This window comes from Oncorhynchus tshawytscha, linkage group LG07, assembly GCF_018296145.1.
Source record: "Oncorhynchus tshawytscha isolate Ot180627B linkage group LG07, Otsh_v2.0, whole genome shotgun sequence".
NCBI lineage: Eukaryota > Metazoa > Chordata > Actinopteri > Salmoniformes > Salmonidae > Oncorhynchus > Oncorhynchus tshawytscha.
The window spans coordinates 28040051-28110537 of record NC_056435.1 but is presented as its reverse complement, the minus strand read 5'-3'; the positions used below and the strand labels follow the sequence as shown (position 1 = coordinate 28110537).

At 43.0% G+C, this 70487-nt stretch overlaps 5 protein-coding genes across 15 annotated transcripts in view; all 5 read left to right on the top strand.

The window, feature by feature from the left end:
* The window catches only part of LOC112254297 (cytokine-inducible SH2-containing protein), a 4211-nt gene extending 2469 nt beyond the window's left edge, over positions 1-1742 (top strand). For all 4 annotated transcript variants that reach the window (XM_024426701.2, XM_024426703.2, XM_024426704.2 and 1 more), the window contains 2 exons: positions 449-609; positions 797-1742. In XM_024426701.2, the coding sequence (XP_024282469.1) occupies positions 449-609; positions 797-1293 (658 nt within the window). In that variant the 3' untranslated portion in view covers positions 1294-1742. The remainder of the gene's footprint in view (positions 1-448; positions 610-796) is intronic.
* A 20139-nt stretch (positions 1743-21881) lies between these two features.
* zmynd10 (zinc finger, MYND-type containing 10) lies at positions 21882-32390 on the top strand. Of its 3 annotated transcripts, XM_024426694.2 has the most exons (20): positions 21882-22240; positions 22337-22460; positions 22568-22658; positions 22895-22942; positions 23052-23172; positions 23269-23366; positions 23471-23507; positions 23615-23708; positions 23892-24791; positions 24979-25093; positions 25240-25356; positions 26593-26646; positions 26768-26920; positions 27065-27153; positions 27270-27364; positions 29216-29388; positions 30556-30681; positions 30793-30914; positions 31067-31192; positions 31419-32390. In XM_024426694.2, the coding sequence occupies exons 9-20, from the start codon at positions 24703-24705 to the stop codon at positions 31552-31554; spliced, it is 1395 nt and encodes a 464-aa protein (XP_024282462.1). In that variant the 5' UTR covers positions 21882-22240; positions 22337-22460; positions 22568-22658; positions 22895-22942; positions 23052-23172; positions 23269-23366; positions 23471-23507; positions 23615-23708; positions 23892-24702; the 3' UTR covers positions 31555-32390. The 3 variants fall into 3 exon arrangements, with proteins under 3 accessions (XP_024282462.1, XP_024282464.1, XP_024282463.1); XM_024426696.2 differs by lacking the exon at positions 23052-23172; XM_024426695.2 differs by lacking the exon at positions 23615-23708.
* A 116-nt stretch (positions 32391-32506) lies between these two features.
* Positions 32507-50534, top strand: LOC112254295 (ras association domain-containing protein 1). 2 transcript variants are annotated; one of them, XM_024426697.2, is made up of 7 exons: positions 32507-32623; positions 33536-33899; positions 38775-38899; positions 48377-48484; positions 48654-48945; positions 49091-49206; positions 49310-50534. In XM_024426697.2, exons 2-7 carry the CDS (start codon positions 33584-33586, stop codon positions 49472-49474), a joined length of 1122 nt encoding a protein of 373 aa, XP_024282465.1. In that variant the 5' UTR covers positions 32507-32623; positions 33536-33583; the 3' UTR covers positions 49475-50534. The 2 variants fall into 2 exon arrangements, with proteins under 2 accessions (XP_024282465.1, XP_024282466.1); XM_024426698.2 differs by lacking the exons at positions 32507-32623; positions 33536-33899; positions 38775-38899 and adding an exon at positions 40770-41478.
* Positions 50535-50755: 221 nt separating this feature from the next.
* Positions 50756-52851, top strand: LOC112254296 (tumor suppressor candidate 2). Of its 2 annotated transcripts, none has more exons than XM_024426700.1 (4): positions 50756-50953; positions 51577-51821; positions 52118-52238; positions 52356-52851. In XM_024426700.1, exons 2-4 carry the CDS (start codon positions 51670-51672, stop codon positions 52419-52421), a joined length of 339 nt encoding a protein of 112 aa, XP_024282468.1. In that variant the 5' UTR covers positions 50756-50953; positions 51577-51669; the 3' UTR covers positions 52422-52851. The 2 variants fall into 2 exon arrangements, with proteins under 2 accessions (XP_024282468.1, XP_024282467.1); XM_024426699.2 differs by lacking the exon at positions 50756-50953 and adding an exon at positions 50963-51098.
* A 633-nt stretch (positions 52852-53484) lies between these two features.
* On the top strand, positions 53485-61028 carry LOC112254293 (hyaluronidase-2). 4 transcript variants are annotated; one of them, XM_024426691.2, is made up of 5 exons: positions 53490-53579; positions 54811-54930; positions 56892-57874; positions 58936-59025; positions 60057-61028. In XM_024426691.2, exons 3-5 carry the CDS (start codon positions 56939-56941, stop codon positions 60447-60449), a joined length of 1419 nt encoding a protein of 472 aa, XP_024282459.1. In that variant the 5' UTR covers positions 53490-53579; positions 54811-54930; positions 56892-56938; the 3' UTR covers positions 60450-61028. The 4 variants fall into 4 exon arrangements, with proteins under 4 accessions (XP_024282460.1, XP_024282459.1, XP_024282458.1 ...); XM_024426692.2 differs by lacking the exon at positions 54811-54930 and having other exon boundaries at positions 53485-53579; XM_024426690.2 differs by lacking the exons at positions 53490-53579; positions 54811-54930 and adding an exon at positions 56040-56226.
* Positions 61029-70487: the final 9459 nt, after the last annotated feature.

Genomic DNA, 70487 nt, shown 5'->3' with positions numbered 1-70487 from the left:
ATATAGAAAGTTGTGCATGGCTATTTGTGGTATTCTCATTTGAAGTTGTTTTATGTAGGCTTGGAAATGTACATGTGGGGATTCATATTATAACACGACCAATTTGAACAGTCCTAACACCTGTTACGGAGCATCTCGATCAATTCACACTCACAGTCTGTGACCACTTGATGTGTGTGCTCTTTGTCTGGCCAATGTTCAAGGGAGGGAGGCAGGCAGCTGTCCGAGATTTAATGTAGAGATTTGAGGTTTTCCAAAGACACCCCTCCCAAATGATGAGCTTTGTGCGTGCAAAAGCGATGTAAAAACAAACAACAAGTGTTAGGACTATCCTATAACAGGGTAGTGGGAAATGTAATGAAAGGTTAAACGTGTTAGATATACCGGTGTCCCCCCTACTGTTTCCTACACTTCTCCCGTGCTTACTATTGTGGTCTCTTGTTTACAGCCCTAGACCACTGCTGTCTGGTACACCCACAGAGGGCCACCTAGGAATGCGGACAGGGAGCGTCTCCTCCCCTCACTGCATTCACAGCAACTCTCCGCAGTGGGACCCCACAAAAGACCTGCGCACCATCGCCAACAACACATTCTACCTTGATACCTCAGGTAATGCAAAATGTAATATTCAAAATGGGAACTCGGTCCAACAGGCTCCCTGAAACCCCCTCATTGTTTCTTGTTGTAATGTTTTTCATAATTGCGTTTCAATTCATCCATCCAACTGTTTACTACAGGCTTATCACTCAAATCTAAACCATTGAATAAGTGAATAACCTTTGACCCAACTCTGCAGGCTGGTACTGGGGAGCCATCACAGCAGGTCAGGCCCATGAAGCTCTGCAGGCAGCGTCAGAAGGGGCCTTTCTGATTCGAGACAGCAGCCATCCCCTGTACATGCTGACCCTGTCTGTTAGGACTGCCCGTGGCCCCACCAGTATACGCATCCAGTACAGTGGAGCCCGGTTTCTGCTAGACTCCAGCTCGCCAGCCCGACCCAGTCTTCTGTCCTTCCCTGATGTGCCGAGCATGGTGCAGTACTATGTGGGACCAGGGAGGAAGGTGCCGCAGGGGAAGGTGGAGGAAACTCATGGTGGCAAGCCTGCCCAGAGGACAGTTCAGGAGAGCACAGTACTGCTGAAGCTCAAGCGGGCCCTGCACAAGCCCCAGGCCTTCCCCTCCCTACAGCACCTTGCACGCCTCACCATCAACTGCAGCACAGACTGTCCTGACCAACTGCCTCTGCCACGACCACTGGTGCGCTTCCTGCAGGACTACCCGTTCCAGGTATGAGGGTCCTGTGATCTGCACCCCTGTGGAGGGCAGAGCTGAATTAAACTAAACCGTTCAACTAAATCTCGAGGAGCGCTGTCAGAAATTGGTCCCTGGCAGCTGGAAACCACATCACTGCACTGGTCAGTAATAATGCCACATCGGACACATGGTTGGTCATGAGACCATGTCTGGGAAAGAACCTTTCAGAAAATGGTGTCTCGTTATTGTATTTCTCAGAGGGGGAAGTGGAGTTCTGCGAACCCCGCCGCATGAGATTCACTGGAAAACAAAACGTGGTGCGAACTGTAGTGTAGCCCCGTGCTATGAGGGATATGCTCCCCACCCTCTTGCTGTGGCAGTGAATTGTTTTCCAGTGAGATGCATTTTCAATGTTTTATTTTGGTCATTTTTTACCCCCCCCGACTCTGTACATATCCCTTTTTCTATAAAAATAATCTTCAACATGAGTCCTACTGCTTCTGTCTTCAATGTCCTGTTCTCTTTTTGTGGGTCAATGGTCACAAGAAGCTTTATAAGTCTACATCCACAGGAAAAATATAGGTTGTTATGCAACATCAACGTCTAAAGTTACCTTTATTACAGAAAGCGACTACCCCCCTCCCCCGGTTAAAGTGTGTACCAGAGGAGGCTGGCGGGAGGCGCTATAGGAGGACGGGCTCATTGTATTCGCTGGGATGGAATCAAACGTGATTTGAAGTGTTTGACACCGTTCCATTCATTCCGTTCCAGCCATTACAATGAGCCCGTCCTCCTACAGCTCCTCCACTGGTGTGTACCCAGCCGATCTACGAGGCAGAAGAGGCTGGCTGGATTTGAACGTGCCAGACTGAATCTGAGTCAGCGGGCGAGTCTGTGAGGGAGGGGAATGGGAATCGCTTAATTCCTAGAACTATTGCATGCTTCCTGGGAGGGTGAAATTCTGAGAGGGAGGGTTCTAAGAAAAGCCTCTCAGTAATTGCCTTCAGCCTACTGCTCACTCTGACTATCACACTCACTCGCCATGCAAACACACATTAGTACCCACATTAGTGTCCCAGGTATTAGTGTCCCAGGTATAAATGTACGTATCTATGATATGTATTTGGGAGGGTTGGTGAATTTGAACTTTTGTGGGGTTTAGTGTGTGTGTACGTGGCGTGGTGGGGGGGTGTTAAGTCTGTAGCAGCCTGGTCTGAGGCCAGTGGAACAGGATCCATATCTCATACAGCCTCTCTCAACGCTGGCCCCGGTCTTTATCTTTGTCGTACTCCCTTTTTTGAAAGATGCAGAAACGAGGCCTCTAAGGTACAGAGAGGATATGAATCGGGGATTTCAAGTGAATACGTTCCTCGATCCAGATTTTGTAAATGGAGTTATCTAACAAAGATATAGCAGTCTTTGATTTACTCCTGAACTGTTGGTGATGTCATGATGCATGTGCACATGGTGTAATCCTTCTACACTTCCCTCTACCCACTGCTGGATGAAAGGGAAAGAGAGATACCTAGTCAGTTGCACAACTGAATGCATTCAATCGAAATGTGTCTTCCGCATTTAACCCAACCCCTCTGAATCAGAGAGGTGCCGGAGGGCTGCCTTAATCGACATCATCGGCACCTGGGGAGCAGGTGTTGTTAGGAGTTAACTGCCTTGCTCTTTTTTGTTTTACCCCTTTTTCTCCCCAATTTTTGTGGTATCCAATCGGTAGTTACAGTCTTGTCTCATTGCTGCAACTCCCATACGGACTCAGGAGAGGCGAAGGTTGAGAGCTGTGCATCCTCCGAAACACAACCCAACCAAGCCGAACTGCTTCTTGACACAATGCCCACTTAAGCCAGAAGCCAGACGCACCAATGTGTCGGAGGAAACACCGTGCACCTGGCGACCGTGTCAGCGTGCATTATGCCCGGCCCGCCACGAGTCGCTAGTGCACGATTGGACATCCTGACGGCCAAACCCTCCCCTAACTCAGATGACGCTGGGACAATTGTGCGCCGCCCCATGGGTCTCCTGGTCGTGGCCGGCTACAACAGAGCCTGGACTCGATCCAAGAATCTCTAGTGGCACAGCTAGTACTGCGATGCAGTGCCTTAGACCACGTCACCACTCGGGAGGCCCTGGCGCAATACTCTTAACCGCTAAGCTAACGACTGTTAGAGAGGAAGGGACGAGAACGCAGTGAAGTGAGACTTATTAAACCATTGTAAAGCAGAGATTGAAGTGGTGAGACATGCTTTATAATAGATACTGGAGTGGATAGGCAGAAAGCGTTTTGTGTGTAAAATAATATGACTGTCCCCATAAAAACACACACTAAGGCCTTCACAAACACATAGAGCACACAATGCCTTACTCCTGGTTTGATAAGTGTTTTGGAGCCAGTCAGAATGTGTTTTATCACTTGCATGCATCGTCCCCATCCAGAGCAGCAAGGTCCTCAAACCTGAGGCGGACAACAGTGAGCACTTTAGTTCATATACCTGTTTGAAACGTGAGACTCAAGAAAGTATAGCAACAAAGTGTGGGTGCATGTGTGTGATTGTGTGTGACTGACTGTTCGTCTCACCGGAGGACTTCAGGTTCAAGGGATGTCACATCCTCTGAGAATAGGTACGGAGGGTTGCTGACCAAAGCTGAGAGGGGACACATTCTCACAATCATGTCTGCATCTAGAACATAATGTCGAATCACAACCTTGAAATTGGCCAATATGAATGTTCCATTATTATCTGTAGGGTTTATCTTTCTTCACTGATTTCATAATATCCCACCCCCATTTTTCACAATAATGGTACATCTTATCCAATCCATATGGTATACCTTAAGTAAGAACCTTAACCTCAAGTCGGTCCTGGAGCCCCAAACTAACATACAGCCAAATATGTTAGCACATATTCACACAACATAAAATCAAAATCAATGTAGGTAATCAAAGTATCAAACTATTTCTATGCTGTGTTTTCATGATTACCTACAGTGCCTTGCGAAAGTATTCGGCCCCCTTGAACTTTGCGACCTTTTGCCACATTTCAGGTTTCAAACATAAAGATATAAAACTGTATTTTTTTGAGAAGAATCAACAACAAGTGGGACACAATCATGAAGTGGAACGACATTTATTGGATATTTCAAACTTTTTTAACAAATCAAAAACTGAAAAATTGGGCGTGCAAAATTATTCAGCCCCCTTAAGTTAATACTTTGTAACGCCACCTTTTGCTGCGATTACAGCTGTTAGTCCCTTGGGGTATGTCTCTATCAGTTTTGCACATTGAGAGACTGACATTTTTTCCCATTCCTCCTTGCAAAACAGCTTGAGCTCAGTAAGGTTGGATGGAGAGCATTTGTAAACAGCAGTTTTCAGTTCTTTCCACAGATTCTCTATTGGATTCAGGTCTGGACTTTGACTTGGCCATTCTAACACCTGGATATGTTTATTTTTGAACCATTCCATTGTAGATTTTGCTTTATGTTTTGGATCATTGTCTTGTTGGAAGACAAATCTCCGTCCCAGTCTCAGGTCTTTTGCAGACTCCATCAGGTTTTCTTCCAGAATGGTCCTGTATTTGGCTCCATCCATCTTCCCATCAATTTTAACCATCTTCCCTGTCCCTGCTGAAGAAAAGCAGGCCCAAACCATGATGCTGCCACCACCATGTTTGACAGTGGGGAGGGTGTGTTCAGGGTGATGAGCTGTGTTGCTTTTACGCCAAACATAACGTTTTGCATTGTTGCCAAAAAGTTCAATTTTGGTTTCATCTGACCAGAGCACCTTCTTCCACATGTTTGTTGTGTCTCCCAGGTGGCTTGTGACAAACTTTAAACAACACTTTTTATGGATATCTTTAAAAAATGGCTTTCTTCTTGCCACTCTTCCATAAAGGCCAGATTTGTGCACTATACGACTGATTGTTATCCTATGGACAGAGTCTCCCACCTCAGCTGTAGATCTCTGCAGTTCATCCAGAGTGATCATGGGCCTCTTGGCTGCATCTCTGATCAGTCTTCTCCTTGTATGAGCTGAAAGTTTAGAGGGACGGCCAGGTCTTGGTAGATTTGCAGTGGTCTGATACTCCTTCCATTTCAATATTATCGCTTGCACAGTGCTCCTTGGGATGTTTAAAGCTTGGGAAATCTTTTTGTATCCAAATCAGGCTTTAAACTTCTTCACAACAGTATCTCGGACCTGCCTGGTGTGTTCCTTGTTCTTCATGATGCTCTCTGCGCTTTTAACGGACCTCTGAGACTATCACAGTGCAGGTGCATTTATACGGAGACTTGATTACACACAGGTGGATTGTATTTATCGTCATTAGTCATTTAGGTCAACATTGGATCATTCAGATCCTCACTGAACTTCTGGAGAGAGTTTGCTGCACTGAAAGTAAAGGGGCTGAATAATTTTACACGCCCAATTTTTCAGTTTTTGATTTGTTAAAAAAGTTTGAAATATCCAATAAATGTCGTTCCACTTCATGATTATGTCCCACTTGTTGTTGATTCTTCACAAAAAAATACAGTTTTATATCTTTATTTTTGAAGCCTGAAATGTGGCAAAAGGTCGCAAAGTTCAAGGGGGCCGAATACTTTCGCAAGGCACTGTAATAACAGGGGGGGACAATGCAAATAGTCTGGGTAGCCATTTGATTAGATGTTCAGGAGTCTTATGGCTTGGGGGTAGAAGCTGTTTAGAAGCCTCTTGAAACTAGACTTGGCGCTCCGGTACCGATTGCTGTGTGGTAGCAAAGAGAATAGTCTATGACTAGGGTGGCTGGAGTCTTTGACATTTTTTAGGGCCTTCCTCTGACACCGCCTGGTATAGAGGTCCTGGATGGCAGGAAGCTTGGCCCTAGTGATGTACTGGGCCGTACGCATTACCCTCTGTAGTGCCTTGCGGTCGGAGGCCGAGCAGTTGCCATACCAGGCAGCGATGCAACCCGTCAGGATGTTCTTGATGGTGCAGCTGTAGAACCTTTTGAGGATCTGAGGACCTATGCCAAATCTTTTCAGTCTCCTGAGGGGGAATAGGTTTTGTCATGCCCTCTTCAAGGAAGTCCAGGATCCATTTGCAGAGGGAGGTGTTTAGTCCCAGGGTCCTTAGCTTAGTGATGAGCTTTGAGAGCACTATGGTGTTGAACACTGAGCTTTAGTCAATGAATAGCATTCTCACATAGGTGTTCCTTTTGTCCAGGTGTGAAAGTGCAGTGTGGAGTGCAATAGTGATTGCATCATCTGTGGATGGTATGCAAATTCGAGTGGATCTAGGGTTTCTGGGATAATGGTGTTGACGTGAGCCATGACAAGCCTTTCAAAGCACTTCATGGCTACAGACGTGAGTGCTACGGGTCGGTAGTCATTTAGGCAGGTTACCTTAGTGTTCTTGAGTGGCCGAGACAGATAAAGGTGCGAACAGCTGTGTTGGCTACGCATCAATTCAGGTTACTACACTTTTCAGGTCATAACACTTTTGATGTTTCATAAGTGATGTCTCTTTGTATGTAACAAATCACACTGTAAGGATGCCAGAATTGTTTTAGTAGTAGTTGGAATAGGAATAGTAACTGAAGTCTGGACACTGACTATAGGTCTCATATGTAGAATTTTATACTAATAGCTCTGAATTGTGTTCCTCGCAGTAAAATTATAGACCAATTGTTAATTTTGTCCCGGCAACAGGAGTGGAGAAATAGTATGCCTTTCTTTCAGTATTTTGAGAATGTGATTGTGCACTTATTGACCTGCTGACAGTATTCCATTTTCAACCAGAAAATATGCATCCAACACCAACTGAAATACTATCGGAAACATGTTGGATCGTTTTCACAGCTTTTCATTTCCTTTAAACCAGTCACTGATATCATTTGGAAATCTCCCTGGTCCTTAAACGTCCTCGCTCCATGAGAGAAGCAGAAATGAAAGAGAAAACTTTATCGATGTCAACTAGATTGTTGATGATGTGTTGATCACTCTATCGATTTATGACATATTCCGGTGAGCAAGGCTTTATTAAGTGTTCAAGAAGAACATCAAGTAACGACGGACGAGAAGCTGCATGAATCTAATTATAGACAAGTTTTCTAACAAATAGCCAACCAAATGTTGGAAATAATAAGCAGAGAAATATCTAAATGAGGCTTAAAACTATTACCATTCCCCCTGTTGTTGAGCCGTCCTTGAGGATTGAGTGCAGGTAGCCTACATGAGGCTTTCGAAATAATTGTCTGAAAGCATCATCATGACTGATTGTGTTTATACCACATTAAAAGGTAGACCCACACATAAATCAAATCAAACTTTATTTGTCACATGCGCCGAATGGAATAAATGGGAGGTCCTATACTGGGAATAAATGAAATCTTCTTTGACCACTGGTTATCGTTGAGGTGAGGGCAAAGGTTAAGGTTAGGGTTTAAATGGAATGGAGTCAAACATGTGGTTTCCATTTTTGAGTTTGACACCGTTCCATGAATTCCATTCCAGCCATTACAATGAGCCCATCCTCCTATACCTCCTCCCACCAGCCTCCTGTGGGATGGAGACACATTTATTTCGACATTGTTAAAAAAAACTGCCATGTTGATCTGAGCCTTGCTGTTGGAAAACCACATTAGTGTATGACTTTCGGCTGATATACCTCCCCAACATCACTCCTTGACTTTCATCTACGGTCGGTTGCTTTAGACCAGGGTTCTCCAACCCTGTTCCCAGAGAGCAACCGTACTGTAGGTTTTCACTACAACCCTAATCTAGCTCACCAGATTCTAATAATTAGCTGGTTGTCACGCCCTGACCTTAGATATCTCAGATTTTTTTATATATGTTGGTTAGGTCAGGGTGTGACTAGGGTGGGTACTCTAGTCTTTGTATGTCTAGGGTTTTTGTATGTCATGGAGTTTTTGTATGTCTATGTTGGCCTGATATGGTTCCCAATCAGAGACAGCTGTTTATCGTTGTCTCTGACTGGGGATCATATATAGGTAGCCATTTTCCTCATTTGTGTTGTGGGGTCTTGTCTATGTATAGTTGCCTTAGTGCACATCAGTAGCGTCACGTTTCGTTTGTTTGTTTGTTGTTTTGTTTAGTGAGTTTCGATTTATTAAAATGATGTGGAACTCTACTCACGCTGCGCCTTGGTCTCACTCATACGACGATCGTGACTGAAGATCCCACCACCAACGGACCAAGCAGCATGTTCAAGAGGAGCAGGGATCCTGGGCCTGGGAGACAAGTGAGTGGAGGACATCCTGGACCTGGGAGGAGGTAATGGCAGAGGACAAGACCCTGCCATGGAAGCAGGCGGAGGCAGCGAAAGAGGAACGGCGACGATACGAGGAGTCAAGGCAATGACGGAAGCACATAAGGCAGCCCCAAATATTTTTTTTGGGGGGGGTACACAGGGAGATTGGCGGAGGTAGGGTTTAGACCTAAGCCAACTCCCCATGCTTACCGTGGGGAGCGTGGGACTGGTCAGGCACCGTGTTATGCAGTGATGCGCATGGTGTTTCCAGTGCGCATTCATAGCCCGGTGCGCTCTATTCCAGCTCCCCGCATCTGCCACGCTAGAGTGGGCATCCAGCCAGGACGGGTTGTGCCGGCTCAGCGCTCCTGGTCTCCAGTACACCTCTTTGGACCAGGATATCCTGCGCCGACTATACGTGCTGTATTCCCAGTGCGTCTTCACAGCCCAGTGCGTCCTGTGCCAGAGCCCCGCACTTATCGAGCTAAAGTGAGCATCCAGCCAGGACGCATTGTGCCAGCTCTACCCTCCAGACCTCCAGTGCGCCTTCACAGTCCAGTACGTCCTGAGCCTCTTCCTCGCACTCGCCCTGAGATGCGTGTCACCAGCCCAGTACCACCAGTGCCGGCACCACGCATCAGGCCTCCAGTGCGCCTCCACAGTCCATAGCTTCCGGCGACAGTTCCGAGTCCAGAGCTTCCGGCGGCAGTTCCCAGTCCGGAACCTCCAACGACGGTCCAAAGTCCGGGACCTCCAACGACGGTGCACAGTCCGGAACATCCAGCGACGGTCCACAGTCCGGGAACCTCCGGCGATGGTCCACAGTCCAGAGCCTCTGGCGACGGTCCACAGTCCGGGGCCTCTGGCGATGGTCCCCAGTCCGTGGTCTCCGGCGACGGTCCCCAGTCCGGGGCCTCCGGCGACGGTCCCCAGTCCGGGGCCTCTGGTGATGGTCCCCAGTCCGTGGTCTCCGGCGACGAGCTGCAGTCCAGAGCCTCCGGCGACGATCCGCAGTACAGAGCCTCCGGCGATGATCCACAGTCCGGATACATAAAAGCGATGGGATCAGCGTAAGGAAGTTAAGTTTCTGGGTTGTAGTACACATGGTCCCTCCGGCAAGCGGTGCTTATAGCTGAGAACATTTGGGATAAGGCAAAATGCATTTTTAATGCCTTGGGTTCTCGAGAGCAATCTGTGTCCCACAGAGAGAATTGTTGTCCTTCCATCTCACTCTCAACCTTTCTCCTCCCAATTAGAGAGATTTGGACAGGACAGGCTGGCTGAATTCCTAACACTTGAACAGACAGAGCCGACATGGAAGCTCTGTACCAGGCGTCTTACCAGGTACACATGTTAGGCTTAACATGATACTGTCAGTAAAGGTGCACTTGACCTGTGCTTCTGTCTCTGTGGAACGCTACGAATTCCATTGCATAATGCAGCCTACATTGTGTGAACATATGAAATGTGCTGTGTGTTCAGAATGCCAGTGCAGTATGTTATGTTTCAGAGATCTGACATTGAAGATGTCCTCCAGCCTGAAACTGAGGTGCGTGAGAATAAACACACACACACACACACACACACACAAACACACACACACACACACATCAGAATTCCCAGTTCAGGGACGTTGTATCAAGCTATGGTTGCACGTCTGTCTGTGCAGGAGCTGGTTGGCTTAGTGCTTACAGATCTCCTGGAGTAAGTGAGGATACCCATTTTAGGTGCCTGGAAGTGGGCTGTGGCTCTGGTGCTTTCTCCCTCAGTTTGTTGAGCAGCCCTATTTTGCTCTTTTAGTCTCCTATTATGTTCCGAGATCTCTGAGCCCCTTCACTCAAACAACACCCAGATCTTAGTTTTGCTCTCTCTCTCTCTATTTCCCTCTCAGCTCAGAGCAATTGCTTTGGAAAAAAACAAGGATGCTGTGGATCTGACAAGGGAAAACATACATACAGTGCCTTGCGAAAGTATTCGGCCCCCTTGAACTTTGCGACCTTTTGCCACATTTCAGGCTTCAAAAATAAAGATATAAAACTGTATTTTTTTGTGAAGAATCAACAACAAGTGGGACACAATCATGAAGTGGAACGACATTTATTGGATATTTCAAACTTTTTTAACAAATCAAAAACTGAAAAATTGGGCGTGCAAAATTATTCAGCCCCTTTACTTTCAGTGCAGCAAACTCTCTCCAGAAGTTCAGTGAGGATCTCTGAATGATCCAATGTTGACCTAAATGACTAATGATGATAAATACAATCCACCTGTGTGTAATCAAGTCTCCGTATAAATGCACCTGCACTGTGATAGTCTCAGAGGTCCGTTAAAAGCGCAGAGAGCATCATGAAGAACAAGGAACACACCAGGCAGGTCCGAGATACTGTTGTGAAGAAGTTTAAAGCCAGATTTGGATACAAAAAGATTTCCCAAGCTTTAAACATCCCAAGGAGCACTGTGCAAGCGATAATATTGAAATGGAAGGAGTATCAGACCACTGCAAATCTACCAAGACCTGGCCGTCCCTCTAAACGTTCAGCTCATACAAGGAGAAGACTGATCAGAGATGCAGCCAAGAGGCCCATGATCACTCTGGATGAACTGCAGAGATCTACAGCTGAGGTGGAAGACTCTGTCCATAGGATAACAATCAGTCGTATATTGCACAAATCTGGCCTTTATGGAAGAGTGGCAAGAAGAAAGCCATTTCTTAAAGATATCCATAAAAAGTGTTGTTTAAAGTTTGCCACAAGCCACCTGGGAGACACAACAAACATGTGGAAGAAGGTGCTCTGGTCAGATGAAACCAAAATTGAACTTTTTGGCAACAATGCAAAACGTTATGTTTGGCGTAAAAGCAACACAGCTCATCACCCTGAACACACCCTCCCCACTGTCAAACATGGTGGTGGCAGCATCATGATTTGGGCCTGCTTTTCTTCAGCAGGGACAGGGAAGATGGTTAAAATTGATGGGAAGATCGATGGAGCCAAATACAGGACCATTCTGGAAGAAAACCTGATGGAGTCTGCAAAAGACCTGAGACTGGGATGGAGATTTGTCTTCCAACAAGACAATGATCCTAAACATAAAGCAAAATCTACAATGGAATGGTTCAAAAATAAACATATCCAGGTGTTAGAATGGCCAAGTCAAAGTCCAGACCTGAATCCAATAGAGAATCTGTGGAAAGAACTGAAAACTGCTGTTCACAAATGCTCTCCATCCAACCTCACTGAGCTCGAGCTGTTTTGCAAGGAGGAATGGGAAAAAATGTCAGTCTCTCAATGTGCAAAACTGATAGAGACATACCCCAAGGGACTTACAGCTGTAATCACAGCAAAAGGTGGCGCTACAAAGTATTAACTTAAGGGGGCTGAATAATTTTGCACGCCCAATTTTTCAGTTTTTGATTTGTTAAAAAAGTTTGAAATATCCAATAAATGTCGTTCCACTTCATGATTGTGTCCCACTTGTTGTTGATTCTTCACAAAAAAATACAGTTTTATATCTTTATGTTTGAATTCTGAAATGTGGCAAAAGGTCGCAAAGTTCAAGGGGGCCGAATACTTTCGCAAGGCACTGTAATTTTCCTACCTCATGATGCCATCTATTTTGTGAAGTGCACCAGTCCCTCCTGCAGCAAAGCACCCCCACAACATGATGCTGCCACCCCCTTGCTTCAAATAAATAACACTATCCATAAGTTAAACACTGATGGTATTATTACAGATTACCAGAAATTCATTGCTAAATACTGTAGCAATTTTTACAGGAATTTGTATAGCTCTACGTACTCTCAGGAATCCACAGATATCATTTTTGACTCACTGAAGAATGTTTCCATCTATCAGTGATACAGAATCTAAACAATGTGATGAACCCATCAAAGTTGAAGAGATTATAGTCTATCAAACATCTGAAGAACAATAAATCCCCAGGTGTTGATGGATTTACGTCAGAATATTACAAATTATTTTCTGAACAAGTAGCTTCCAACTTGAAGTCTTTTTAGAGAGTATTAAAAACAATGTTCTCCCTCCTACAATGAATCAGGTGTTAATAACACTGATGCCTAAGCCTAAAAAAGAAGTGCTGCTCATCGATAACTGGCGTCCAATTTGTCTTCTTAATAATGACTATAAGATATTAGCCTTACTACTTGCAAAAATAATTAAAGAATTCCTGGATGAAATCATAAAAAAAGATGTATTTTTTATTTCATCTTTATTTAACCAGGTTGTCCAGTTGAGAACAAGTTCTCATTTACAACTGCGACCTGGCCAAAATAAAGCAAAGCAGTGCGAAAAAAACAACAACACAGAGTTACACATGGGATAGATAAACGTACAGTCAATAACACAATAGAAAAATATATACACAGTGTGTGCAAATGTAGTAAGATAAGGGAGTTAAGGCAATAAATAGGCCATAGTGGTGAAATAATTACAATTTAGCATTAACTCTGGAATGATAGATGTGCAGATGATGATGTACAAGTAGAGATACTGGGGTGGAAAAGAGCTAAAAAATAACAATATGGGGCTGAGGTAGTTTGGTGGGCTATTTACAGATGGGCTGTGATCGGTAAGCTGCTCTGACAGATGATGCTTATAGTTAGTGAGGGAGATGTAAGACTCCAGCTTCAGTGACTTTTGCAGTTTGATCCAGTCATTGGCAGCAGAGAACTGGAAGGAAAGGCGGCCAAAAGAGGTGTTGGCTTTGGGGATGACCAGTGAAATATACCTGCTGGAGCGCGTGCTACAGGTAGATGTTGCTATGGTAACCAGTGAGCTAAGATAAGGTGGGGCTTTACCTAGGAAAGACTTATAGTTGACCTGGAGCCAGTGGGTTTGGCGACGGATATGTAGCAAGGTCCAGTTGACTATAGCATACAGGTCGAGGTGGTGGGTGGTATAAGGGGCTTTGGTGACAAAGCGGATGGCACTGTGATAGACTACATCCAATTTGCTGAGTAGAGTGTTGGAGGCTATTTTGTAAATGACATGTTTGGCAGCATGAGTGAAAGAGGCTTTTTAATTTATTTTTTATTATTTTTTAATTTCACCTTTATTTAACCAGGTAGGCTAGTTGAGAACACGTTCTCATTTGCAACAGCGACCTGGCCAAGATAAAGCAAAGCAGTGTGACACAGACAACAACACAGTTACACAAGGAGTAAAAAATAAACAAGCCAATAACACAAACAAGTCAATGACACAGTAGAGAAAAGAAAGTCTATATACAGTGTGTGCAAAAGGCATGAGGAGGTAGGCAATAAATAGGTCATAGGAGCGAATAACTACAATTTATCAGATTACCACTGGAGTGATACATGAGCAGATGATGATGTGCAAGTAGAGATACTGGTGTGCAAAAGAGCAGAAAAGTAAATCAAATAAAAACAGTATGGGGATGAGGTAGGTCAAATCAAATCAAATTTATTTATATAGCCCTTCGTACATCCGCTGATTTCTCAAAGTGCTGTACAGAAACCCAGCCTAAAACACCAAACAGCAAGCAATGCAGGTGTAGAAGCACGGTGGCTAGGAAAAACTCCCTAGAAAGGCCAAAACCTAGGAAGAAACCTAGAGAGGAACCAGGCTATGTGGGGTGGCCAGTCCTCTTCTGGCTGTGCCGGGTGGAGATTATAACAGAACATGGCCAAGATGTTCAAATGTTCATAAATGACCAGCATGGTTGTATAATAAGAAGGCAGAACAGTTGAAACTGGAGCAGCAGCACGGCCAGGTGGACTGGGGACCGCAAGGTGTCAGGTAATCCTGGGGCATGGTCCTAGGGCTCAGGTCCTCCGAGAGATAGAAGGAGAGAATTAGAGAACGCACACTTAGATTCACACAGGACACCGAATAGGACAGGAGAAGTACTCCAGATATAACAAACTGACCCTAGCCCCCCGACACATAAACTACTGCAGCATAAATACTGGAGGCTGAGACAGGAGGGGTCAGGAGACACTGTGGACCCATCCTAGGACACCCCCGGACAGGGCCAAACAGGAAGGATATAACCCCACCCACTTTGCCAAAGCACAGCCCCCACACCACTAGAGGGATATCTTCAACCACCAACTTACCATCCTGAGACAGGGCCGAGTATAGCCCACAAAGATCTCCGCCATGGCACAACCCAAGGGGGGGCGCCAACCCAGACAGGATGACCACATCAGTGAATCAACCCACTCAGGTGACGCACCCCTTCCAGGGACGGCATGAGAGAGCCCCAGTAAGCCAATGACTCAGCCCCTGTAATAGGGTTAGAGGCAGAGAATCCCAGTGGAAAGAGGGGAACCGGCCAGGCAGAGACAGCAAGGGCGGTTCGTTGCTCCAGAGCCTTTCCGTTCACCTTCCCACTCCTGGGCCAGACTACACTCAATCATATGACCCACTGAAGAGATGAGTCTTCAGTAAAGACTTAAAGGTTGAGACCGAGTTTGCGTCTCTGACATGGGTAGGCAGACCGTTCCATAAAAATGGAGCTCTATAGGAGAAAGCCCTGCCTCCAGCTGTTTGCTTAGAAATTCTAGGGACAATTAGGAGGCCTGCGTCTTGTGACCGTAGCGTACGTGTAGGTATGTACGGCAGGACCAAATCAGAGAGATAGGTAGGAGCAAGCCCATGTAATGCTTTGTAGGTTAGCAGTAAAACCTTGAAATCAGCCCTTGCTTTGACAGGAAGCCAGTGTAGAGAGGCTAGCACTGGAGTAATATGATCAAATTTTTTGGTTCTAGTCAGGATTCTAGCAGCCGTATTTAGCACCAACTGAAGTTTATTTAGTGCTTTATCCGGGTAGCCGGAAAGTAGAGCATTGCAGTAGTCTAACCTAGAAGTGACAAAAGCATGGATTAATTTTTCTGCATCATTTTTGGACAGAAAGTTTCTGATTTTTGCAATGTTACGTAGATGGAAAGCTGTCCTTGAAATGGTCTTGATATGTTCTTCAAAAGAGAGATCAGGGTCCAGAGTAATGCCGAGGTCCTTCACAGTTTTATTTGAGACGACTGTACAACCATTAAGATTAATTGTCAGATTCAACAGAAGATCTCTTTGTAGATTGGTAGATTGGGTGGGCTATTTACAGGTGGACTATGTACAGCTGCAGTGATCGGTTAGCTGCTCAGATAGTTGATGTTTAAAGTTGGTGAGGGTCTCCAACTTCAGCGATTTTTGCCATTTCGTTCCAGTCACTGGCAGCAGAGAACTGGAAAGAAAGGCTTTATGAGGAACAAACATATTTCTCACGATTTCAGAATAGTATTAGACATATTTGACTACTCAGACCTACTAACCGAGGATAGGGGCATGTTATTTTTTCATTTTTATTAAGCATTTGAAACAGTTGAGCATCAGTTCCTCTTCCACTCCCTTGAGAAATTACTAAGGATCAGAAGTCTAGAGGCTTATTAAAGTGTAACCCTCTTATTAAAAAACCCAGAAGAAGCCAAATCAATGGCTAAAGAGGGACTTATCTTTAAAAGGAAGAGTCCTATCTTTTAATTTTGACGGTAAAATATGCAAGGAGATAGACCAGATGCTTTTCAACTTTCTGTGGAGAAACCATACCCATTACATTAGGAAAACTGTTGTAATTGTCACGCCCTGATCTGGTTCATCTGTCCTTGTGATTGTCTCCACCTCCCTCCAGGTGTCGCCCATCTTCCCCATTATCCCCTGTGTATTTATACCTGTGTTCTCTGTTTGTTGCAATTTGTCTTATTTGTCAAGTCAAACAGCGTTTTGTCTCAGCTCCTGCTTTTCCCTAGTCTCTCTTTTTCTTGCCCCCTGGTTTTGACCCTTGCCTGTCCTGACTCTGAGCCTGCCTGTCTGACCACTCTGCCTGCCCCTGAACCTGAGCCTACCTTCCGTCCTGTTCCTTTGCCACTACTCTGGATTACAGACCTCTGCCTAGCCCTGAGCCTGAGCCTGCCTGCCGTCCTGTACCTTTGCCCCACCACTCTGGATTGTCAACCCCTGCCTGCCACCATTGGTAGGCACGAGGAGTTGCTTTGCAGTCTGATGGAAGGGTTCCAGTGCAAGGCGAACGTCACGACCTAGCTTTGGACGCATTGCGTGAGCGATTCCGTGGGTTGCCTACAAGACAGCCTACCATGACGGTAACCTCCCAGCCCCTCAGTAGCCCGCCTGGTAGCAGCGCAGTCACCCCTGTTTCCCGGGAACCACACTTACCTCCCCCGGAACACTACGATGGAGAACCTGCCGGGCCTTTCTCTCCCAGTGCTCCCTCGTTTTCGAGCTGCAGCCTTCTTCATTCCCCTCGGACCGGTCAAGGATAGCGTACATCATTACGATGATGTCCGGGAGGGCACTCGCCTTGGCAATCGCCAACAATCCGATGTCTGCCTCAGTCTGTAGGTATTCGTGGAGGAGGTGAGAAAGGTTTTAGAGGCTCCGGTATCCAGGAGAGAGGCTGCCCGGAGGTTACTCCAGCTTTGGCAGGACTCCCTTAGTGTGGCAGACTATGCGGTGGATTTCCGCACCCTAGCAGCAGAGGGTACCTGGAACCCGGAAGCGCTGTTTGACATGTTCCTGGACGGAGTATCGGAGGAAGTAAAGGACGAGCTTGCAGCCCGGGAACTACTGACGGATCTCGACTCATTCATCACATTGACCATCTGGATTGATGGATGGCTACAGGAACGTAGGAAGGAGAAGAGGTCTGATTGCAGTCCCAATCGCTCACTCAAGGATCCCACCTTGCATCTGATGGACTCCGGAAATCCCCAGTGTCTACGTCCCCGAGAGGATCCGAGCATACCCGAGTTCCTCCAAGGGCCTCCGAAGACCGCCGATTTACCTCTTCCCGAGCCGATGCAGCTCATTGGTAGGAATGAGTACTCTGGTGGGTCTTAAGGACAATTTAGCTTCTCCCCCTACTCGCCCCCCTCTCCATGCTGTGGGGCGACCAGTCCAAGTCTCTCCAGATACTCATCGACTCTGGGGCCAATATGAGTCTTATGGACGTTATCCTGGTGTCCAAGCTGGGCATCCCCACTCATCCCCTCTCCATTCCCATGAATGTTAGAGTGCTGGACGGGCGTTCGATAGGCCAGGTCACCCACCATACCACCTCATTAACCTTTGAGTGTTGGGGAACCACAGCGAGACGATCCAATTCTTGCTAATTGAGTCTCCGCAGGTTCCTAAGGTATTGGGAATCTCTTGGCTCCAGCGACACAATCCCTCAATTACCTGGTCTACTGGTGCCATTGTGGGCTGGATCCCGTTCTGCAACACTCATTGCCTGAAATCAGCTATGTCTGCCCCGGGACGTCTTCCTGGGGGCTTGGAAATTTCCCCGGACCTCTCCGTTATTCCCACGGAGTACCAGGACCTCTGGGAAGGGATCAGTAAGGCCCGGGCCACTTTGCTTCCGCAACACCAACCGGTTCCCAAGGATGTTAAGCCGGATGCGCTTGCACGCCACTATAGCCCCGCGGCTACACCCCCAGAAGCCGAGACTTTTCCCTCTGCTCCAAGATCATTAGCCTGTCTGCTGTTCGTCCTTTGTTGCCCCTTACCCTCCATATTCTTCCTACTTTTCATGTGTCTAGATGTAAACTCATGTCTCACAGCCCTTTGTCTCCTGTTTCCAGGCCCACCCCTCTTCCCCGTCTCATCGACGGCCAACCGGCGTACAGGGTGAGATGTCTCCTGAAGGTTTGGCCTCAGGGAAGGGGTTTCCAGTACCTGGTTGACTGGGAGGGTTATGGCCCGGAGGAGAGGTGCTGGGTCTCACCTAGGGACATCCTGGACCCAGGCCTCATCTCTAAACTCCAATGCCAGCACCCCGCTCAACCAGGTATGCACCCATGTAGGACGCCAGGTGGCGTCCCTAGAGGGGGGTACTGTCATGCCTGATCTGTTTCACCTGTCCTTGTGATTGTCTCCACCCACTCCAGGTGTCGCCCATCTTCCCCATTATCCCCTGTGTATTTATACCTGTGCTCTCTGTTTGTTGCAAGTTTGTCTGTTGCCAGTTCGTCTTGTTTGTCAAGTCAACCAGCGTTTTGTCTCAGCTCCTGCTTTTCCCTAGTTTCTCTTTTGCCTGTCCTGACTCTGAGCCCGTCCTGCCTGACCACTCTGCCTGCCCCTGAGCCTGCCTGCTGTCCTGTACCTTTGCCCCTACTCTGGATTACCGCCCTCCGCCTGACCTAACCCTGAGCCTAAGCCTGCCTGCCGTCCTGTACCTTTGCCCCACCACTCTGGATTATCGACCCCTGCTTGCCTTGATCTGCCATTTTCCTGCTCCTGTTGCTGTAATAAACATAGTTACTTCAACACAGTCTGCATTTGGGTCTTAACTGAAATGTTATAGTAATGAACACTTATGAGTATGGTGGGCTGAATTTTCTGGACCTTACTACCTTAAATAATACTTTCATGATCAATTTGATAAAGCAATTCCTAAGATGACCCACTTTTATGTGGAATTTTATTCCTCATCATGTCTTCTCTACTTTTGGTGGCCTTCACTTCATGTTGATTTGCAATTATAATATTGACAAAGTTCCAGTGAAACTCTGCTTTTCATCGGCCGGTATTCTTGTCATGGTCCTTAATTTATAAGCATAATTTTTCTCCACACAGATAAAATATATGGAATAATTGGGATATATTGTATAAGAATACTTCTTTGTTTTTAAAATATTGGTTCCAAAATAATATCCTTTTGGTGAGCCAACTGGTAAATGCAGAAGGTTTTTTACTTAGTTATAAGGAATTCTTATCACTTTACAAAATCCCTGTAACACCTAAAGTTTTTGCAATTGTTTTAGATGCCATTCCCTCAGATGTTGCTTTATTATTCAGGAACGTGTAAAGACCTGACCCTCAGAACCTACCTTCCGCTAACCATGTTGACTCATCAGTAGGAAAGATTTGTTTATCTTTTGGTCCATTCAACAACTGAGTGATACAAACCTTGTTTCAGCAGGATGTTGTACCTTATGTCATGCCTTATTGGAACGGTTCTATTGATAATATCTGTTGGAAAAAGTTAGAATTTTGCCACACACATACCTACTTGTTAACTAAATTGAGGAGGCTTCCTTTAAAATTATTCACAAATATTATCCTGGAACCACTATATGAAGAAGTTTAAGAAAAACAAACTCAAATTGTACCTTTTGTAATGACCACCCAGAAACGGTGTTGCATATTTTTTGGCATTGCATTCATGTAAGGAAACTGTGGTATATTTATAATTTAACACATTTATGAAGATTTTACACTATTGTGGAGAGATGTACTGCTTGGATTCTTTACCTATGATAGAAATACGTTGAAAAAAAAATGTAATTAATTTATTTTGGCCAAATGTCATATTCACAATATATACAATGTAAATTTACAAACAAAACACCACGTTCTTATAAAAATAAATGGAACTATATTTTAAGACAATTAAATACTCTACTCTAAATACTCTACCTCAGGACTACCTGACATGATGACTCCTTGCTGTCCCCAGTCCACCTGGCCGTGCTGCTGCTCCAGTTTCAACTGTTCTGCCATATTGGACCATGCTGGTCATTTATGAACATTTGAACATCTTGGCCATGTTCTGTTATAATCTCCACCCGGCACAGCCAGAAGAGGACTGGCCACCCCACATAGCCTGGTTCCTCTCTAGGTTTCTTCCTAGGTTTTGGCCTTTCTAGGGAGTTTTTCCTAGCCACCGTGCTTCTACACCTGCATTGCTTGCTGTTTGGTGTTTTAGGCTGGGTTTCTGTACAGCACTTTGAGATATCAGCTGATGTACGAAGGGCTATATAAATACATTTGATTTGATTTGATTTACTAACAAAAAAGCTGTTCGAATTATACGTGTATGTATGTCCCTTAAGGTCCTTCTGTAATGTGATATTCTACCCCCTAGCCCAATTGTCCTTTGTATATTATTTATATATACTTATTCCCCCATGTATTTTCTGTATTGATTTCTTATTAATAAAATACAAAAACTCCTTGCTTGGTGGTTGAAACAACGGGGAAAAATCGCCACCTTCTGGAGAGAGACAGATTTTCCATCGAGTTCGGTCTCTCGTCCTCTCTGGTTAAGGTCGTTCTTACCAATTCGGACATTTCCGAGTGGTAGGTGTACACTGTGCAGTATGTTTTGTTGACAGGTTTTACAATGAGTGTTCAGCCACTTTGAATTCAGTCACATCTTTGTGCTGTGTTCTATCCTCCCCATGTTACAGAGGAGTACATATCCCGGGAGCTCTTTGACACAGTACAGGTGTACATCATTACCAAACCAGAACTGCAGAACAAACAGAACAGACAGCGTGGTGAAGAAGGCGCAGCAGCGCCTCTTCAACCTCAGGAGGCTGAAGAAATTTGGCTTGTCACCAAAAGCACTCACAAACTTTTACAGATGCACAATCGAGAGCATCCTGTCGGGCTGTATCACCGCCTGGTACGGCAACTGCTCCGCCCACAACTGTAAGGCTCTCCAGAGGGGAGTGAGGTCTGCACAACGCAACACCGGGGGCAAACTACCTGCCCTCCAGGACACCTACACCACCCAAAGTCACAGGAAGGCCATAAAGATCATCAAGGACAACAATCACCCGAGCCACTGCCTGTTCACCCCGCTATCTTCCAGAAGGCGAGGTCAGTACAGGTGCATCAAAGCAGGGACAGAGAGACTGAAAAACAGCTTCTATCTCAAGGCCACCAGACTGTTAAACAGCCACCACTAACATTGAGTGGCTCCTGCCAACATACTGACTCAACACTTTAATAATGGAAAATTGATGTAATAAATATATCACTAGCCACTTTAAACAATGCCACTTAATATAATGTTTACATACCCTACATTACTCATCTCATACTGTATGTATATACTGTACTCTATACCATCTTAATGTAATACATGTATCACTAGCCACTTTAAACAATGCCACTTTTATGTTTACATACCCTACATTACTCATCTCATATGTATATACTGTACTCTATACCATCTACTGCATCTTACCATCACTCATTCATATATCTTTATGTACATATTCTTTATCCCTTTACACTTGTGTGTATAAGGTAGTTGTGGAATTGTTAGGTTAGATTACTCGTTGGTTATTACTGCATTGTCGGAACTAGAAGCACAAGCATTTCGCTACACTCACATTAACATCTGCTAACCATGTGTATGTGACAAATAAAATTTGATTTGAACTCATAACTGTCTATGTACAATTACATTATTTCCTCATAAATGGACCAGTTTTAAGTGCATGTGTTATTTTTGACCCACACTGCTTATTTTGTATCCTTGTTGTTCCTGCAATGCACTTTTATGATTAAGGTCTCTTATCTCTCCTCGTTGATTGGTGTAGAACAGCCGTGGAGAAGAAGTGAATTGGTTGTCCAGTGTGCATTGAGCACAAGAAGTACAGCCGCAATGCTCTACTCTTTAACCTCGGACTTGTGTGTGACTCACGGACCGAGACCTGTGCCCTTGAGCCAATTGTCAAGAAGCTCTCTGGGTACCTCACAACACTGGAGGTTAGTGTCTCCTTGGTAGCATATATATAGAAGAAAGTATTGATGTTTCTATTTATTTTGCAGCTGGAGAGTGGGCTCATATCGAATGAGGAGAGCAAACAGAAACTGCTACCCATTATGTCCACGTTGTTAGAGGAGCTCAATGCTACCGGAGCCTGCACCTTACCCATCGGTATGTGTTTGCATTTGCAATTTGTGAGACAATCGTTTAAAGGTCAAACCCCGATATCTCAGTCTCACACATGCTTCTTCCCTCCCTCTTATTCAGAGGAGTCCAATTACAATCAACCTAAAGCAGGGACCCTCTGATCGTGCAGGAGTACGACGTGCCTGTCTTCACTCAGTGCAAGGACCACTTCATCAAATCCCAGTGGGATCTCACCACTCAACAGGTAGGCACACCACCACACTGATAGCAGCTCACACAGATACACCCATCCATAGTGAAAGCTAGCCCAATATTGGACTAAAGGAGCCTAACCTTACTTCTTATTCCAAGGACCTTACAAGCTCTGTTTGAAGGGCGAATTGGCTCTGGAAGGCAAAACAGCCAAATTCTCCATCAAAACGTGAATCGATTCTCAATTGAGGTATGGTTCTAGAAACATAAATCCCTCTACTTTCATATCACTTCTAAATACTTTCACAAATGCAAAATATACACTTACTGTACACTGTTTCAACCATTTTTAACACATTTGTAGCCGACAGTATTTTCCAGTGACAGCATGTTTGCGGCGTCTGTTCTCCGTTTACACACAGGTGTTAGGAGATGCAGATGGCTAATTAGCACTCTTTCTTACGCTTTTCTTCCCCCGTAAACAAGGGCTGCAAAATGGAAATATGGCCGTGTGGGAACCCTTTCCTTACAAAGGTGTGTATCAATTTAACATTTTGTTATTTTACAATTATTTCACGCTGATACGAAAGATAAGTTCCTTATGCTTATGAGCATTGCGCTCTGAACAAAACTCCCCCTACAGTCGTCGCCTTCGTCCAAGAACTTTTATGTGTAAAGGAACTGAGAGTCATGGTCTAACCTGAGAGCATACCTACAGTAACGAGTGTGGCTGACCTCACATCAAGGGTTTCAGAGAAACAACGGTCTGTCTATACTTAGTGTAATGTCATCATGAAACTGTCTCCACGATTAAAGCACTGATGAATATGTAGTTAAAAATGTGTCGAATTTTATTGTAGATCCTGGCCTACGCTGATGGGTTCAGGCATATCCAGAAGTTATCTGCAGAAGCGGATGTTGAACTTAATCTGGTCCGGATCGCCGTACAGAATTTACTGTGAGTAGTTTGAAACTGGTAATATGATGCAACAGAAAATGAAACATTTCCTTGTGAAACCATGGAATAGATTCTACAAGTTTTCTTTTGTTTTCTTTTTACAGGTATTATGGTGTTGCAACCTTGGTGTCAATATTTAAGGTATTAAAACCCTCAGCAATGAAACCTTCTTTACATAATGTGTCTTCTTCATGTGAAATGTGTTTGTGTGTACAGTCCTGTTGACTCATAGTATGCTTTCTCTCCAGTACTCTAACGTGTACTGCACAACCCCTAAAGTCGAGAGCCTGATAGATGACAGGTCCATTCAGGCGGAGTGTCTCAGCTATGTCACCAAGCAAGGTTACAATCAGTTTGGGAAGTTGTAGTCAGAAAGAGTTTGAATTTGTTACAGTCAGTATGCTGTTTGTGTTTCTATGAGTGTGTCTAGGAGGATGAATCATTACAGAGGACTGGATAAGTATTTTGATAAATATGTCTATACTCTGTGGTCTCTCATGGCAGTACCCTTTACTGTTTCTGCAGGAATGAGCTACAAAGGGCTGGACGAGCGTTTGGAGAATGACCCAAACATCGTGTGCTGGAAGTGATACCCTGGCTTAATCAGCAACCACGCAGATAGAGCAAGCCCCCTCTCAAACAAAGACAGACAGAGGTCCCATTGTACGAAAACATGAGCCTCTTGCTTGTCTCCCATCTGATGCACACGAAAGGCTGCTGTCCAGGAGAGACAAAGTGAAGTAACCGTGGCCAAAGATGCCATAAAGTGACTTCTTCCTATCACTGGAAATCTTCTGGAAAATATCTGTGTATTCAAAGGCTAAGACATGTAGGTATTTTTATACTACCAGTATGTCACCAAGCTCACTTATCTTCAGGTTTTTTCATCCAGACTCTTGAAGCAATCATTGTTGTGGGATAGTTTCATTCAGAACAATGAATGGAAGAAGTCATAAAGACCACAAAACAAGGAACAGTATACTTATTTATTAATTGTGCAAAAACTCTACTTTATATACACACTCCTTGCAATAATAAAGATGCAATTGTCGTCGTCACCCACTGTCTGACTGTTGATCTTGCACACCTCACCTAGTCTAAAGATGATTATTGCCCACCTTCGCCTCTTCCTCTCTGCGTAGGCTTACCTCGGGGATTTTGTACCGCTCTGTCTCTTGTAGTCATGCTGTCTGTAATGCGCATGCGTATGTATCCAGTAACCATGCCAACCTTTTGGTATCAGCACGTAAAGTGAGTTCGCGCGTCAAGCTGCCTCAGTCTCCACACTTTCTCTCAACTCAGACTTTTTTTGGTACAAACATTTATTGTCGAGAATATGGAAACCTCTGTTCTTTTTCCCGGAGAGGCAGAAGGATATGTCCAAAATCTGGAAACATTCTCACTCAAGGACATTGGCTCTCCAAGGTACAGTATGTCTTCCTAGTAGGAGTTAGCGTTAGCTAGCTAGATAACTTACTGTACTAGCTAGCTAGCTAATAGCAAAGACCATCTCTGGTGATAATGCCAGCTAGACAAAAGTGGCAGTCTATCTCGCGCTTTTTCAGATTCGTGGCTGCGGTATTCCATTCATTGCTTTTTATTTGATTGACAGGTGGTTCAGACAACATGAGTACATAGAGAAACTCAACATGCAGGCGATATTGAACGCTTCATCCACAGCCACTCAGGACGAGTTCGTCAAGGAGCTCCTTGTGTCACTGGGAAAGGTAATAACCGTCTTCTATAACGCTAGGTTAGCTATCACCTGTACAGGTGTGTTATGTCGTCTCCGTTTTTTTATGGACCAAAAGATACTGCACAGGTTACTGCACATGTAAACAGATAATTGATTGAACCCCTTTTTTCACCCTAGATTCCCACCCTGGTCCATGAGATGATTCTGGTGGAGCTTTGGAAACAGAAGGTGTTTCCTATTTTCTGTCAACTCCAAGACTTCAATCCGAAGAGCACCTTTCCTCTGTACATGGTGGTGAGTGCAAATACCAAGGGGGGTGTAAAGAGGGGAGATATTTCGTTTTGCGTAAAAATAAAAAATAAAAATAAAAATGTCCAGGAATTCAGCAAAACATTTGTTTAATTTAGGAAATCTGTTCTCAAGTATTCCCACGAATAAAAAAGAGATGTGATCGTGTCTCAATGTACAGTAAATAAGGTATGAAATGATTTATTTTCCATCCGCTCTGACAAAAATATTCAGACCCCATTGCTGCCAAAGGTTTTTCAACAAGGTACTGAGTAAATGGTTCTGAATACTTATGTAAATAAGGTGTTTCTGTTTTAAAAAAATATATACATTTGTAAAAATGCCTAATAACCTGTTTTCGCTTTGTCGTTAGGGGGTATTGTGTGTAGATTGATGAGGGTAAAAATTATTTCATACATTTTAGAATAAGGCTGTAACATAACAAAATGTGGAAAAAGTCAAGGGATCTGAGTACTTTCCGAATGCACTGTACAGGTACAAATCTGGACAATGGGTGGATTTTGCAGAACAGTGTAGCCTAGAAGAAGAATAAAATGTGCAGCAGCAAAATCCCACTGCACCGAGCGGTCTCTTCAAGTTTAGCTAGAATTTAGGCCGAAAGGATTTGACATGTAATTGGTTGACGATATGACATTGGCCTACGTCTCATCTTGAGCTGCGAAGAATATCAGATCTCAACAACCATTGGAGAAGTGTTTACCAGATGATATAGCCTATATCTTAATGTAGGCCAATGTCATATCCTCAACCAATCACATTTGTCATTCTTTCTGGCTAAATTCCAGCTAACTGTCCTCTTCTTCAAGTTTAACTACTTACAAAAAGGGTGCTTCTAACGAAGTCTTACAAAAGTAAGTAAATAGCCTTATTAGACTGAAATATATAAGGTAATTCCATTAGAATTATGAGACTCCATGCTCATTAGTTGCTCATTCAACATTTTCACTGCTGCTTCAAACAATCCCGAGATAAATCTCCCTTCCTAACTGTTTTACAATGTGATTGCAAAAGACATGTCAATTCTCATCAAATGAATAGGAAGTCTGACTGAAATACGGGATGAATTTAGTGGTGTTTTAATGTGTTAATAAAATGTGGGACATATTTGTTTGGTCGTGGGACAAAGGGCCAAAATGTGGGACTGTCCCGCACAATGGTCACCCTACTGTACACCCCCTAGAAGTTTCCATCTCATTTCAGCCTCTCCCTTCTCATCTACAGATTCACCATGAGGCTACAATCATCAACCTACTTGAGACAATTATGTTTCACAAGGTGAGAACTTATTTGAACACTTGCCTCAGTACCAGCACAATGTATGCTGCGTCTGTTTCAGACATCACATAAGCTACAGTATGTCCTAAATACATTTAGTGTCTGTATGTGTTGGTTACAGGACTCCTGTGAGGCAGCAGACGACTCAGTCCTGGACCTGGTGGACTACTGCCACCGCAAACTAGCCCTTCTGGCCAGCAGAGCATCCAGGGATGACACCCCAACAAAAGACCGACTCAGTCACACAGAGAGTGGAGACTCATCCTCTATACAGGTACAGGGTGGATTCCTCTTTACAGGAGCTGTCTGGGTTCCAGCTACAACATTAGAGTCAGGCCATTGCAAGTCAGGATGGTGGATTTACTTTGGTCAGTGGTGTGGATTGTAAATGTTCTGTTGTGCTGTGTGTCTGATGCAGGATTTGCAGGGTCAGAATGCGGCATTAGAGTTTGAAATTTCCCTCAAGGCTCTGTCTGTCCTGCGCTACATCACTGACCATACTGACAGGTGGGAGATTTAGCATTCACATATCATTTTTCAAATACCTTACATGCTATCGAAAAAAATAAGAAATTCTGTCATGTGGTGAAATGTATTATTTGTGATTTCTCTCTCGCACACAGTATCAGTGTGATCAATAGGATGCTGTGCACCCATAACCTGCCCTGTGTGCTGGTACAGCTGGTACAGCACAGCCCCTGGAGTCGCTATTCTGCAGGTTGGTCACTGAACGTGTATTCATGCAAATGGACAAAATGGATCAGACAATTTCCACATAACCCCATCTATGGGATAATATGATTATATCAAAACAATGGCCATCTTTTTACCTACATAGCCTAGTTGTTACAGTGTAGTAGTAGTAATGTACAGGCCCCGCCCACCTAAGGATCTGTATTTTTCAGCCATCTATTTCCTGTGTTTGAGGGGTGCAAAATCCACTTGTCTCTTAAATGTTTGTAATGACCTGTCAAACACACCCCAGTAATGGCTGAAATGGGATCAATGGGAGACATTGGATTTCTGTTGAATCTATAAGAATGCTAAAGCTTAGTCTTGGTTTCAACACACCGTCTTGACACTTGCTTCACAAAAAAGAGAAGAAAGTTAACTTTATTTTGATGAGTGTTAATTTTTTGGTGGAGTTGAATAATAATTGAATACAGTTGCCATTTTTAATAAATAGATGCGCTGAAATGAAAGCAACTTCAGAAAATGAACACTTGGATTATAGTGATATTATGTCTGATTTCGCAAATAGTGTATGTTTTGTATAATCTAGAGCCAAGTATGTTGAATTTTAATCTTGAGTGTATCTTGCTATTGCCACACTTGTTGAATTATGCAAGAGCACTAGACAACAATGAAGCAGTCTAGACAGTGCAGGTGAGTGCTGGTAGGATAGACAGAGCAGGTGAGTGCTGGTAGGGTAGACAGAGCCGGTGAGTGCTGGTAGGGTAGACAGAGCAGGTGAGTGCTGGTAGGGTAGACGGAGCAGGTGAGTGCTGGTAGGGTAGACGGAGCAGGTGAGTGCTGGTAGGGTAGACTGAGCTGGTAGGTGAGTGCTGGTAGGGTAGACGGAGCAGGTGAGTGCTGGTAGGGTAGACGGAGCAGGTGAGTGCTGGTAGGGTAGACGGAACAGGTGAGTGCTGGTAGGGTAGACGGAGCAGGTGAGTGCTGGTAGGGTGAGACTGGAGGGTAGACAGGTGAGTGCTGGTAGGGTAGATGGTGCTGGTAGGGTAGACAGGTGAGTGCTGGTAGGGTAGATGGAGGGTAGACAGGGTGAGTGCTGGTAGGGTAGAGGTGAGTGCTGGTAGGGTAGGGAGCAGGTGAGTGCTGGTAGGGTGTGCTGGCAGGTGAGTGCTGGTAGGGTAGACAGAGCAGGTGAGTGCTGTGCTGGTAGGGTAGACGGAGCAGGTGAGTGCTGGTAGGGTAGACGGAGCAGGTGAGTGCTGGTAGGGTAGACAGAGCAAGTGTTTGGTGGTTGCAGCTCTGGTCCTCCCCTTTATGTTAATTTTCTCATATACGCTAAGTTCACACCAGGTGTTTATGCAAATGAGGCACATATACTTTTATTTATTTTAACACAAAATATTTAAAAAATACCTAATACAATAATTAAATGTACAGTACCAGTCAAAAGTTTGGACACACCTACTCATTGGTACTGTGTATATGAGTGCATTCTAAGAAATAATTCCCACCAAAATCACTGAACTCCATTTCATTATTTGTCCATGCCAGTATAATGTTTTATGCACTATAATTCAGTCAATATCTGCGGATTATAAACATTTTAAACGTTTGGAATGTCTTCATTCATTGTCCAACTGTTGCATTTAAAAAAAAAAATGTTTTTAAAACCTTTTAACCATTATGATGACCAGTCCTGTGTGGCTCAGTTGGTAGAGCATGGCGCTTGCAATGCCAGGGTTGTGGGCTCGATTCCCACTGGTGACCAGTATGAAAATGTATTTGCTCACTACTGTCTGTTGGTCTGGATAAAATGTAAAATGAAGTAAGAAGCCCAACCTATCCCTCATTACCTGTCCTTTGTCTCCCTCTACAGGTGTAATGGAGAAGTACATGAATGGAAAATGGCAGAAAGTTCCATCTGAAGACCGTCTAAAGATGACTAAATTGGACGGCCAAGTCTGGATTGCTCTGTACAACCTGGTGCTGAAGGAAGACTGCCAAAGGAAATATGACTTCAATAACTTCAACAAGAACCAGCTCTTAAAGGTACAGTAGCCTCAGCCAGTACTGGCACTTCTGACTATAGGAGCTTCTAAAACCTAATGGTCAAATCTATAGCTCAGGAAAAATGTCTGGGCCAGATCATTATCCTTTAATCCATCAATCAAATGTATTTATAAAGCCCTTTTTACATCAGCCAATGTCACAAAGTGCTATACAGAAACCCAACCTAAAACCCCAAACAGCAAGCAATGCAGATGTAGAAGCACAGGGGCTAGGAAGAACTCCCTAGAAAGGTGGGAATCTAGGAAGAAACTTAGACAGGAACCAGGCTCTGAGGGGTGGCCAGTCCTCTTCTGACTGTGCCGGGTGGAGATTATAACAGTACATGGCCAAGATGTTCAAACGTTCATTGACCAGCAGGATCAAATAATAATAATCACAGTGGTTGTAGAGGGTGCAACAGGTCAGCACCTCAGGACTAAATGGCAGTTGGCTTTTCATAGCCGAACATTCAGAATTAGAGACAGCCGTTGCAGTAGAGAGAGTGAGAGCTCCATAGCCACAGGCAGAACAGTTGAAACTGGTGCAGCAGCACGACCAGGTGGACTGGGGACAGCAAGGAGTCATCAGGCCAAGTAGTCCTGAAGCATGGTCCCAGGGCTCAGGTCCTCCTGGAGGGAGAGGGAAAGGGAAAGGGAGAGAATTAGAGAGAGCATACTTAAATTCACACAGAACACCGGATAAGACAGGAGAAATACTCCAGATATAACAAACTGACCCTAGCCCCCTGACACATGAACTACTGCAGCATAAATACTGGGGGCTGAGACAGGAGGGGTCAGAAGACACTGTATAGTATAGCCCACGAACATCTCCCCCACGGCACGAACCCGATGGGCGCGCCAACCCGGACAGGAAGATACACGTCAGTGACTCAAATCGTATCTGATCTCCCCTCCGATTAGGAGATAGATGAGGTATCCAGCTGCTGTTTTGACTGAGGTGTTTCCTATTACTGTTATTACCATGATTGTATCTCCTTGACTATATGTGAGGATAGCATTATGATCTCTGAGAACTCTGTGCAGGATAGCGTAGGTGGTCTATCAAACAGACCACCATGCTGACCAGAGTACAATAAATGTCCAACTCAAACTGAAACTTGAACTATGAAATGTCAGAAAATCACCCATTATATTCTGTGTGTAGTTACGAGGTTTCCTGACGGAGGTGTTAGTTGACCAGCTGCCCAACCTGGTAGAGCTCCAGCGATTCCTCAGTCACCTCACTGTCACAGACCCTGCCCCTCCAAAGAAAGACCTCATCTTGGAACAGGTGAGGAACACACTCACACAAGGAACACGCATGCGTACACACAGGAACATGCGCACACAGGAACACAATGAATTGCTGTCATACAAATAAATACCGTCCTTTTACTGGTAGATTCCAGAGATGTGGAACAACATTATGCGGGACAATACAGGGAAGTGGAAGGCCATTGCCAAGTACCAAGTGAAGGAAACATTCAACCCCTCAGAGGAGGACCTGAGACAGCAAGCACTCAGGTAATACTCAGCCTGGTGTTATTAGTAAAGCGACTGAATGAGACCAAAATCTTTAAGGGTGAATTTAATATTGGATGGGGTTGAGACATACGAATGTGAACCTTTCTGTCTCTGTTACAATCTATACTGTTTTTGAATCATCCTTTGTCTAGACTGGCCCAGACCTATAACCTGGATGTGATGGAGAGTTTGATCCCTGAGAAGCCCAAGTGTGGAGCCTGTGGGGCCGAGGCTTCAAAGAGATGCTCCCGCTGCCAGGGAGAATGGTACTGCCAGAGGTAAGACTGGTTACAGTGAAGCACCATACAGGGGAATGCACCTCCTTAAGTAAATATCAAGAGGATGGTGCTGCCACTTTTATTGTGAATCTCTTACTAGTCTTGCAACAAAAGATGTACTCAAAAGACTGAAAAAGCCATTGGTTTTATTACCACCCCTTGGTTCAGGAGGTTCTACATTGTTCAGCTGAATGAGATTATATGTGTTGTTCCTCTGTCCTTGTAGGGAATGCCAGGTGAAGCATTGGTCCAAACACAAGGTTGCCTGCCAGCTGATGGCCGACGGCACAGAGAAGCTCCAGAAGGACCTGGCCGTAACGCCTACAGAGAGAGAGGCAGACATAACTGACATATTGGACTGAGTGATGGGAGAGAGAAGGGGCTAAGTCAATGGACAGTTCTCTACCTAAATGCCATTTGGGATGGGATTCGAATGCAGTTGGTTTTGGACTGTTTAATGTAAACATTTTGAGGTTTGTCTCAATTCAATTCCAACTTCTAGATTTTATGAATTACAATAATAATCTAACTCGTGATTAGAAGAGTTAATTTAAGTAATGAACTGCTAAGCCTTTGCTATCCCTTTGATCTCAGACCTGATACTGAGTGGAACTCACAGGTTGAATTTGGGAGGGGGCAGAACTCAAGACCTTTAATAATCAGCTCTCCTCTGTTGTAGCTTTTTTGGGCTTTTTTTTAATGCTTTCTATGCTTCTGTTATATATATTGAGAGAAACAATGTGTAAGTACAAGAATAGCCTATGTTTTCGGCTACAGGTGTTTTGACTCATCATCTTGGTCAGTGATCCTGGGATCAGAATCTGCCTGTTGTTCGGGTAACAGCAAGTTATCAATTTCACGGGGTTGTATTTCAAAGTAACTTTATCCACTTGATTGTTAAGACTTTGCACACCACTTTTAAAAAGGTTTGCCTGCCATGTCTTTAATAACTCACACCCCGTTGTTCACGAATTACACAAACCGTTAATTGCATAAGCCGTCAATGGATGATTACGCAAATTATTATCCCGTTTTTATTTGAATGTCACTGGGGTGGGGATTTCACACACCCCTCACTCCTGCTCTACTGTCCAAGACTCAGAAGCACCCCCTATGTGAAAGAATTCCGCATGTCAAGAACAGTAGGCTGCTCTTCACTTCCTTTTCTTTCTGTTATTAAATTGTTACTGCTGCATCATATGTTGGAGTGTCAGAATTGGGTGACGGACGGTTACAAAGTAAACATGCTGCTGATAGTCGTGTTTTTCGGAAGAGTGGTATTTCCGTTATGTAGCCGATGATACATTGTTTCCAGATGCGAAGCTGTACACCTCCGCTCCGTTATTCGTAATAACTTCTATGGAAATGTTGTAAAATAGAAGAACGTTGGAGATGAAGCATCGCCTGCTGCAGGGGTGGATCCCTGTTTTGGTAAGTTGTTATACTTAAATAACATATAGCACTTTTTTTAATCGAATTATTATTAACATAAACTAAACCAGTCATAATTATGAAATAGGCTCGAGTCGGTGCAATTCTCGTGCTTCTATGTTAACCCGCATCATCAATCATTCTGGGATGCTCAACAACCTGCCTACAGTTTACAATTATTATCACGATATGTTTAAAGCCTTGAATGTTGGTGACCTATTCCAATCATAGACTTTAAAACCATGTAATTTTACATTTGATGGGATGAAAGTTTACTTTTAATTGCCTTGGAGATGGCAAATGGCAAAGGGGCTCCTTCAACAAACCAAAAAACGTCCCGTTTAGAAAATGAATGAAACAAATATATTCTGAAGCACAGATTGGTTTAATAAACTCAAAGTTCTATTTTTATTGCCGAGTAGACCACTTTTTGGTGTATTTTGAGGAAAACTGACAATTGATGTCGAGAAACAGACTTCATTCATTCATACTCAGTACACAATAGGCTAAAGTATTTTGTTCAAACCATGGTTTTAATAACAGTGAAGGAATACATAGCTGTATGGGAAGTTCTCTCCACAATTTACAGCTAAAACTGTACTGTAGTGAAGGCCTATGTCCTTGAGTTGGTGCTTCATTATGGGTGATCTTGGATTGAGGTTGTGCATTTTGCCACTATGGCCTATTTATTGCCTTACCTCCCTAATCTTACTACATTTGCACACACTGTACACAGACCTTTCTGTTGTGTTATTGACTGTACGTTTGTTTATCCCATGTGTAACTCTGTGTAGTTTGTGTCGCACTGCTTTGCTTTATCTTGGCCAGGTCGCAGTTGTAAATGAGAACTTGTTCTCAACTGGCCTACCTAGTTAAATAAAGCTAAAATTAAAAAAAATGTTTTGGTCACAGGTGTGATTGCCTTTGTGTGAAGAAGGAACTGAAGCTGTGACTGACAGAATGTCTTGGGGTGAGTTCATTGAGCTCCGTGAGCTGAGGCTCCATGACCCGATAGAGCTGACCAGCTGCGAGGTGCCTCGCTCACCACCTCGCCTGGAGCGGGCCAATGCTCTGCGGATCAGCCCAGGGAAGGTCCCAGAGCTGCTCAGCCGGGTGGGCATCATCAGACTGCTGGGGGATAGCCTGGACTTACTGCTCACAGATGAGAGGGGAGAGGGACATGACTTCCAACCCTGCAGCCATGCCCAGCCCACCTGGTGTGACCTGTGTGGAGGCTTCATCTGGGGACTGTACAAACAGAGCCTACGCTGTGCCAGTGAGTCTGCCTGCTGCACAGGATTTACTTGTGTGTGAGTGCATGATTATGATTGCATGTATTAGTGGCGGTCGGTGACTTCTAAGATGAGGGAGGAGGATCATTTTTTTGTGTGCCAATGAGCATGGCCTTCTTTCTATTACAGAGTATTGGATGACTGCCATTCATATTCCATTCACCCAGCTCAATGTAACATCGGTTTAGGTTTAGGCTACTACATGATACTAAAATGTTCCCCTGTACCCATCATGAGGTTGCTACAACCTAGCCTATGAATGAACGTTTACAACATCTAGCTGATCTAGGGTGTAATCAGAAACGGTGGAATGAATACACCCCTGATCACATGCAAACACAGTTCACTTTCATAGCAGCCACATAAAAACAGCATGATCACTTTGCTCGTTGTATAAATAATTCCTTCTCACAACTATCTACACGTTCTGCTCCTCTCACCTTTTCCCTGCGCTTGTGCACTTCAGTGCACAACACAACAGCTGTCTGTGACCAGGCGAAAAAACCTTTCCAAGCCAAGCCTTCATATCATGACCGATAACCACTACACAACTACACACAGCCTACGTCATTGTCACATCATAGTCAACAAAGCTACTAGAACTAACGCATTTGTAAACCCGCTACAATCATTCAATACAGTGTGCAGTTTAGCAGTTACACCGGCGGCCCCGGTAGCAATAAATTTATACCAAAAGCTTACCTTGACTTGGAAGAGTTTCAGTGTTAGCCATAGCCAGCTAGCTAACATAGCATCCCTCTCTGTTTGAGCTAGGTGTTTGAGTAGACTAAACTAGGTAGCTGCATTTGCTAGCTAAGTGAAAGTTAAAAAAATATATTCTCTCTCACTTGCTTCTCCTTAATTTTGGAAGAAATGAATTTGTTCAAAACCGTTCAACTATTGTGTTTCTCTCTCGATGAGTCAACTACTCACCACATTTTATGCATTGCAGTGCTAGCTAGTTGTAGCTTATGCTTTCAGTACTAGATTCATTCTCTGATATTTTGATTGGGTGGACAACATGTCAGTTCATGCTGCAAGAGCTCTGATAGATTGGAGGACACTCTCCGGAAGTTGTCATAATTACTTTGTAATTCTATGGAAAGGGGTGAGAACCATGAGCTTCCAAGGTTTTGTATTGAAGTCAATGTACCCAGAGGAGGACAGAAGCTAGCTGTCCTCCAGCAACACCTTGGTGCTACACTACAGAGTGATGTTGAGGCTACTGTAGACCTTCATTTCAAAACAGTGTGTTTTAATCAATTATTTGGTGACGTGAATATATTTAGTGTAGTTTTATCTAAAAAGGATAATGTTTTTTAATTGTTGACTATTTTTATGAAATTCACTGAGAAGGATGGTCCTCCCCTTCCTCCTCTGAGGAGCCTCCACTGACATGTATGTATGCGTGAGTGCATGTCGTGATTTATGATTGTGTAGCGCGTGCAATTTACTGTACTCCTCAGCCTTAATTCGCTCGACTCATTAGCTAGCTTTTGAGGTGGCATGATCGGCTAAGACGCTTGAGGGAGGACGGTCACGTGTGTTTGAGGCAGATGTCCCTGGTTTGCGCCAGGTATGGACCGAATCGGGAGATTCACTAAGCAAGCAAACGTGACGTGCTTTACAGTTGCATGTCTGTATACATGTCTGTAGACCTATACTCTCAGAATAAAGGTACAGAATTGTACTTAAAGGGGTACAAACTCTTGTCAACGTAGTGGTACCCTGTAAGGTACATCCATTGATTGTACCATTAGTTATAGGTACATAATTGTACCCTTGCAGTTTGTACCTTTAAAAGAGCCAAAAGGTAAATATACACTTTTATTTAGGGTACCACCACAGTGACAAGGCCATTTGTTCCTTTTAAGTGGCCAAAATGTACCTCTTCTCTATACCAAGTGCCTCATGTGTTCACTTCTCTCCGTCATTCCCACTTCTGACACCAATGTAGCAAATTTGGGGGTAGCCCCAACCAAGTCTTGAACCTGGGTCCAGTAACTGTCAAGCCAATGCCTTAACCATTGACAAGGCCACTCAGTGATGGGTTAAAGAGATTCTCCGATACTGTTGTATACTTTTTAGCCAGTAGTTCTGAAATTAGCACTCACAAGCCAAAATTGGTCCCCGAAAGTTGTGTACTTTGTTACCACGTCATTGTCCTCGAGCCTCTGTAGCATGTACAAAGATCCATTTTTTTTTTAAACTATGGGTGTTCATGAGCTGTGCACATGCTTGGCCTCACCCCACAACCTCATTGGACAATGCTGTACCAATCTGATCCCACCTCCCACTTTAAACTTGTAACCTCATTGGACATAATTCCCTCTGCCAATCAACATTGTCCCTCGAGCTTGGTTGTGGCTAATTCCCATTGTTGTACAGACTAGTATGACAAGCAAGTGATTGTGATAATGTAATTTATACAATGGAAAAGTTATAACCTACTTACAGTATATGTTTGCATCAAATGACCTACACCTTTAAAATCGTTTAATGATTATATATAGGCCAGTATTTGTCTACGTGATGAATAACGATAGCTAGCAATCAACTGTAGTTTTAGATTATACCCCATATCATGGAATACCTGCTGTGTGCACATATAAGGACAAACGGTGGAAAGACATATGAAACTATTTGATTGGGATGGATGGTTGAAACAACAGAAAGGTTGGGCTATATTTTCTTAACTAAAAAGGAAGTGGGTGAAAGTTTCCATATACATTTCTCTAGCGCATCACCGATATGTGTGTTTGTGTCCGTGATTCGCGCCTGGTTAAAACCTTAGAATGTTTTTATATATCGCTCAAAAGACTAAGAAAATACACCAGGGATTTCATTTAGGAGATGATGGGGAGCATAGTGTTTCTGATCAGGTTGACAATTGTCTTCTAATATATTTGTCAGGCTACGACGCCATCTTTAGCTCACATATTTTTCTGCTTACGAGGTTATTGTAAAAGAGAAATGAAACTACAACCGGCGTCTAATAGATATTTTTTTTTTTCTAATTTAGGATGGGAGGATTTGATTGACGTATTCTATGTATTTTCCCTTATGAAAATAACTCATGGTAAGGTCTAAGTAGCCAGGCAATCCTACTCGCTTCAGATCATGACATGAACGAGCACGTATCTTGTGGACTAGATAATGGCAGGTTAGAATGTAGCAACTGCAGATGGTTTACTATGCATGTATGAGCCATACACTGACTCGAGTCCAAAATGGGAGGTTTAAGAAAATAACGAGGTTGTTTTCAATACTCCGGAATGTATCTTTAAGATGGCTAAAATATTAATTACAGATCTTTATTGTCACATGCTCTTCTGTAAGCCTTTTATAAAGACTTTAGAAGTGGCAACAGACATACTCAACCTTTAACTAACATAACCACAGTCCACTTAAACTGGTACAAAACTTCAGCTCACGGGTGGCCAAAAATAACTAACTGGATGTTATGGCCCCACTAAGCTTATGATCGTACCTTTATATTCCAAATATTATGTAAAAATGTTTACCATTATACTAGATTATCTGCACATTTACCCTAAAAGGTACCAAACAGTACCTTGTGAGATCCAATGTGTACCTCTGAAGGTATATAATGTGTATTTTGATATTTGTGTAATGCAGGGCACAACCCTAACCGTAGCCTTTTTTCTGAAATTGTATGTGTGTGAGTGTTATAAGGTTTAACTAGGGCTATGAGAATGTCTTTCAACGTATTATATAGCCTGTTTGTGCATAGGCCATATTTGTGTTTGTTTATGTGTGTGCCAGGCCGTATAGCTTTGGTTCATTGTTTCTCAACTGAACTAAATGGGCTTTTTGTGTCACTGGCTCCATTCACACGACACAGTATTCATTAGACCTGAATAGGCTTTAATGAGGAGTCATTGCAAATAGGTACATTACCATTTCCAGCAGCAAAGAACTAGCTGAGAATCAAACCGCTTGCCTGGAAATCCCAGACCCAGTTTTAGCTCTGGGGTATTTGTCAAAACAAGACTCACAGATTCAATCAGCAGTTGGCGGCAGTCTATTTATGAGGACGTTGAAATGGTTCTAGTGGTTTGTTGTCTCTTTGTATTGGTGCTGTCGGTTGGTTGGTATCCAGCACTGCTTTCCTCTTGCATAGTCTTTAAAGTTTCACTATAAACTTCCTTTCCTCTGGCCATACAGGGAACTAACTAGATCTAAGCTGTAAGAGCCCTTGGGCAACAACTCACACCTGCACTTGGCTATATGACACCAATTACATTCAGGCAGGATGTCAATGTTTCACTACCAGGCATTTCATCACAACCAGTCCTCCATCCTTTGTATTGTAATGTGTGACCATTAGATTTGTGGGGAGATAAATGTCTGAAACGTATTGGAATATGCTGGTAAAATCTCTCCTTTACATGAATCTCCTTACATTAATATACAGCTGTTTTATTTGTACAATAATCACTCTACGTTCCAGCAATACTTTTCTAATTATGTCCTGTTTGTGACCAAATTGAAGTCAAATACGTCAGTGACAAGTTTTGTTCTCTGTCAAACGTGTAATGACTCACTGTGGCCAGCGGAGGACAGCAGACAATTTAGAAATCCAAAATGTTCCAAAGCTGGCGGGATGGAACGGGAGGGATGACCCAAAACTACGAAATGGATGTTTCTGAGCCAGTGGGTGCCACTTTTTTTTTATAGTCAGTCTTTCCTTACATCTGTGTGTCATCGTGGCTGATCTATTCATAGACCGTGGCCTTACAAAATGTAGAGCCCTGGTGGACGAGCCCCAACTTGAATTGCAACCCATGATCTATTCTATTAAATCCTGTTTATAATTCACCTCTCTTTTCTCACAGATTGCAGATTCACATGTCACTACAGATGTCGAGCTGTTATCCAATTAGATTGCAGTTTGGATGGTAGCTCCATAGTTGAACAAACATGTGTTATGGAACACACCATGGAGACCGATACAGATGTGGTAAGAACCTCATGATCCGATACAGACTGTACATGCATGTCATTATGTGTTCTCTGTACTCTCACCCTCATTCACCGGCCATTTTATGTCACCTTTATTTAACTAGGCAAGTCAGTTAAGAACAAATTCTTATTTATAATGACGGGCTAATATATATATATATTTTGTAAGTATAATTCACTGGCCATGTCATGTGTCATGACCACTATCTATCCACTATCTTCTAGGCCACACTATGGTGACATGGTGTCTACATACTCACTTGTAAACACGCCTCTTCCTTTCTATCCCATCCCCCTGGAAATAATGCATTAGATCCTTTCAGTTCAGGTCCTCTCTCACCATTTCCTTTAGATACAGTAGCATGGAGCATCACTTTTAGTTGTTCTTGTTGGATCTACACTCCCCTCTGTATTTATTTGGACAGTGATGCTAAAATGAGTCAATTTGTCCCTGTACTCCAGCATTTTGGATTTGTGATCAAATGTTGTATATGAGACAGTACAGAATGTCACTTTTTATTTGAGGGTATGTTTTATTGTTAAAGCACTTTATCTTGTTCACCCATTTTGAAAAAGTACATTTTTCATAAATATTTGGACAAATTCCCATAGAGTGTATTCAAGTAGTCAAAAGTTTAGTATTTGGCCCCATATTCCTAGCACACAATGACTACATCAAGATTGTGCAATTGCAGTTTGTTTTGATTGTGTTTCGGATTATGTTTTGCCCCATAGGAACTGAATGGTGAATAATGTATTGTGTCATTTTGGAGTCACTTTTATTGTAAATAAGAGTAGATGTTTCTGAACACTTCTACATTAATGTGAATGCTGCCATGATTATGGCTAATGAATGAATCTTGAATAATGATGAGTGAGAAAGTTGGAGGCATAAAGATCATACCCCCCCCAAAAAAAATGCTAACCCCCTTTTATTGGTAATGGTGTGAAGTTAGCATGTCTTGTGGGTATAATTTTATGCCTCAGTAACTTTCTCACTCATTATTAATGATTAATTCATGATTATCTGTAATCATGGTAGCATCCATGTTATTGCGGGAGTGTATGGAAAACATATTCTATTCTTGTTTACAATAAAAGTGACTCCAAATGACACAATATAAAATCTACCAGTCATTTCTATTGGGCACAATATAATCTGAAACACATCCAATACAGACTGCAAATGCATCCAACAAGTTTGTAAAGTCAAAAGCTTGATGTAGTCATTGCCTGCTAAGAATATGGGAACAAATACTAAACATTTGACTACTTTACTACACATTAAGTGTATTTGTCCAAATACTTATAGCACCTTGAAATGGGGGGACTAGATACATGCTTCCTTACAGATATCTATGAAAATACCCTCAAATAGAAGTTGGCGTTCTTTACTGTTGCCTCATACGAAACATTTGATCTCAAGTCCAAAAATGCTGAAGTATAGAGCCAAATAAAAAGTGTTAGCAACACGGTCCAATGAAATACGTAGGGTAGTGTATATATTTTTCTCTAAAGTGGTGCGGTTCTTTGTAAACCCCTGAGCCTACATGTCTACTTATGTCATGCATTTGCCATGTGAATACTCCAAACTCTTATCATGTGAGTACTCTACGCTCTGTTAACATGTGAATCCTCACATGATTTTCATCTTCTCAAACGCCTTTATTGTTTGTTGGCAGACAGGGAAGGGAGTGGTATGATGTCATTAGGGAGTTAGGAATTTCCCCTCAGTGCCCAATCATAGCCTGTTGCGCTGGTTTTGTGTATTTTCTAATCTCAACCGCCTGGGTGGAGCCTCTGCGGGCCGGGGAAGAGAAGGTAAGGGCTAGAAGGGATACAGTTTTTTGTCACCTTTACGTCAAAATGTGTTGTTTTTAGCATTTTAGCTAACCCTATAACCCAACCCTTTTTTCAACCTTAACCTAATTATCCTAACCTGCTGCGTAAATTATCATAACCTACTGCGTAAATTGTCCTAGCCTGCTACGAAAAGTGAAATTTGACAAAAACTGTATCCCGTCTAGTCAAAACAAGGAGAGCGATGGAAAAGCGGGGGCTGATCCATCATCCAGTTCTCAGCTAGTTGTGAGAAACCGAAACGTGGCCAGATTGAACAGGAAACCGACAGAAACGCGCTTTAGAACAACATTGTCGAAGTTTACAGAGATATACCTACTATACCAGCAGTCCTTATTACTTTACACTCTATCTGTTTTAACGTTTCTGTAGTTACACGTTTATTACAGTGGTATACTACAATTTGTAGATAGAACTCGTTTTATTAAACAGGAAAACGACACCTAGTAGCGCTCATATCCAAACCGAATTAGATTTTTTGTTTTAACCGGACACATTTTGGTGAATTCTAAACACTACATCGCTCCAGACGGTTGGTTACATTGTAACAGTTTGATAATGACAGACACGGTCAGCGGTTCGGATAAAAGCCTGTCCTTTGAGAAGACGTGGGGCAGCTCCACCAGCAGCGGATACTGCAGTGGGGACTCCGATTCAGAGTTCGAGCAGTACTTCACTGCTCGGACATCATTCCTTCACAAACCCAAGAAGGAGAAGGTGAGAGGAGAACAATTTGTCAAGCAGTTGAATAAGAGTTATTGAATAAGATGTTGGCTAGTCATGCCTTCGCCTTCACTGATGTTCATGCATAATAGGTTGGACTATCTTGTGTGTAGCTTCCTTTATATTATACTTTCTAATAGAGTTATGACGTGATATAGGCATAAACTCGAGTATTTCAAATAACATATCCGCGAAAATTGTCATCTGAAGTTGTCATTTTTTGATGTAGTAGTAACTATGATGACCACTCTCATTAAAACGTTAATTGGAATCTACTGTTTCTCTCATATTACAATGATGACTCATATATCCCGATGCTGAGAACCGCTCAATAGTTTAGTGAACACACCCACGATAACCCCTCAGGTTTCACAACTCACACAAGTCATGTACTATTCTTCTCTGGACCATTCAGAAACAAATGACTTCACTCACATTGCTTCACACCGGCAAAGCTTGCACACACAAGCCTGCACAGACATCTCCGGAGGGTTTGAATGAGTAGCCTACTAGACATAAAGGGAATGGCAACATTTGATCATGTTTCATTTACTCATATTTCTACAGCATCTTGAATAAATACATTAGATAATGTTACACACAGTTGAGTCGAAACAGTAATATCAGCACAGTAAAAATGGGTGACTCCTTAGTTGACTGTTCTGGCTTCCATTTTGTGATTGCCTATTTACTAGTTGCAGGACATTTAAAGATGCTCTGGAACTTTGGCAAATACTCCGTTTTTCAAACCTCCCGCTTTGGGCTGAATGTGTCAATGTGTAGTTTATACATGCGTAATCTATGAGCAGAATAATTATTGTTTAACCTCAATCAACTGTTTTTCTGGAAGCTGTGCTCAGTGGTATGAGTTCAGTTAAACCTAAAGAGGGTGTGAAGGGTGCATACAGTGAAAGATGAAGTGGATGAATAATATACGCTTTTAAGTCACAATATGGCTGACATCCATAGGCGGCGCGTGAGTTTCAAGTTTGGGGAAGCATTTATTTTATTTTTATTTTTTATTGCGCCTTTTTAAAATTGCACCTTTTTTATAATGCATCGCATTTGCAGACTAACAGAAGTGGGACCAAGTCACTATTATTCAAGTCACAAGCAAGTCACAAGGTTCGAGTCTCAAGTCAAGTCCAAGTTGTGCATTCTAAGAGCAAGTCGAGTCACATGTTTTTTCAAGTTAAGTCTCAAGTTAAGTAAAAATCTATACATGCAATGACTTGTTCAACTACAAATCTTTGTCTATTTATTGAGGCGACCAGACAGACCCTTTCATTATTTTGTCTACAACATACTTTGATGATGTCATTGTAAAATAGGGACCTTGTAGCAGTGGTAAGGGCATGACATCAGCAGAAGACAAGGCAGGTTGATGTGCTCAGTGTAGATGTATTTTACTGGTCTTTTGTGATTCAATGTTGAGATTGCCATATCATATAGCATTTACCAAATGTACACGGGCAATTGGCCTAAAGAAATAGCCACTTTATTAAGCATAACATGTCCTATCTGAACGGACACAGGTAGATGGCAAGACTGCACAGTCCCACCCCTTGAGAAACCAAATTAAATCTGCCTAACAGGACCTCAAACTGGTACATGTAAGCACTTGGCCCCAACCAGGACCATACGATTACCCAATTGGCAATTACAACCAACAGGGTTCGCACAAGGTGCTAAAAGTACTTGAATTTTTGGCACTCTGAAATTCAACTACTGGAATACCTTTGAAAGTCTGACATTTTCTCAAGTTAGTACTTCAAAAGAGAGGAGAACAGAAAATGATCAAATATGTTCATATGAAAAATATTTGAAAAATGTATTGGTCTTGCAAATTTCCAGGCAGACTACAGAGTTTTAATTCCTCACGTGTTTCGTGCTCTGGTTGCCAGGCTAGCTTGCTCATTCCACCCACACTGCCACTCAGTCATGCAGGTAGACGCCACCAAATGTCACATTGATAGCTAAAATGCTGGGCAAATGTAGATCCAATCCTGCCTGGCAGCATATTGATGTTTATGAATGGGTTTTGCCAGACCCAACCAGGTATGTAGTGGAGGGTAAACGCTGTTTGCGCATCTTTTTATTTGATTAATTATATTTTACCCACTTATTATTGCATTCCCAGCGGTGATCAACACTCTGAAGGCTTCATGATCTGAGTTCTAATCGTGCCTACTTCTGCGAACAAGTGGAATCATGAATGATTCATGTATGCTCGTTATGTCTGCCTGCTCCCCTGGATTTGCCTTGTTTATTTTTCACGGGGTTGTGGCGATATACTGCCATCCGGTGGCGACTAGAAACAATTGCATAATATGACCTATTACAAATTGGCGAGCCTTGAAAATAAATATTAGTGCTTGGGAAAGGTACTTAAGTCTCAATTTTGCAACTGTCTGTACGAACCCTGAACCAATAAACTGGTTTACAATGTAAAAGGCCATTTCCACATCCATTGGTACATACATTTGTCTTAATTAGACTTAATGATATTGCATCACTATTTGTACATGGAACAATAATGTTCTCTTATTCAACGTAATGACTCAAAAGCGTGCCGTGAAAGCCACATAGCCTATTTCTGTGCATACTGAAGCTTGCACACTCCTATTACGCACAACCAGACAGACACAGACACACCTCCGACATAACACGGGAAATAAGAACAATGCAAACCATACATTGAATGAAATAAACAGAAATACTACCTTGTGAGTCTTGAACGTTCATGTGCACAATAAACATTACCGAGGGTAAGAAATGGTAGGCTTAATGAAAATGTATCTTATCAAACATGAAAAAGAAATGTTTAAGTGTTAAAATAACGTTATGGGGATGGAATGATGAAACGCTAGCAATTATTGTAGGATTAGATGGAATATAGATTTACCACATGTGCATTTAAATGTGTGAAAAAAAGCAACAAAAGCATTTCAACAAGAGAATAAGTTCTCGCCACTGTCGGGACTTTGGCACGCCTCTGGTGCGTTTTCGCCACAGTAATAATTCATTTTTAAAAACATATTCCAAATGCAAACCTGTTACGAGAATTCTATTCTCCTGTTCACTAACCAATTCAATTATGTTACCCTCAGTTTGTTATGTCAGGATTTGTAAGATACTGACAGAAACGAAAACAGACAGAGGCCCAGTCTACCAAAGTGAAATGTTTATTCACGGAACGTTCTGACGTGCACAGTACAAGGATCCTCAATTTGTAGTGACACACATACTTCCACACAAACCACCCACCAATCAAGACTAGGGGAGTCCGTGAGAATAGCGTCTTCCTGCCCTCCCCTAAAATAAGGAGAGGCTTGGGACTAGAAAGTTCTCAGTGTCCGAGCCAAAGTCGCCCCGAATCTGGCTCAGACAGATAGTCTGTTATCAAAATACTAGACGAATTGTTAACTTTGATTCTGACTATGAAATACACTCCAGGATATATTACACAGTACAGTATCATAATAATCGACCTACTCTCACATACATGCATTATAATAATCGAATGATTCACATCAATTTCATACAATCACATGGTTTCAGACTTATGTAATATTCTAATAATTTATTAAAACACATTTCCTTATTAAAATCTCATAAGTAAATTATACATTTCAGTCTATTTGATTGTAGGTTTGCTGGTCCAATCAGAGGGCCGAGTGTGCGTTTCACTTGTTGCAAGGCACCATGTCGCGGCTACTGTCGCTGGCCGCGTGGAGAGTAATCCAACGGACTCGGCGCCACAAAATGAGTGACAAAACCGTTACAAAACATGGCCAGATAATTTAAAGTCATCAGTCTCAAGTCAGTCAAGTCTCAAGTTGTTTTTATTTTCTATCAAGTTGAGTTTCAAGTCATCAAGTTTGCAACTTAACGTCGTGTGACTCAAGTCCACAACTCTGCAGACTAATGTAAAAGAGGCGAATATTCCTGTGACGAGTAGAATGCATAGTCATAATTTAGGCCAGTAATATAACTCAGTCACTGTTAGCAAAACAGACCGTACTGAACAATGCATGCCTGAGTGTGTAGTGACATAGAGTAGGCCTATAATCCTTTCTTTGCACTGGAAAAATGTAGCCTTTAATAATCGCATTACTTTTCCCCCCAAAAAATTAACAGTGGTACTGATCCAATGATAAAGCCAATGAATATTCACGCACTCACCGGGAATATGGGGATGTTCTCCACGGGTGCCAATAAGATAGGCTACTGTTCGCTCCATTGGGAGTTGAGAATTTTGATGACTAGAGACAGATCAATCTTTTCTTTGTCTTCTCTTTTCCGCAATAGCCATTCCCGTTCTAAACTATGTTTTTCCTACAATCATATTTTGAAATACTGCGATAGGCCTATTTAACTGCTTTTCACTAACCGATGCAACTCAACAGTCAGCTATCTGGTAGTCTATTCGCCGCGCGCTGACCAAGCGCTTCAAACAATCCACAGCTAATTTTTAAAAGAAGCTAATGATCCTCTCTGGCCAAATTATGCTCTCTGGTGGAGTGCTTTGAATGATTTGTATTTATTTATATATAGGCATGAGTAATTATAAAGAACATTTTGGCAAATTGTATTAAATTTACTTTCGGTGGAATCTTATCATCTTTTGATTATCCCATTATTCCTCCTCCACCAAACTTTACAGTTGGCACTATGCATTCAGGCAGGTAGCGTTCTCCTGGCATCCACCAAATCGGCGGACTGCCAGATGGTGAAGCATGATTCATCACTCCAGAAAACGCGTTTCCACTGCTCCAGAGTCCAATGGCGGCGAGCTTTACACCACTCAGCCGATGCTTTGCATTGTGCATGGTGATCTTAGGCTCGTGTTTGGCTGCTCGGCCATGGAAACCCATTTCAAGAAGCTCCTGACGAACAGTTATTGTGCTGATATGGCTTCCAAAGGCAGTATGGAACTCCATAGTGAGTGTTGCAACTGAGGACAGACAATTTTTACGCACTATGCGCTTCAGCAATCGGCAGTCCCATTCTGTTAGATTGTGTGGTCTACCACTTCGTGACTGAGCCATTGTTGCTCCTAGACGTTTCCACTTCACAATAATGGCACTTACAGTTGACCAGGGCAGCTTTATCAGGGCAGAAATTTGCCGAACTGACTTGTTGGAAAGCATCCCATCACGGTGCCACATTGAAAGTCACTGAGTTCTTCAGTAAGGCCATTCTACTGGCAATGTTTGTCTATGGAGATTGCATGGCTGTGTGCTCGATTTTATACACCTGTTAGGAATGGTGTCTGGCTGAAATAGCCAAATCCACTAATTTGAAGGGGTCTCCACATACTTTTGTATGTAGTGTATAATATGAACGGTCTGGCACAGTTTCTGCTGTCTGAGAGAAAGGTGTTCAGGCTGGCAACTTCTCTCTCTGAAGTGATGCTCTGCATGGTCCTAAAGTCAGCCGACCAGTATGCTAAACAGCCGTGGTATTTTAATCGGGATTGGAATTAATTTAGCCCATTTTTAAATTTTTGGTCTTGCGCATACCCAACTGATGCGCCTGGCTGTGGCTGCGCCATTTCCCCTAGAATGTCCCAGCCCCTTAGCAAGTTCAACCATATGAGTGACAGCTAGCAAGAGGCATATCATGCACACACAGCAGAGAAAGAGCGATGACGTGGTGCACATACAGTATCTGCACTTGACATAGTACGCAATTTTTGGGTACTGTTGGTGCTGATGTTAACGCCTGCCAGGAGGATTTATGAGTATTGATCTATGGATCATCCCCCCTCCCATGACAAGCATTTCGCTAAACTCGCAATAACATCTGCTAACCACGTGTATGTGACCAATGAAATTGGATTTGATTTGAAAAGCAGCTACTGTCAACAGGATCATTTTGGGCTAGCTGGTCCTTTTAATTGATACAGGAAGAAGAGTTCTGTGCATCGCATGTCTTGAATGACATTCTCACACAGGAAGCGAGGACAGACCATTAGACACAGGAAGCGCATAGTTGTGGTGGTTACTGTGTCCATGGGAGACATTTAAATAACTTGTAGATGCTGGAGGCCAAATGTGAATTGCTAAAAGATGGCTGAGATTCTGTGAGGATTAGGCAGCTGACTCCACAGGATATGACTGTAAAACAGATGAAGGCTTTGTGTCTGACTCTCAAGCGGGGGGGTTGCCTGAGGGGGGCAGCTATTTTTACATGAACACAGCTTTAAGGAATGCAGTCCACAGCCTTTGCAGACATCACAAACAGCTGCAAGTTCCCTCATGATGCCTCCCTCTACAGAGATAGAAGGAGTTGAGGAACTGGGATTGGTCAGTGCTGACATCATTGTGGTCCACTGCTTCCCTATCATAGGGAAGCTATGGCTACGTTGACAGGAAGTTTGGAATCTGATGCAACCAGCGATAACTTTGTGAAAGAAGGTGTGGAGCTTACAGGAAGTTAGCACTGTGAAGCATAGGCTGCTACAGTCTGCAAAATAATATAAGTAATTTGTTTTTAGCACATTTGTTATAAGCCGTAACAAGTAAGAATGCTGTTTCTCATTCAAGACAATTTTGATTTACAGTGCTTCCTTTTCTCACCAAACCCAATCTAGTCCTCTGCTCTACTGAACTCTGACCACTGTGAACCTGACTCCCCAAGTCTCCTGAAATCGAATTTCCCCTCCGTGACCCAAAATGTTGTGGAATGTTTGTTTAGATAGGCCCACATCACACAATTCTTACAGTCATAATTTGACATGTAAAACGTTTAAACCTTGGCTCTCTGCTGACACACGGTGGTAGAACACCAATGTTTCCCTTTTTTGTCTTGCACTGTCAGTTTAAGAAGACGAATGAGTAAACATTGAGTGGCTAATTGAAATATTGACTCCCTTCTCTCTGGTCAGGATGAACAGGTTGAATGGGGGAAGCAGCAGGATCTGTCAGTCACAGAGATCCAGCAGAAGGTGAAGGAGTACAATGCTCAAATCAACAGCAACTTGTTCATGAACCTGGTGAGTAGTAACAATTGCTCTTATGCCATTGCAGTAAGTAGTAACATTGCAATTACTCTAACACTGTCTGCATTACCATGTTGTTATTGTTCAACTCCATTACTGCACAATTCAACACGAATACGTTTCGTGAGGATGAATTCCTAAATGTTTTCATTATTTTCAACAGAACAAAGATGGCTCCTACACTGGCTTCATAAAGGTCCAGTTCAAGCTGCTACGACCCGTGTCAGTTCCCCCACCAAGAAAGGGTACTGCAACACAGGTTGGTGCGGGCAAGAAGACTGGTGGAGTTAAGCGTCGCTCCTCTTTTTACCTGCCCAAGGATACGTCCAAACACCTACATATCAGCTCCCGCACATGTGCTCGTGAGGTCATCGAAGCCTTGTTGAAGAAGTTCACCGTGGTGGACAACCCTGGAAAGTTTGCTTTGTTTGAGAGCACAAAGCGCCATGACCAAGGTAAGCCCGCCTCTGTCACCTCTTGTCTGTGGTCTTGCAGCAGCACGGCTTTTCTTTTTTTCTGCACCGACATCTCATTGATAAATATTAATATTAATACTGTTGTTTAATTCCATGGTCTCTCCTTCCTCTTCCTGTATTTCAGTATTCCTGCGCAAGCTGTCTGACGACGAGCGTCCACTCCACCTGCGTCTGTGTGCTGGACCCAATGACAAAGCCCTCAGTTTGGTGTTAAAAGAGAATGAGACTGGAGAGGTCAACGTGAGTATTGAGCATTCATTGGGTATTCATTCTCAAACCAACATGGTCATTTCACATTGTGCAGCTTACACTAATGTTCCGTCTCTCTCCTCTATCTTTCCAGTGGGATGCCTTTTCTATGCCAGAGCTCAAGAACTTTGTTCGCATGTTACAACGTGAGGAGGAGGAGCATGTCAAGCAGATAGTGCAGCGCTACGCACTAGCCCGCACCAGGATGCAGGAGGCCCAAGCTGCTAGTCCCACCCCTGGTGGTTCCACCCCTGGCTGAGAAACCGCTTCCCTACGGGACTACCTGCACCTCTGACTGACAATCATCAGAAGATGACCAGTCACTGCATCCAAAGATCCCAGAGAACACAACTCGACACCTCCCTCAAAGGAGGAGAATGAAAGAGCGAATGAGAGCGAGCGGGCACATGAGAGCGAGCAGGCAAGCGCGTGTGAGTGTGAGAGAATCAGAAGTGCCATACAACTGGAGAGAGTCTGTTGTGCCTGAGAGAGAATGAGAGTTGAGAGAGAGTATGTGAAACTATGGCTGATGAGAGACTGGCTTTGTCCAGTACTTCCTCTCATTGTGGAGGTGCCATTTGACTATCCTGGGTAAGCTACCTGACTCGTAATGTTCATCACCTGTTATTCTTGCTGGCAGCAGGGTCCATCATTTATAGCTTTTGGGTAACAAATCAAAAGGCCTGTTTCTCTCCCTTACTGTCTAGCAATACAAGGGAAGCCAACCTATTAGCTCAGACAAATGTTGAACAAATTCAGATACCGTCTGCTTCAGTATCTCCAGGCCTTAATGCTAGTCAGAATAATAAGTGATGGACATTATGGGCCAGGTACTCCAGGTTTCCATTTGCCCCCAATGCCTTCCATATACCTCCTGCACATCCATACTATGATGGATGTTACTCTTTTTTGCTTTCCCTTTATGAGGCTGAGTGGGAGTGCCCCGTGTGTTGGGAGCACTGTGATTGTCAATTGAGAGGACAATCCCCAGGTCGATTTAATTGATAGGGGAATTGTCCTCAAACTTTGAACAGGAAGCTGTTGCTTTTTATAGAATGTTTGTATGTTTGTATTGTCTATATTTGTATGTTCTTTGTGACGTTTTAAAACTCTGTTAAAACAACAAAATAATAGAACTGAGAATCTGTTTTATATTATCAGCATATGTCTATATCTCTTGCAATAATAATTTGACTGTCCTTGACTATCCCCTTTTCAATTTCAACATTTTTTATGTTACATATGTCCAGTGTCAAATATTTGTTGAAATAATAATAGATTTGCACTGTTCACATTAAACAAGTTCCTTCACAAAAGTACATGTCGTGGGTGTATGCTATTGGGATGATATTCATTAGCTAAACAATGCTATTCATGGGAATTATTTCCCCACTTGGCAGTTATGGATAGGGAGTGATTGACTTGGGCAGGAGCTCACAGGAGCTGAGTACCAGCATCTAAAATGTTCTACTACTTGAGCTCCTGTTCCTCTTTATAGAATATTAGCTCAAAAGTATTGTGGTGCTCCTGCACTTAAATGTAAAAAGTACAGGCACCCAAAATGGGTGCAGGCACCTATTTCAGTCCAAGTCCAGAACTGTAGATCGGAGGAGTCAACACAGAAAGTACCTATTATTAATGTCCTTGAGATGGTGTGCCACTGATATATATATGTATATAAACATCACAGTGGTGTGCAGTACTGCTAGCTACATTATTGCTGTGACTCATGTGCAAGGTGAGCTGACCAACCGTTTCCGTTCTTTCGGACCAGAGTCACGGTGTGTACTTGTCGTTTGGGATCTGTGGCTAGCTAGCTAGACAAATTGGCTGCATTTGAGAAAACACTACCGTAACGTTACGCAACGGAGGGAGGAATCCAAGTGAGCACTGAACCCTGGATAGAAGCCACGTCGCTAAAATAATAAATATGTTTCTATAAATGCTGTCACTACAAATGGTTAGCTGGCAAATTGAGCTAGCTAACGTAAGCTAGTTTAGCTTGCTAGCTAACGGTTTATTATGCGGGCGAAGTTTAGCTAACAGCCAGTGGACTGTAGGGATAGCTAGCTAGCTTTGGTTAACGTTAGCAGTTTGAAAGCTCTACTAAATATATTTGCAATATTTATCAAACTTAACTAACTGCAGTGAACAGTTTTAGCTAGCAAGCTACTTGACGTTAGTCATCTAGGGCAACCTCGTTTGCTAACGTAGTTAGCTAAGTTACCTTTTGGAGCTAGCTAGGTAACCTATCTATTTAATAGCTTGCTTAGTAGCTAGATATTGTTTTCAGCGTTTGGTCAGTGTGGTAGCATTATTAGGCTAGCTAAAGCAACAGTACCTATGGCTTCTTGCTTTCAGATCCAAACCAGTAGAAAACTGACTGGTTGGCCAGCTCATATAATCGTTGCCTAGGAGTTTTCTGTGACAAGGGATAATGTCCCACCACTGAAGATGGGAGGCAGTGGATCCAAGGTGAAAGGTGCTTGGCCATTTGCTGGTTCGGGAGCTGGAGGGGATTCGGGCAGTGAGGGGCAAGAAGATCACTCTGTTGCCCGGCTCAAAGGGACCAGAAAAGCAACCCCATTTATTTTCACAAGGAGGAGGTAATACTGTGTGGTAAATGCAATAAAATGTATGCCTAGTGGTTAGAGCGTTGGACTAGTAACCTAATGTTTGCGAGATTGAATCCCCGAGCTGACGAGGTAAAAATCTGTCGTTCTGCCCCTGAACAAGACTGTTAACCCAATGTTCCTGGGCCGTCATTGAAAATAAGAACTTGTTCTTACCTGACTTGCCTTGTTAAAAGGTAAAATATATGTATATATCTACCAACCACAGGGTAGATCCTTAAATGAGTCAAACGCTTTCCATTCTGCTCATTTTTTATTTATTTTGATAGTTCTCTCTACTATGATGAGGATGGGGACCTGGCTCATGAGTTCTATGAAGAGACTGTAGTGACAAAAAATGGCCGGAAGAGGTCCAAGCTGAAGAGGATTCAGAAGAACCTCATACCTCAGGTGAGCTGATTGGATGTACACTTGTGAAAGTCTCAGACTGACAGTGTTGTAAATGTTTCCAGTTACCCATGGGTGTTGTTTATAATTAATAGAGTGGGTATTGTTATCTGTTTGCAGGGAATTGTGAAGCTAAACCACCCCCGGATCCATGTAGATTTCCCTGTCATCCTCTTTGAGGTGTGAATCCCACTGTGGGGGTGGTCTAACGCAGAAAAGACACATCACTACAACCGCTCCATCCTGAACGCTAGTGTTCCTCTGAGAGAATGGGTGGGATGTCTGACTACACTCAGAAGCTGTCGACAGACCACCAGAGTTATGTTGCGGACAAAAAGAAAGGGGCGGAGGAGTAGATAGAGTTAAACGTTCTGCCTTCTGTGATGTAGAGAAGTATGTGTGTGTGAAAGAAAGGTAGCAAGATCAGGGGAAGGTTTAGGAATTCCCACTGTACTGTATATGTTGACCATTTTCATGTTGTAATGTTATCATATCTAAGTCTGCCTCTATGATTGGAGGCTAGACCTGCACTAGTCAACTTTTTTTAATGTAAACAACAAAAAAAATACAAAAGCTGTCTGAGTTGGAAATACTTGAATAAATGGTTTACCAGGCTGAAAGATTGTATTGAGGCATTCCCCTTCATTATCCAGTCCACACATGTTTCACATTCTGATGAAGAGTGTTGTTCCATAACAATGTGGTCACAGTAATGAGGTTTTCATGACTCAGACTAACATAATTTACTGGTCCATTCAAAAGCCTTTTTCCATTCCTGTGAAGCTGTTTTTGGTGAATCTTGTTTTTCTGCTATACCTCTGTTTTATCACCAGGGTGCAATGCTCTTGTACATGTGGGTCTTAAATGTTTGATTCTCTTAACGTTTTTGGGTCAATCATCAATGTTGCCAATTTGAATCATTATGACATGACTTATGACATGTCTAGTTTTCTTTATGATCCAGTCATGTATTTATAGACATATTTTGAAGGTCAAGTGACAATGTTCTAATGGTAATCCATTTGCACAGTATCTAATGGTCCACGAGCATGATTATATGGTCAGTTTCAGTGTTGTTTTATTGCTCTCCAATAGCATACGGTAGGCAACAGGCATGTCTGGCCCCTGTAATTGTGTTTCTGGGCTAAAGGTCAGACACTTGAGGTATTTCCTCATTGCTTCCTTTGTTCTGCAGAGCGACTTCATCAGAAGATAAGTTACTCTAAAATGGGTGAGGCTTGTATATGACCATAAATGCATAAGGCGTGTTTTTGTGTTTAAGCTTCACCGATGGAGTAAGCGTGCATAACAATATAGGGAAGTATTAGAGCAGAATAGAGAACGGTAAGTAATGTGTGATGGAAAAAGGTGTGCGAGGGTGTATGTATGGGTGTGGATGTAAATATGCACATAAAACATGCGCTGTTACATCACATTTTATTTAACCAGGACGTCCTATTGAGTTAAGAAGAATGCTTTTCCAAGTGAGACCTTGATCTGGCACACTTTGGTCTGCTATAGGCAGTTTGTGTAAAGTATGTGAATGAATGGGTTTGTTTGAGTAAAAATAGATTTTCATACATCTGAGATTAAATATCATTTTATAAAGCAGTTTCTCATGATCTGCAATTCAAATTGTAATCTGTGTGGGTTAGATACAATTATACAGTACAGGCGTATGGTCCCTCTTCTAAAGTGATTGTGGTTGAGGTGATAGTGTGTGTTTCCAGTTCCCCAAATTGTTATCGTTTCCTAGTCGTGCCTGGAGGTTGATGATGTAATGTCCAAGAGATATGGGTCAAAGGGAAGCACACAAGATGGATGGAAACCACACATCTCTTCCCTCACTCCAGCAGAATCACCCAATTTAGCTCAGCCCTCGATTTGCACGTGTCTCGAAGCTGGGGGAGTGAAAATTATTGACGGTGTAGAGGCCTAATTAGACCCACAGCCACTTCGACCAAGACTGCAGGATTCAGAGCGAAGCGCTATCCCAACACGCACTGCGATATGTTTGGAATTTTCACAATTTCATACAAAAGAATGGAGAGGCATGCCTAATTATGACACGTGCATTTGTTTATGTCTGGTGTCGAGACTTGACAAACGTAACATGAAATACCTCCCAAATTAAATGTTTAACAGTTACTGGGGTTTATATATTGTAAAACGACGGGGGGTTGTTCGTTTGAATTTCATACTCGTTTTATTATTTAAAGGGTGCAAAAATTCTAATAGTTTGCCCAATTTAATTTTGTGGTAGAGAATCAGTGTACCATTTAAACCGATGTGTAATATATTTTCAATAACCAAAAATATTGTATTTTAAGCTGTCTGAAGCTGGTGTAAAAAAACTAAAGTGCAAGACGCAAAAACGAAACGTAACAATGGGAAGCATAGACATTGCGCACATATAACATATCTACCACTTAGATTGCTTTCAATGAGAATTACAGATCTATAATTCACATAACTCACATATTGCTGCTTTAAAAGTGTAACATGAATTGCATCATTCATGTCAGGAGTGTGTCCCAAAGTTGATGGGCTCATTGATCCCATCTCCACTCTCTAGAAGTCACCTTCGGAATTTTGTCAGCAACATGTGACAACGGAGGGCCCTCCGAGTGATTTGGCAGGGGCGAGGTGGTGGCTTGGAATTCACAATCTCTCTGTCTCATTCAGACACACGCAGGTGAGTCAGCAGAGCTCGGAGAACAAACAGCAGAACAGAGTCAACTGAGTGACCCTAACAGGATACGGCCTCACTTCCAGGGATTTTTGTGGATTATGTGCTCTCAGATCCTCCACGTCACATGCACCCTTTAGGCTTATGTTTTGTTGGCATTTCCTTCTAACTATTCATTTCAAAGCTCAACTACAGCATGCTCTGAATCCATCCATGACGTTGGCAGCATGACAACATGTGGTACTTGTTTGGGTCATTGCGCCAGTGCCAATGGCAGCCATCATGTACCGCGAGCAGTGAAGTCTGCATGCCAGATGCCTTTGTCCGGACAGAGTTGAAATGCTACTGGTCCTAGATATACCATGCTTACATGGAGTTAAACTATAGGCTATTTGTTAACGCTTGACATTATGGTGGAGCCTACTAAAAATTATTTATAAAGGGGTTTTAAGAGGTTTCAACTGTTTAATTATTAGTTTATCGGTAGGCATATAACTGTTGAATACATATTTATAAACTAACACATTGGTTGAAATGTTGTGCTTGTCATTTAACTGCTTGCAAAAAAATACCTTAATAATCTGAACTACAGAAAACAAGACCACGTTCATTTATACTGTTTTTTAAAATATTTCTTTTAGGATGGGCATGTCATGGCATGCTCATATCGATAGGCAGAACCCCGCACCTCTCTGATTCAGAGGGGTTGGGTTAAATGCGGAAGACACATTTCAGTTGAATGCATTCAATTGTACAACTGACTCGGTATCCACTTTCATTTCCCAGTATGTATGTTGCCTCTATGCTGTCAGCGGCTCCTAAATCTAGATATTGCAACATTCATCTGTTTTCAATGACTAGTAGCAAACTTTTTGGACTGACTCATTCTAAGTGTATAACTGACAAACTAAACAAACTACTGCATATTCAGCTAAAACAGAAAATAAACAACATTTTACATATTTAGTCTATAGCCGAAGGTTCATACAATGATTTTGGTGTAATACAATATTGAAAACCACTTTAACGCGCCTACAAAGTACAGTTTATTTCGCCACTCCCCCCTTTTTTTTATGTTGAATGGAACATCCCGAAGGAGTCCGGACTCGCACTAGGGAGGATTTGTTTTATAATTAACCCACTAGGGTAGGAATAGGCGTTGGGTGCAACTGAACTGACACCAGTACAGGGGGTACGGTACATTCACTGTCGGTTCAAGTTGTAAAGTACAGTAATAATACATTCCAGTGACCAATGAAGTACCAGTGTTTTTACCTATTGTTGCAGGGATCACTTAACCAGGTAGTTATTGGGAGAAGTTTGTTTCAATCACCTTTCTCCATCTTGAAAGACAAACGTGGCTTAATTGGAATATAGGGGTCTCTAGTATTTGGGTATGCTTCCTCATTCTGCTGTACAAGGTAAGATATGTTTTTCTATTTCCTTTTCCACGAATGAAAACTTACTCATGGGCAAAAGGTGGGTGTTATACACACACACACACACACACACACACACACACACACACATCAAACGTGTAAGGGTGTGTTTGCCAACACAAGCTTCTACTGCTGCTAAAACTGTTTCCTCACTAAACTCATTACTTTCAGTAGCCTATAACTTGAACTCAATATTCAGTTGATCATCTTCATGAGAGGTGGTATTGTTTCCAGGGTTGTCATATAGAGGAGGATGCTTGATCTTAATGCATTTTTCTTAGAGGCTTTCACGCTGGATAGAATTAATTTTTAAACCAGCTGAACTGTTCACACTTTATTATATACCCTCTTCGTTCATAAACCTATTGTATGTCTGGAACCTGTTTGGTGAAAGTGAGCCCGCCCTATATTGAAACTTTTCTGAGCATAGAGGTGTAGTACCAGAGTGATTCAAGTTACTGGCATATCTGAATCTATTGATTGGAAATCAAAGTGCTCATGTTGATGTTCGCTCAATTCTCTTTACAGGACAGGAGAGCAGAGAGTAAAAAACACATTCATTCACCACAAAAGTCATGTTGTACTGGACTGCACTGCCTGATTGGAAAGTATTGCTGTTGGTGACACTTCTATGGGACTACCTCTGTGCTGAGGAACTGAAACCCACGAGATGGCCACTGTATCCCCAAAAGCCTCTGGTCATGGCCTGGAATGCTCCGACGGAGGACTGCGGCCCGCGGCACGGTATTCACTTTCAGCTGGAGCAGTTCCAGATTGTGGCGTCGCCCAGCAAGGGCTTTGTCCGCCAAAACCTCACCATCTTTTACAAGGACCGCTTGGGGTTGTACCCCTATTATAAGGAGCACGATGGTGCTGTCATGAACGGTGGGCTCCCGCAGGTTGCCAGTCTCACTCAGCACCTGGAGAAGATGCCGGAGGGTATTCAGTATTACATACGCGAAGCAGGGGCCAAGGGACTGGCAGTTATTGACTGGGAGGAGTGGAGACCACTGTGGATCCGCAACTGGGACGTCAAGAATGTGTACCGCAACCAGTCAAGGCAGCTGGTGGCCCAGAAGAACCCAGCCTGGCCCGCAGAGCGTGTGGCTAAGGTGGCCCAGCAGGAGTTTGAGACGTCAGCCCGGAAGTTCATGCTGGAGACCCTAAGGCTGGCCAAGAGCCTGCGGCCCAACCAGCTGTGGGGGTTCTACTTGTTCCCAGACTGCTACAACCACGACTACAAGAACACTCTGGAGAACTACACGGGCCGCTGCCCTGACGTGGAGGTGGCCCGGAATGAAATGCTCAAATGGCTGTGGATGGAGAGCACAGCCCTCTTCCCCTCGGTCTACATGGGCACGGTGCTGCGCTCTTCGCCCTCGGGGCGGCAGTTTGTCCGGAACCGGGTGAAGGAGGGGATGCGTCTGGCGTCAGGGGGAGACGGGCTGGCACGTCCTGTCTTTGTGTACGCCCGGCCCACCTATGCCAACGTACTGGAGCTGCTGACAGAGGTGAAGAGACGTTTCTCTGACCGTCACATAGTACTAACCAGGAGAACTTATAGACCATTTGACAGTGGTGTAAAGTACTTAAGTGAAAAAATACTTTAGAGTACTACTTAAGTCGTTTTTTGAGGTATCTGTACTTTACCTTACTATTTACATTTTTGACAACTTCTACTTTTACTTCATTACATTCCTGAAGAAAATATTGTACTTTTTACTCCATACATTTTCTCTGACTACCCAAAGTACAGGAAAATTGTGAAATTTATGCACTTATCAAGAGAACACATGGTCATCCCTACTGCCTATGGTCATGCGGACTCACTAAACACAAATGCATCTTTTGTTAACAATGTGTGAGTATTGGAGTGTGCCCCTGGCTCTCCGTCCATTTTTAAAACAAGAAAATGGTGCAAAGAAGTCTGGGAGTTGTAAGAATAATTCATGTGAAAGATATCTAGACTATAAACCTACCCTAATACAATCTTCATTAAGATGTGAATGATGATTTCAATTCACTTAATGTTTTGAGATTTCTATGAATTCTTTTTAGTAGAATAATGCTCCATATCAGAGTGCAATACTCTCTGTTTAATCAATGGGTGTGTTTTATAACCACTCTTTTTTTCTGTGTGTGTGTGTGTGCTGTGTTGATAGACCCTGATTCACAGATCAAGCTCTCTCTCTCTACCCATGACCATGACCCTCTGTCCTTATCTGTGGCTGCAGCCCTTTCCTGCTCAATCAGCACATACCCCAAATATTCCCTGTCTTTTGTGTGTATATGTGTGAGCAGGATGGGTGTTGGTCATGTTACTCGCTAACACCCCGTAGTGCATTTCCTTACGAGGGCGTGAGCAGATAAGAGGTGGTCACATACACAAAGTCTATATAGTCCAGTGCCCCCCCCACTCACACACAACAATTGAACAACACTGAACAATTTTACATGGTGTCATTTTGGTTGTATTTTCATTGGCCGATTTGTGCTGACTGGGCACTCTGTGTGCTTTGTGATGAATCTGTACGTCTTCTTTGGTCAAGATTTTGAGTGATTCTCCCTGCAGACGGACCTGATCTCCACCATCGGGGAGAGTGTGGCTCTTGGGGCCGCAGGCATCATCCTCTGGGGAGATCACGCTTATGCCAGCAGCAAGGCAAGTGTCCGCGCAATTACACAAGTCCCATAAAATCACAACAAATCACATGTGATCACCGAATGACCAACTCACAGGACCTCGCTGCACGTCACGGAGTCATAGTCAGTCACGTCACACTCATTCATCCACTTGATTATCAGTTTTGTTTTTGTAGCAGCCCCTCTTCATATCCCATTTGTTCTCATGATTTGAAAGTGTTTGAAGTGGATCTTAAGCTTAATTTAAATTGAGGAGACGCAGAAATGACATTGATGTAAATCTACCTTTAAAGAGCAACTGCCCCCCAAAAAACAATGTGGCATCGATATGAGTCAGAAACATTTATTCCACTGTCAAAATTGACTACAAAGGGTGAATAGGATCATTTTGGTCATAAAGTTAGTCTCGTCCAAAACAGTTTTGTGAGACTTGTGGTCATGACTGCATCACAATGTAAATTAAGGTTGGGTTTGTTTCAATCCTGCCCACAGCTGGTGGTACATAAGTAATCATCAATTTGGAGTGCAGCTGCATGCGACCAGATCGTAAGGCCTGTGGTGAATTTGGGTTGACTTTGGATATCCCTATGGGGCTAGTTAGGAACCATTGTTAAATTACACAATTTACATGGGACAATATGTAAAAATTCCAGTAGGTCCAGAACCTCAAAACAACTATAAATTGTAGAAATTCATATTCAAATATTGAAAGCATTTCATGAGAAAACTAAAAAGTGTGCAACATGAAAATATTGTCTCATTTATATTGTCTCAAATATTGTCCCTAGCTAGCTCCGGAGATAGGCTATCCAAAGTCAAACCATAATTGCCACGGTTGCACACCAGCTGGCTGAAGCTAATTGGCTAAATAATTGGGCTAACTCTTCCCACCTGTGAACACACACAAGAGACACACACATCAAACCACACCCCGAAACCAACTCACATTTGAATTCAGTCATTTCTTAATGAACTAAATCTGAAACGAGACCAAAACAGGAAGTTCAGCCACCCTTTAAACTCTCTCTGTGTGTGTGTGTGTCTCTCCAGGCCAGTTGCTCTAGTCTGAATGAGTACCTGCGGGGTCCGCTGGGCCGGTACCTGCTCAACGTTACCACGGCAGCAGAGCTGTGCAGCCAGACGCTGTGCGATTCCCTTGGACGCTGCCTGCGTAAACACCCTGACACTGATGCCTACCTGCACCTCAGCACCCGCACCCACAGAATAGAGCCCCTAGCAAATGGAAAACTCAAGGTTCAAGGTCAGCTTGGGGAAGACGACATATTGGGCTTTCAGAGGGAGTTTCAGTGCCAGTGCTATAGTGGCTACCAGGGAGAGGGCTGTGGCCAGAGAGACCCCCAACAACAACGAGGCGTCGCAGCTCCAATCATGGCGTCATGGGTGCACTGTTTGCTCCTGCTACTCATCACACTCCTGCTCTGAGTGCAAACAGTACATCCACAGGCATACAGCTACATTCAGATAATTGGACGTGTACTGGTATACACATGACATTATCTACACACATGCGCAAACATTATATAAATACACTTTGGGGCAAATGTATTCACTGTAGTCCAGATTGCTGGTTGGTGGATCTATGTGGAACACTGAGTTATGTGGTTGTTTGTGTGTTGATTTGTTTCCCATACATTGGAGGGCTCGCTGGAAATAACTTTGTTTACATTGATCTCTTTCTCAGTCTCCTTCCCACGATATATCTCTCTCAACCCCTCTCCCCTCTTTCAAGGTGTCATTTTCTCATGATCCCAAAATTGATGTTTTTGTGTGGAAATGTGTGTTGTTTTCAGATGTGCTTCTGATGTATGTACGGTTTTGTGTTATGTGTGAGCCAAAATGGGGCCGATGCACTTGATTCTTGGAATAGCACAAAATAGTTCTTATCGCCTGAGCTCTGACATTTTTATCTTTAGGTTTCAATATTTATATTAATGTATTTTCACGTTTGTTAAAAAGCTTTTATTTTATGGCAAAAACAAGACTACTATTTTCGCTCTAAAATTGTGCTTCTCTCTTACTGTGTACAATGTTTCAATCACTCAAAATAAATCAAAGCTGTAATTAAGTGATACTACCAGAGAAGCCTGTGTTTGGAGGATATATTGGCACAGGTGTTGTTCCATCAAGGGCCTGCAAACCGTGCCAATATATCCTCCAAACACCAGCTTCGAGGGCATTATCACTTTTATACAACGGGTTACCAACATATTCAAATAATGAGTGACATATTTTAATTAAAAACGTAATTTTGATTAATTTATTCATACTATTTCATCCTTCCATAAGATATAGCCCCGACACAAAGCTATGGTTGCTTCCCAAGCCGCCTGGTCGTTCGTTCTTTCTGGCATCATTCTTATCCCTTGCTTGCCAGCTAGCCAACTTTGGCTAACACAGTCACGTCAAACAGTGTAGCCAAAATATCAGCAAAGTGGCTGCATTTACGTTTGTTAAAGCTGTTTTCTAGTGATTGTTGGGGGGATACATCCATAGCAATGAACTAATTATGTGCGATTTCGCATGGCATTGAACATTTTCTCTGCCGCCAGGCCACTGTTCAAATGAGACAGCAAACTACACAGCTAACACAATCACTTTAAACTGAAAATGGAATGACAGCAAACTAGCTGTATTTGGTGTTTTTCGATTGACATTTAAGCCTGTCGGTCTCGTCCCGGCTATCGACACGTTAATTACCATAGGACAGCTGGAGATCGAAATTCAATAATGTTGCAAATGTCGGAGACCGAAAGCAAGTTTACTACAAATCTCTGTTGTTGAAAACCAAACGCTAGTGTGAAGGAAATGGGAGATAATGTGTAGATGTAGACCTAGTATGTAAATTGCCTGGCTGAGTTGATGAGACAGTGGATTGCGCAGTGAGAACAAATAGCAATTTCATTTCAATAGACATTTCAACATAGATTTAACCGGTGGTAATTTGTCGAATTGACACCGGCTGGAATGGGGTTTTAACCAATCAGCATTCAGGATTAGACCCATCGGTTGTATAACATCATCCAATACTATCTTTCACAGTACAGTGTCCACAAATGGATTTGTCAGTGTGATGATCACTTGTGTATCAGTGTTTCTTAGTTATACAATTCTGTCTCTCCTTGGTTCCTGATGGATTTAACAATCAGAATGTACACATAGTGTCAGTGGGATGAGAGTTGAGAGAGTAGCTGCTTTTAAGAGGTTTGTCTGGCATAAAATGTTTCTTAAAGGACTACCCCTTCCACCTATAATTGTTGGGTGCTGCCAGCCAAAAGTTATTTCAAGTTTTCAGCAATACAAGTTTCCAGAAAGCAGTCACATTACCTAACATTGTAGAAAGAGTGCATCCTCATAGAAATCTCTCAGGGCAAATCTCCACAGATGTACAGTGCATTCAGGAACGTATTCAGACCCCTTGACTTTTTCCACATGTTATGTTACAGCCATATTCTAAAATGTATTAAATTGATAATGGAAAAAAAAAATCTACACACAATACCCCATAATCGGCAGTGATTCGTGCCTTCTTGCGTATTTTTACTTTAACCAGGCAAGTCAGTTTAAGAACAAATTCTTATTTTCAATGACGGTCTAGGAACAGTGGGTTAACTGCCTGTTCATGGGCAGAACGACAGATTTGTACCTTGTCAGCTCGGGGATTTGAACTTGCAACCTTCCGGTTACTAGTCCAATGCTCTAACTGTTACGCACGCCTCTATGAAGAGGGAACGCAACACCCTGCTACAACTAAACTCTCCGTGAAGTGAAAAAAGGTATGGACTGTAGGTGCGAGTAAGAATGACAACAGGCAGAATGTGGTACCGTTTACAAGGACTTTATTCCTTTACACGGTAATATGGGGAAAAGGGGCTGGACGGAACCAAAGCAAAGAAAGTAAATCTCAAAACCCCCCCTCTCCTATCTTACCTGCCTACCCACTACTTACCTAATTTAGCACCACCTGGTGCACTAACCAAAATACAGGGGGTGGTCCGCCCAGGTCTTACCTATTGTGCATAGACAATGAATATACTAGGGGTATATGTATGCCCGCGGGCCTCTTGCCTAAGCACTCCCTAGGTGCCTTCCCCTTCCCCCCTGGGAACAAATGAAACAATATTAAACAATTTCACAAACAAACTAAGAAACAAAGGACATCAAATAAGCTATATCTGAGCAACAAACTCACAAAACATACCAACTCTCAGCAATGAACTCCCAGCAAAATCTCTAGCAAATCTCTCTAGCAAAATCTCTGCAATGACCTCCCAGCAAATCTCTCTTATCACAATCAATTGCTCTGCAAAATCTCTCTCAGCAATCCCTACCTCCAAATCTCTCTCCTGAACAGAAAACTGGCTTTTATATAGCTTCTGAAGGAATGGGTAATTGGAGACAGCTGTGTCTTGACGAGGGGGAGGGGTCAGCTCTCCAATTAGCCATGGAGTCGACCAATCAGCTGCTTGAGGGATTTCAGGAAGCCATTTCCTGAAATAAACACATGCAAATACACAAACTACAACACATAAACTGGGCAACGTAACACTAATCACTAGGCTACCCTGCCGCCCCATTTTGCTAAGCTTGGCACACATGTATTTGTGGAGTTTCTCCCATTCTTCTATACAAATCCTCTCAAGCTCTGTCAGGTTGGATGGGGAGCATCGCTGCACAGCTATTTCCAGGTCTCTCCAGAGATGTTTGATCGGGTTCAAGTCCGGAATCTGGCTGGGCCACTCAAGGACATTCAGAGACTTGTCCCGAAGCCACTCATGCTTTGTCTTGGCTGTGTACTTAAAGTCATTGTCCTGTTGGAAGGTGAACCTTCTCCCCAGTCTGAGGTCTTGAGCGCTCTGGAGCAGGTTATCATCATGGATCTCTCTGTACTTTGCTCCGTTCATCTTTCCCCCGATCCTGACTAGTCTCCCATTTGCTGCTGCTGAAAAACATCTCCACAGCATGATGATGCCACCACCATGCTTCACCATAGGGATGGTGCCAGGTTTCCTCTAGACGATTGGCATTCAGGCCAAAGAGTTCAATCTTGGTTTCATCAGACCAGCGAATCTTGTTTCTCAGGGTCTGAGAGTCCTGTAGGTGACTTTTGGAAAACTCCCAAGTGGACTGTTGTGTGCCTTTTACTGAGGAGTGGCCATAAATCTGTCCATAAAGGCCTGATTGGTGGAGAGCTGCAGAGATGGTTGTCCTTCTGGAAGTTTCTCCCATCTCCACAGAGGAACTCAGGAGCTCTGTCAGATTGACCATCTGTTGACCACCATTGGTCACCTCCCTGACCAAGGCCCTTCTCCCCTGATTGCTCAGTTTGGCTGGGAAGCCAGCTCTAGGAAGAGTCTTGGTGGTTCCAAACTTCTTCCTTATAAGAATGATGGAGGCCACTGTGTTCTTGGGGACCTTCGATGCTGCAGAAATTGTTTGGTACCCTTCCCCAGGTCTGTGCCTCCACACAATCCTGTCTCAGAGCTCTACAGACAATTCCTTCGACCTCATGGCTTGGTTTTTGCTCTGAAATGTACTGTCAACTGTGGGACCTTATATAGACAGGTATGCGCCTTTCCAAATCATGTCCAGTCAATTGAATTTACAACAGGTGGACTCCAGTTGTAGAAACAGGATGATCAATGGAAAGAGGATGCACCTGAATTCAATTTAAGGTATTTCTGTTTTTTATTTGTAATAAATTTGCAAAAAATTCTAAAAACCTGTTTTTGCTTTGTCATAATGGGGTATTGTGTGTATTGATGAGGATAATACTTTTTGAAATCCATTTAAGAATAAGGCTGTAACATAACAAAATGGAAAAGTCAAGGGGTTTGAAAACTTTCCGAATGCACTGTATTTATCTTTTGAAAAACTCTTTAGAGTTTTTACATCCAAATTGGTGGACTGTAGGCTTTGGGGTAAAATAAAACTTTAATGGCCCTCCTTTCCATAATTATAGGTTGCCTTAAGGCAAAATGATTTGTGATCCTTTGAAGTCTACAGCAAGAGTTCCGAAGTGTTGTGTTCAGACACATTGCAGATAGCCAGGTCTGCTTAAAAGTAAATTCATGGCTGCAGCCTGCATATTTTAATTATCTAATTAATGAATTAATTCTAGAAAGTATAGACCCATTCTAAGAGGAATAGTTTGTAATAATTTATATAATACACAGCCCCTCCCCTCATTTACACTTGGTAACTAGGCTACAGGAAACTTTGCTTTCCTAGGCTTGACATTTCACACTAGTAATTTGATTCGCAAAGGTGATTCAGAGATACATTTGTTCCTGTCTCATTAACGCATCTCCACTGTAGGAGAGAACGTTCCGCCTCGTCCTCTTTTTGATTGGTGTTTGGAATGATTTTGATGTAGTACTGCAATGTTTGTGAGGTGCATATTTGCATTAGATTCCCGTAGCACACTCAAAGTCCTATGACTTCACAATAAAAAAAAGTAGAGTAGTAAAGAACCAGAATTAGGAGGGGGGCTTCTATGTGTGATTGTGGCCAGTATTGTTCTTGGCAGGGAGCATGAAGCAGGAGCACTCCCCACACTGGCCCAGGTGCACTTCCTCACTGTGTAGAATGCGCCTACAGCCCAGTGTAAGACCCTCTATGGGGAGTGGACCTGTGAGTGTTCAACATAGTGAAGAATTAGAACCGGAGCATCATGGGGGACAACATCACCATCTTCTACAATACTAAACTGGATACAACCAAGCAGTTAACGGTGGGGTGCCACAGAATGCCAACCTGCTGGAGCATCTCAGGTCTGCAGCTGAGATCCTCCAGACCTACATGCCCGGCAGAGAATTCCAAGGGCCCAGGAGAGGCCCAAAGGGATGCGGCTATTCTATGGTTTCCCCTCCTGCGATAACGTCTACTAGAACACACAGGGGAGTGTCCCTAGATAGAGTTGAGGAGGAACGATGCTCTGTTCTGGCTGTGGAACATCTTCTCTGCCCTCTACCCAGATTTCTACTTGGATATTCTACCTTCCATGGTTCCATGACATCTCACCACATGAACAGGTACAGGGAACACCTGACAGAATGACATCACATAGACCCAGCAGAATACATAAAAAGAGACTGCAAATATGATGATTGGCATCATTTGCTGACTATTTATCTGCACCCTCCCAACTCCATAGCACGGAGTCCCCTAATCCAGCTGACACAGAGAGCCACTGCTGTAAGGTAAGGATGGAGTTTGCTATGTAAGACATACACCTTAGGCAAATGCGTTTAAGAACAGTTTTGAACAATTCCTGACATTTAATCAGAGTAAAAATGCCCTGTCTTAGGTCAGTTAGGATCAACACGTTATTTTAAGAATGTGAAATGTCAGAATAATAGTAGAGAGAATTATTTATTTCAGCTTTTATTTCTTTCATCACATTCCCAGTGGGTCAGAAGTTTACATACACTCAATTAGTATTTGGTAGCATGACCTTTAAATTGTTTAACTTGGGTCAAACGTTTTGGTCAGCCTTCCACAAGCTTCCCACAATAAGTTGGGTGAATTTTGGCCCATTCCTCCTGACAGAGCTGGTGTAACTGAGTCAGGTTTGTAGGCCTCCTTGCTCGCACACACTTTTTCAGTTCTGCCCACAAATGTTCTATGGGATTGAGGTCGGGGCTTTGTGATGGCCACTCCAATGCCTTGACTTTGTTGTCCTTAAGCCATTTTGCCACAACTTTGGAAGTATGCTTGGGATCATTGTCCATTTGGAAGACCCATTTGCGACCAAGCTTTAACTTCCTGACTGATGTCTTGAGATGTTGCTTCAATATATCCACATAATTTTCCTACCTCATGATACCTCATGCCATCTATTTTGTGAAGTGCACCAGTCCCTCCTGCAGCAAAACACCCCCACAACACGATGCTGCCACCTCTGTGCTTCACGGTTGGGATGGTGTTCTTCGGCTTACAAGCCTCCTCATTTTTCCTCCTAACATAACGATGGTCATTATAGCCAAACAGTTCTATGTTTGTTTCATCAGACCAGAGGACATTTCTCCAAAAAGTACAATCTTTGTCCCCATGTGCAGTTGCATACCGTAGTCTGGCTTTTTTTTATGGCGGTTTTGGAGTAGTGGCTTCTTCCTTGCTGAGCGGCCCTTCAGGTTAAGTCGACATGGGACTTGTTTTACTGTGGATATAGATACTTCCGTACCTGTGTCCTCTGGGGGGGTTCTGAAAGAGCCAATCCCCTTCTGTTTAAAGGAGAATGGGTTCCATTAGCCAAATCTGATTTCAATGCTGTACTTACTATTATACCTTGGACAAATGGTAATGATATATTATTATATGATATTATGAACAGTTTATTTGTATATCATTGTGAAAGCCAGACATAATTCACAGTTGACCTTGACATTTAACCCAATGAGTCGGCTGTGTTTGAGCTACAGACTTCTGGGTTGTACCATTGGTCTGTGTGATTAACGGGGGCTGAGCTAGCTAGCGGTGTTTGTGAGACAAGGGCGCATTCCCAAAGCGGCCCGGGCCGGGTCTTTTTACGAAAACGTCTGTCAACTCCGAATGGTTTGCACCTGTTAAAAGCTATTACGAACAGGCACAGGTAACATGGTTTGCTCTATGACACTCACAAGCTATACAAGAGTTGATAGAAGGTAAGGGGTTCTTCTACATAGAAGATCATAGGAAATCTCTTTCAGGACATAGTGTCTATAATTCTGTAAAAAGCTCACAGCAAACTCCACACAGTTGACACGGACTAGTTGGGTATTCATTTCCCACAATTTCTATTCTTACAGCATTGGTCTACATTTATTTGTATCCGTTTTTTTGCTGCTGCAGACGTTTGTCAATAAAACTCATGAATGCAAATGTTTATTTCAAATTGCTTTGTGTTCTACTCGTAGCCCTGATTGTCTTGAACGTAAAATGGTAAAACACTTCATTGTGAGGCTAAATATAAGGGCTGGTTATTCAGATAAATGAAAGTCAGGTCAATGAAAATAAAATTGTTGCTGGAGTCTCGGGACTGATAGCATAAGCAACATGACTGTTGAGAAAATTGTTTCCAGCCATTTTACAAAAGTCGATATGTCATTTCGTTAAATTACAGTTTTTGACCTGGGATTATTCATACTGGTTTCAAACACTTCACAGAAAATCAGTGTATAAGCTTAAAATAATGCTTCATTTCAGGGCTTTAAGTTTTTAAGCCTATTAGAACTAAGGAGAGCCGCACCAACTGGAGAAGTGACTGCCAATTTCAGCTGTTAGCTAATGGCGAAGTGATTGTTGAGGGCCACAATTATACTCAGCAATTTACCAGAGCCCTGTGAGTGTCTACAGTACGTGACTCAAATGTGATGCAATGTACTCATGATTGATACTCTATGGGTGAATATATTGTCTACCAGATACTTCAACCTCATTGTTGATGTTTTTTATGTTAAAGAAAAGATGTATGCATATTTTCAGTTAACTGACATATCTGCAGAGCCGCAGGAAGTAGGGGTGCTGCAGCACTTCCTGATAAATCAAAAAGATATACATGCAGTACCAGTCAAAGGTTTGGACACAAGTAACAGACACATCTCAACATCAACCGTTCAGAGGAGACTGCGGGAATCAGGCCTTCATGATTGCCTTGCTGCAAAGGAACCACTACTAAGAGCCCTTACACAGCCGGAAGGTGTGTTGGGTCATTGTCCTGTTGAAAAACAAATGATATTCCCACTAAGAGCAAACCAGATGGGATGGCGTATCGCTGGAAAAGGCTGTGGTAGCCATGCTGGTTAAGTGTGCCTTGAATTCGAAAAAAATCACAGACAGTGTCACCTGCAAAGTTCCCCCACACCATCACACCTCCTCCTCCATGCTTCACGGTGGGAACCACACATGCAGAGATCATCCATTCACCTACTATGCGTCTCACAAAGACACAGCGGTTCAAATCTCCAATTTGGACTCATCAGACCAAAGGACAGATTTCCACCAGCCTAATGTCCATTGCTCGTGTTTCCTGGCCCAAGCAAGTCACTTCTTATTATTGTTGTCCTTTAGTAGCGGTTTCTTTGCAGCAATTTGATCATTAAGGCCTGATTCACACAGTCTCCTCTGCAATTTCCCAAGGCTGGTAACTCTAATGAACTTATCCAATGCAGCAGAGGTAACTCTGGGTCTTCCATTCCTGTGGCCGTCCTCATGAGAGCCAGTTTCATCACTGCACTTGAATAAACTTTCAAAGTTCTTGAAATGTTCCTTATTGACTGACCTTCATGTCTTGAAGTAATGATGGACTGTCTTTTCTCTTTGCTTATTTGAGCTGTTCTTGCCATAATATGGACTTGGCCTTCTATATACCCCCCTACCTTGTAACAAACAAAACTGATTGTTAAAATGAACTTTTACCAAGGCACAACTGTTAATTGAAATGCATTCCAGGTGACTACCTCATGAAGCTGGTTGAGAGAATGCCAAGAGTGTGCAAAGCTGTCATCAAGGCAAAGGGTGACTATTTGAAGAATCTCAAATATAAAATGTATTTTGATTTGTTTAACACTTTCTTGGTTACTACATGATTCCATATGTGTTATTTCATAGTTTTTATGTCTTCACTAATATTCTACAATGTAGAAAATAGTAAAAATAAAGAAAAACCCTTGAATGAGTAGGTGTTCTAAAACTTTTGACCGGCAGTGTATTTGAACAAATAAACAAAGTTTGTTTTATTTTTTAATTTACAAACTAGGAAATGTATTACTCATGTATGAGAAGAGAAAAATACTCCTCAGCACCCCAATTCCCCCCACCCAGTCAAAAGCACCCCCAAATTAAAACATCTTCTTGAGGTAATGCATATCTGTACAATATTTTTTTAAATGTAAACCACCATAGAATGTGACCTGAAAACATTTCAGCACAGCTGCTTGTAACACCCCAATCTCTCATCACAGTGGATCTATTTTGGATGCCTTGTGCCTACACTCTCATTTAGAAAAACATTGTTATTTGTATACTCATTTAACACAGTATGTGAGCTGTTAACAAAGGGGGAGTTTGGTTGAGTCCTTACAGGATTCTCTGGGTATTCTATTGCAGGTCTGTGACCACAAGGTGGTGGTATGGAATAATCAAACTTAAACAAGAGTTTACAAGGCTTTACATCTACTGCAGCTAGTACTGGTCACTAGAGCACAGAGTGGGTTAAGTGGCTCTTTACTAAAGCTAATTGGCCCACAACAATGTATGGGTAATTTCATGCCTCAGTTTTAAGGTGCTACCTTTTTGTTCTTACCCACTGTATTGAACTAACCGACAGCGACAGCCACAGTCTGAGTCTCATTTTAGGAACATGTGACGACCCTGATGACCTTGGTTGATTTTCACGCAACATGTAAGACTGTCTCATTGGATAGCTGCTGCTCCGAAGCGGTGTGGTTGGCTGTAATTCGGCTTGCTCCCTGGAGGATGGGC

Bases quoted from the DNA above. Each gene is read 5' to 3' on its own strand.
- zmynd10 (XM_024426696.2), top strand. From the start codon at position 24,703: ATGGAAACCTCTGTTCTTTTTCCCGGAGAGGCAGAAGGATATGTCCAA. The intron at 25,094-25,239 runs GTAATAACCGTC...TTTTCACCCTAG, and splicing joins TCCTTGTGTCACTGGGAAAG to ATTCCCACCCTGGTCCATGA. The intron at 26,647-26,767 runs GTGAGAACTTAT...TGTTGGTTACAG, and splicing joins AGACAATTATGTTTCACAAG to GACTCCTGTGAGGCAGCAGA.
- LOC112254295 (XM_024426697.2), top strand. From the start codon at position 33,584: ATGTCTTGGGGTGAGTTCATTGAGCTCCGTGAGCTGAGGCTCCATGAC. The intron at 38,900-48,376 runs GTAAGAACCTCA...CTCTCTGGTCAG, and splicing joins TGGAGACCGATACAGATGTG to GATGAACAGGTTGAATGGGG. The intron at 48,946-49,090 runs GTAAGCCCGCCT...CCTGTATTTCAG, and splicing joins CACAAAGCGCCATGACCAAG to TATTCCTGCGCAAGCTGTCT.
- LOC112254296 (XM_024426700.1), top strand. From the start codon at position 51,670: ATGGGAGGCAGTGGATCCAAGGTGAAAGGTGCTTGGCCATTTGCTGGT. The intron at 51,822-52,117 runs GTAATACTGTGT...TTATTTTGATAG, and splicing joins TTTATTTTCACAAGGAGGAG to TTCTCTCTACTATGATGAGG. The intron at 52,239-52,355 runs GTGAGCTGATTG...ATCTGTTTGCAG, and splicing joins AGAAGAACCTCATACCTCAG to GGAATTGTGAAGCTAAACCA.
- LOC112254293 (XM_024426692.2), top strand. From the start codon at position 56,939: ATGTTGTACTGGACTGCACTGCCTGATTGGAAAGTATTGCTGTTGGTG. The intron at 57,875-58,935 runs GTGAAGAGACGT...TTCTCCCTGCAG, and splicing joins TACTGGAGCTGCTGACAGAG to ACGGACCTGATCTCCACCAT. The intron at 59,026-60,056 runs GCAAGTGTCCGC...GTGTCTCTCCAG, and splicing joins ACGCTTATGCCAGCAGCAAG to GCCAGTTGCTCTAGTCTGAA.